The following is a 71,499-nucleotide window of genomic DNA, read 5'->3' as shown; positions in this document are numbered from 1 at the left end:
CCTGGTGCTTATGGCAAAGAGCTCCAGGGGAGACACGAGGACGTCCTCTTGGTTTCTGGGGTCGTGGCTGCAGAGGCTCAGAGGCAAACTACACTCCAACAGAGAAAGAGATCTTAGCTGCTTATGAAGGAGTGAAAGCTGCTTCTGAAGTGATTGGAACTGAGTCACAACTTCTTCTAGCTCCTAGATTGCCAGTTCTGAATTGGATGTTCAAAGGCAAAGTTTCTTCACCACATCATGCAACAGATGCTACCTGGTCTAAGTGGATGGCTCTGATAACACAGAGAGCTCGAATGGGAAATCTCGAAAGGCCTGGTTTGGTGGAGGTGATCACAAACTGGCCAGAAGGCACAAGCTGTGCAAAACCTCCAGAGGAGAGAGTAACTCGTGCTGAGGAAGCTCCTCCTTACAGTGATCTGTCTGATGATGAAAAGAGATATGCTTTGTTCACAGACGGTTCCTGTCGTCTTGTTGGGAACAAGCGAAGGTGGAAATCTGCAGTGTGGAGCCCAATGCGCAGAGTTGCAGAAGCGAGAGATGGAGAAGGAGAATCCAGTCAATTCGCAGAGGTAAAAGCTGTCCAGCTAGCTCTTAACATAGCTGAACGTGAGAGATGGCCAAAGCTTTATCTCTACACCGACTCAAATGGTCAAGCTCCTTGTTCTCTGTTTTGGCTGAAAGAAGACTACTGAAAGAAGGATTTTTTTAATTTTTTAAACAAAAATAACATTTTTTTCCTATATGTTTGCTATAAATGCGAGCTCAGTAATTGGGGGGGGGGGAGAAAGAAGAGTTTGTTCATCCCACTTACTCCACACTTACTCCGCACAGTGTTATGAACATTATGTTCCCCAGAGTTTCCCCAGGAAAAGAAATACATGTCTATTACTTGGCACATGGCAGCAGCTGGCCTAAAGAGTATAATATAGAAATAACTGACAAAATTAATGTCAAACTTCTGATCATATAATATGAAAACATCACATTATACATTATTGCAAAACAGCATGCTGCTAGGTCATAAATTATACTGGCACTTGTCACAGCTTATTTTACTCACTTGTCTGGAACTATATGTACAGGGAGGCATTTCAGGTGAGCAAATTAATCAATCTTTTCCTTTGGGATGAATTTTGAAACCAGTAGGAGTGAGTATTAAATTGTTCTACATATACCAGCATAAAACCTGCAAACCCAGAAAAGATGCAGTGAAACAATTGCTTTGGTGGGTCAGGAAACATCAAGTGATATGATCAGCTGTCTCAAGCTATCCTCAAGTGGAGCATAGGCAGAAGAACTTGTTTGGGGGCTGTGAATCAAACAAATCATGATTTTTATATGATGTACACATCTGGTCATATACGTAAAAATGACTGTGAGGTGGAAAAGAAGTCTGTCACCCAGCTCTAGATGCCTAATTCAGGACTGTATATTTTCTCCTTAACCAGAGCAATGAAATACACACCTCCAGAAGGTGATTGTCAGCTGCAAAATCTGAAGTGCTCTTTTTCTCCCCACCGTTACTGGTAAAGTTCTACCTTTATCTTTTGGGTGGCTTTAGAAACAGCAAAACCAGATAGCAAAACTGTTCTGATATTCAAACTGACAGATAAACAAGTGTCTTACCTAAAGCAGAGAAGTTCATCAGGGAATTAGCTAGACCTTGAAGTTTCAGCATCTATTAGTAGTCAAGCTAAATTTATTTTATTTTTTTTCCCTCCAGAATTTGGTTTTATAATACTTAAATAACTACTTTCAGTAGAAAATCTGGGCTGCAGGGTAACAGTAGTAGGAGTTTATAATAGTTCAGATTTTGTTATATACTCCTTTTGGTCTTTAACCAAAAATTTAAGGCCAACAAAAAGAATCATCTTGATATAGGCACAATAATGAAAATGGAAACCAAGTGACAGCCATATTTGTTTCTGAAAATTGTTTCTTGTACTAGCTAAGCTGTGGAGCCAGATCCATGAAGTTCTGACTGTCCTCAAAAGCAGCTGAAGGGACTGTGAGCAGCTACTTGCCTGGTTTGGTAAGTGAAGCCCTGAAATTGGTTGTTTCTGCATTTCCTGCTGGTTGTTGTATTTGCAGAAGGACTTTCAAGAGTCTCAAGAACAGAGCAGGCAGTTGTAGTGTGTGAACACATATATATATCTCAACAGCATTTTTCTAATGAGAGGATTTATACCTGTGCCAGTTTTGTAAATATCTGATGCAGTCAGTTGCAACCTCTGGAACTGTGGGATTCACCAACCAGGACCCAAAGGTGAGATACCATAGAAATGAAGTCCTAAAATTGGAGACACAAGTGTTTTGACTCACTGTAATATGCTTTGGGCTGCCGCAAAAGAAGATTCAGGATGAAAAAACAGTACCAAAAGTATAAATTGGAAGGTACTTCTATTTTAATTAAAACTAGATTAGACAGTGGTGTGAACTGTACATTGAACCTCTAGTTCTAACTCTTGAATGCCAGATCTTACTGTCTATGGGCAATCTACTTCATGTTTGTCTTTATGGGAAATAAGCAGTTTATCTGTCAGATACAGACTTGGTTTGATAGCTAATGTTGTGAAAGCATACTAGAGGTGGAAACCAGGATGAAAATGATAGGCAGTCCTAACATTTGTCTGTAACCTGTTTCAGAATTCAGTATTTGGATTGAATTTCTGATTATGAAAGAGTATTGGTATGCACCACTGAGATGCACAAAAGCTGCCACTGAACTAGAGCTAATCCAGTAGTTCTGTAACTTCCCCCTCATCTCTGAAAAAGTAGTAGCTACATTAAACTATCCCAAGGTCATTTGGGAGGAGGGTTGTCTAGATCATATCCAAAGACTGAAAACCCCTGACAGTGTCTGAGTAGTACTGGGTTGTGCCTCCAGCAAGATACACTGAGAGTGTAGGCAAGAATCAGGCTGCACTGTACCATGAGACTAAAAATGGCATTGCCAGTTTTCTAGCTATTGACTCCTGGTAAGTAAGTTACACAGCACACTGTAACATCTGAATCTCAATTTAGCATGCAAACAGGAGTGGCAGCACAACAACACATACAGACTAATTGCACTTTATGAGTGCCATAGCATTTTAGAGCATGAAAGCAAATGCATCATCTGTATTTAGCAGTAAAGAACACAGAAGACATATATCTCAGGCAAAAGGAAAAGGCTGTAGAATAAAAACAACTACATAAGCTTTCCGAGTACACATACATGTTATTCACCATTATATAGATTTGTCATTTGTTTCATGGAGCTGTAGATTCCTTGGCTAATTGTTAGCCAGCTATTACTTATCTGAGAAGTCAAACCTGTGATTTGTGAGCTGTAAAAAAGCAGAGATGAATTTTCTATTGACACATGTTTTGTAAAAACATATTCTGCTTCTGCTTGCTTATATGCAAAACAGTCAGCTAAAGGCAGGAATTCAAACTTTTACTGGTTTAGGATTTGTTTTGTTTTACCTTTTTTCTTTTCTTCCTTCCTTTTCTACCCAGATTAGGGCACCCAGCACAAGCATATTCTATTATTTCACAGATAAATAGATAGAAGCCGTGTGACTGGTGATATTACTTGTCATTTAAAGCAGAATATCCTTTAGGAAAATATCCTAGAACATCTTGTCTCTACAAGTTGTAATTCCCAGTTCCAGTCATCAACTATTCTTCTTTACAAAAATACACATTTTATTTCTCCCTTGAATGTATTTAATTTTCTCTTTCAGCTGTTTTTCCTTCATCTGTAAGACTAAGGAGTCAACAGCACTCACCACAGATGTAAGAGCAAGTCATCCTTTTGAGCATTTTATAAAGCATGTCTCCATTTCTAAGTTGTTTCTCTCTATCAAATGATTTCTTGAACTGTGTATTCCAGCAGCGATTTGTGTCCCTTTCAAGCACAGGACTGTTCTTTTCTTATTTAGACAGTCTGAAGATCCTATCTGTCTGTCTGGTTACTTGCCAGGCATTCAACTGATTCATCATTAGGATCCCCAAAGGCATTGCAGAATTGTTCCCACTATTCCTGCCTTTCGTTCTAAGCAAGAAAATAGCATCACTGATTTTTGTTTTTCTTGATTGGATTAGCTGCCAGAGTTGCATTTGTGGGTCAGAATGATTTGTATATGAATTCTGTGCCCTAACTATTAGGTATTTCTGGTGTTTGCTTTCTCCAATGCTATCTCAGTAACTGAGAAGCAAACAATTCTCTTAAAGCTGCTGAAGAGAGAAAATAGCATCCAAGATTTCCTTCCACTAGTGGGATGTCTGGTACTGTGCTGGCTCCACCTCGTGGCTGAAACTGTCCTCAGTGCTTTCTAACAGGTTGGATTGTCTTGCTGGCGTCCTTACATAAATCTTGATAAAAGGTATGAAAGGTCCTTTATTGCTCTTACAACAAATAAGTTTCTGGCAATAGTGAAACATGGAGACTGGTTAAAGACAGGATTCACTCAGGCAAGCATTGCCCGTTGCCATGTGGTACATAGCATTTGATTACATCCTCATTCTTCTCCTCACCATTAGAGACCTTGGGAAGGCACAGTGCTTGACACCTTCAAGAACTGCCTAGAATTTTGACCAAAATATAAGCACAGCTAGAATGGTGTTTAGTTTGGCAGCGTTTTTCCCCTTCTCTAAAACAAATATTTTTCATGTGGTTGTCATTAAATGAAATGCTAGCATTTGAATGGAAGAGCAGACACCTTTCAGCTAACTTCTTCCTACCATCCCTAAACTAGAAGAAGAGTAGTTAGCAACTGCCCTGATTTCACAGCTTGACCACCCAAACCATGAACTTCCAGTATAGAAAAGGCCAAAACACGGAGCAGAAAATACAGAAGGCCACCAACAGCTGAGCTCACTGACCACAGCTCAGCAAGTCCCTTCTTCAGGTCTGTTATGTAAGTTCATATTTTGGTGTATAGCATAACTTTGTATTTTTGTCACACTGCAGAAAAAGTAAGTAGTTCACTTCTAGCACCTTCAGTGCTGACAGCAGGAAGGCAGTGAGTTGACAGGGCATGCTGGGTTTTCTGTTCTGTTGTATATTACTGGATAGAGCTTCTAAAAGCCACTTTAGAAATTGCATTCATCTCTAAAAATATTGTCAGAGATCAAGAGAGTACAAGTTATGTTTCCAGAACTGAGCTGGTTACATGACAGGATGAGCCTAGCTGCACACTTATTTTGGCAGTCCTAATGTGAAAGACATATCCCCTGATCCATGCAATGTGGAAAAAAAGTGCCTGTTTCCAAGGGGTCACAGGCCCCAGCAAAACATGCCTGGCAAGAACACTTTCTCTTGCTGTGTCATAAGGAGCATTCATGACACCCAGAAATGAGTGACAAAGCAGCCTTACCTTATAGTTTAAGTGCTAAGCTGGAGCACATTCCAAATCTAGAATTCCATTTTACATCCCCTACAGATGTGCTTAGAAATCTGAAAACAAGTGCAGGTTTCCACAACTGACATGTAGCAAATTAACAGTATCAAAGGCTCAATCTTTTTGCTGCACATCATATGTGTTTCATAAATTTGTTTACAGCTGCACTACAGTTTTATATGAAGAATTTACTTGCGAGATTACTTGCATTAAATAAACGTGTCACTTGGTCAGAAGGCACTGTGCACACATTACACACATAGTGTGCTGTGTACTGGGCTGTACAGCTGCTCACTGCTTGCTCTGTTCTGCTCTAGTACTTACATGGTTGTCAAACTGTTTTCTGAGCCTGGCACAGTCACCAGTGTGAATTGTAGCCCAGTGAGGCAGCACAGGGAAGGGGACAGGGGAGGAATGGCATAGCCAGTCTGTTGCAATCACAGCATGGTCAGCATTTAAAGTGGCTGGAACCAGGGTGAGAGGAAGCTGTAAGACTGACATCTGCTCCAGACAGCAGCATCCAGCACAGTGCATGAAAGTTACCTGGCATATGTCACAGCATGCAGTCACAATCACTGCTGCTGCTGCAAGTTCTACAGTGTGCTGAGACAGGAGGCTGCCTGGCAATACAAATGGAATACAAATACTGCAGTGCCATCTCAATCAGTATTGAAGGTTTGAACCAGTGGTAGTCAGGTGTACCTTACCCATTCTGCCTGTGGGTTGCAGTCTGCAGCATCTTTTTCTGCAACAGTGTACTCAAAGTTGTCAAGTGCTGGCAGACTGTGACAATAACTGCCAAAGGTGCCCTTGCCCTTTGCTTTTTTGAAACCCATTTTGCATCCTGGGTTTTGCTTTAGAAGCCCCTGGTATCCTTATCAGGACCCTGTTCAGCCACCATCACCTGAGAACTCTGCACAGCTCAGTGAGGCACAGGACAGGACCAAACCAGCTGCTCAGGCAGGAGCACACAAACACAATGGTAACTCACATTTACTCAGGAGAGTCTGCTCTTCTGACAGCTTGAAGAACTGCAGGGCAGATAAAGTACCTGAGCAGGGTAGGAGGCAGCACATGGAAACCATTGCAAAGCCTTCAGAATAACTGTTGGAACCAGCAGGATCCCCAGAGCATTAGAATCCAGAAACCTCCTGCAAGACACTTCACTGCTGCTACAAACAAGATTCTGGAGTCCCTTGGATATTATTGCAAGACGGAAATAAAGTCACATATAAAAGCAGGGGGTTTAAAACACCAGCAGCAGTTTAGCAAAGCTGATCTTTCACATTATCAAGCTACAATACTGTAGCTACAGTCCCTTAGCTCGACTTGGTGTACAAAGAGGGGTGGGCAGCTATGGAGGCATGAAGAACAGGATATACAAAGTCTGACAATCATAACTGGCCTAATATTCATCATTATTATTAAGAATGCTTCACCTTGCTTCTGTACTTCATTCCCTAATATGGTGGTGTACTTTAGTCATAGGTGGTTGGAATTGCTTGGACTCACACCAGAAACTAGGGAAAACAGGATAATGATCAAATTAGTCCCCACACAACATTTTCTTTTAATCCTCATTTCTATTGCTTTGACAAGTCACACTGCACACCGACTGAGAGACTCAGTCTGCTATAAAACAAAGAACACACATCAAACAAACAAACACACAAAACCCCAAACCTGCCACATAAAAACATGAATTATTCCCTAACACTTCAGAGGTCTGTTTCTGCTCTAAACTGTCACCAGGTTAGCCTTTGACAAAGGTTGCAGCTAAATACCTGAGGATTTATATGTTTTCCAGAACACTCTAGGCATTCTTTTTCTTACAAATTTTGCTCTTTAAGGATCCTGTTTAGCTGCCGTTCAGCGAGGTTTTTATTTACACACACGCACAACTTCCCACCAGCAGATGGCAAGACTACAGACCGCAAGCATTGCAACACCTCTGCGTTACTGCAACCGGCAGGAGAGCTTTGCAAGTCTGAGCTACGGTTGTGCTTTTCCTTTAACAGCTTTTATTTGGATTTTCACGGAGCCAAGGTTTCTAGTGAGAGGGTGAATAAAAAGTATTATTACATCTTTTCTAGGGCAAATTTTATCTCTCAAATCTCTCAAATTTCCCTTTCTGGAGCCTATTTTCAGTCCCATTGCTGAAAAAAAAATTGACCTGCAGACAATATTAATTGTGAATGTAACACAAAATGTTTTTTTCTTTCTCAAATATATATTGTCTCGATGTGTAAAATCCAGTGCTTGAAAGGTGCAAATGGGAAGCACAAGAAGAATGAAAGCTTAGCCAGAGAGCAGGAACAGCACAAACTGTGGTGACGCCAGGAAGGGCAGCCTGTACAGCGAGGTGGGGCTTGTGGTTTGCAACTCTGCGGTAGCTAAAGGCCCTGTATAAGGGAACTGCATCCTTTCCTCCCAATACTTTCCAGTCAAAACAGAAAAAAGGATGTTGTGAGGGGTAGCATCCTGTACAGCCTACAGGTGAAAGTGAACAGAAAAGGTAAACTCCATGTCTAAATCTTTATCACTCATTCCTTAAAGTCTGCAAAAACTGGCAGTGTAAGGTATAAGCAGGTGTCAAGGGTTGAACTGAATCTGCTGCTCACACTCAATGCCATGCCACCCTCATGCCAACTTCAAAATGAGAGTGCTGGCTGGAGCAAAGTATCTTGGGGCTTGAAGTTCAGACTGGAATATGAGAGGCTTCCTGCCTGTAGAATCATAGAGAACCAGAAATATTATCATGTCATTGACAGCTGCCAGCAATGCTGAAAAGTCATTTCTTTCTCCCCCAACTCTAAAGGATTGATTTGAATGGAAAGCAATTTTCTTAATTACTTGATAAAAGTAGGAGGGGAAGTTGTAGTCAAATCCACAGCTGTTAGCAGAGCCACCAGCTGTGACTATGGCAGTACCTGAGGCAGTGATGAAGGAGCCTGGCCCAGCTGTTGGTTGTCTGCATCTGGCAAGCTGGGGGCACATTACTTGTTCTTTGCTCATTTACTTGGCACTGTTTAAACTCTGAACACAGCTAACATTATGAACAGCACCTCGGATCATGGTTTGGTGCATCAGCTTCTTTTAGAAGAGCTACAACTCTCATAATTGCTTTCTGCCTCCTTGGCAGTTTCAGGACAACTCCAAACTAGACACTGTGCAAGTGCCACATGACTGTCACTGGACCTCCATCCCTTCACATCACTGCACTTGCACTGCAGATCATTAGGACAATTATTCTTAAAGATAAATGCACAAAATATTTGTTAAACCTGAGCAGTTTTCTAAAAACAGTTTCTTGCAAATCAGCATGATGACTGTCACCACACTGCACAAGGAAAGCAAGGAATCTGTTCTGATTCAGCTCTCTGTCAGCTCCGTTGTACAAAACAAAGCAAGCAGAGGCAAAGGTGCTTGCCAAAGTTTTTACTGCTGTCTCACAAGGAAGTGTCATTTGCTTAGCAAAACACTCATCTCTAATAACTACCAACAGGTCACACACACACACACCCCCCAAAATAAACCAAAACAAACCAAACAACTGATTTCAGAGATTAAGTTGGAAAGAACTCTGCTGCCAGATGAACTTAAAGAGTGGAAAAGGGAGAAAAATCTAATTGGTCACAGACACGGCATCAACAAGCAACATCATTTAGTCTGCACCAACAGGAAAAATAGGGAGTGAAGCCAGAGGGCCAGGGAAGAGAGAACTGCAGAGGATGATTCCCTGGAGGTGCGCAACAGGAGAAACAGTGTTAAGGACCATATATTTTGGACAGCTTTCCCCTCTGCTTCCCTGCACACCCACCCCTGCTCAGGCATGTATCTCAAAACCAGCCTGTTCCCATGGTACAGATGAGGAGGTGATTTTTACCTGCATACACAAAAGGCAGCTGACTGCAACCTCAGGTAGCTGGGAACGACAAGTTGCTTATCTCTCCATCACTGCAGAAAATTCAGCCATTTGAATATAGTCCTGAAGTATGCCACAGGACTGCCTACAACATTTATCCCCCAAAGAAACAGCATGAATTTGGCCTACTGCTACACTAAGGCCCACCACAACACATGCATACAAGGAAAATTGTTCTGAAGAGCTTAACATCTGACTGCTAATTAGAGCTCCTCAGGACTGCTTTCTACAAGAAAAAGGGAATGCTGCTGGTAAAAACATCCCCACAGCTCCATACCTTTACTCCTGCCTGCACACCCCTGGAGCCAGCCACGCACTGCTTGTTGCTCCATTTCTGACAGCATGCCAACCATGAAGGCAACACAGCAGAACAGTGCATCTGTTTGTTTTTTTTAAACTAAAACATAGCACTTTATGTTCTCTAAACAGGTCAGACCTCTTCCACTTTTTTTCCACCACACTCTCAACTGGATAGGAAACAGTCAGTCCTTTGCTATAGCTGATAGGTTCCAAGGACAAAACACTACTCCAGCAAGTTTCCTAATCAGCTTCCAACCGTAAGTAATCTTCCCCTCTCTACTTGCTACACAAAGTGTGAGATTTACATAAAAATGTATTATTGCTCCACTGACAATCAGTTTGACATAAGCGTTGATTTGCTGTCATCTAGGAAATTGTGTTGCAAAGCTCCTGCCTTGAAATAATTGCTGTCAATGCTGTAGTTGTCTGGAACTCGTTACTAGGAGCAGATTGCTGTGGAGCCTAGTCACTGAAAGGTTGCTTGTAAAAGGCACAGACATAGGCTTTGCAAGTGCTAAGTGTAATGTATTGGTCCTTCAGGAGAGCACAGCTAAGGTTTACAGAGCACCACCACAAATAACTTGACTGTTTACAGTAATTTTATTTACAAGTTACCACATGACACCTGTAGTACTACAGTTTTAGAACACCATTAGCAGTAAAAGAAGTCACATCTAAGAAGAGTAGGAGGCAGCAGAGAGAAATGTGCACAGAAAACCTCTTTAGTTATAACTGAAAGGTGGTATTTTTCTACAGATGTAGAAAGCAAGGAGGAATAAAGCAAGGTCTTCAGCCCTGCTATCTCTACAGCATGAAAAATTTTGTACAGTGACACTTTAGTATTAACACTACACACTAACAGCCAAATGCAAGTGGTGGGGAAATGACTGTCTTAATATCTTGCCCTCCTGAGCACCCAGAAAGGAAAAATAAGGCTTCCCTCTTTGGGAAGAGCTGGTTTGTATGCAGAGCCAGAAGAAGAGAATTGCTACTAGGGGCCAGGAGGGACAAAACTTTAGACTAGAGAGTTGCCATGCATTGCATATTGCTTGTGTGGTCTTGTCTGGTCTCAAGTCAAGCAGATGTTGAGCAAAACCAGTTGCAGCATTCCACAAGTCTTTTTACAGTGCTGTGATCTCATAAGGCCGAGCACAGCTTAGCAGAATCCCAAAGTCAAGCAGGGAAATAAAGCCCTTCCACTCCCTTATCACCCTTGGCTCTAACCATGCTGGTGTTGAGCCTGGGACTTTCTCAAGAGGAAAAATGTGGAGGAGCAATTCCAGAGAAACTCTCTAAATCTAGATGGATTGATGATAAGAAGGAACGAAGCTTAATGCAGTATCAAATCCAACCCTTTTCTGCTTCAAAGTAGAGCAGCCAGAAAGCAAACAAGCATCACACAGGACCCATGTTTTCACCCCTGTCCAGACATCTTTAATGGTCTTGAAGCAGCTCTCAATGCATACAATCCATGCTAGTGGCTGGAAAGACAATGAAAATAAAAGCTGCAAAGGAATAATTATTTCCACTACTAACTAGACACAGGATATATTGCTTTTGGTACAATGCCATTTATTGTCACAAGAAGAAAACCAGTGATTAAGTTCAGCACACATGAATTATGCAGACCTTTGCCATGCTGGAACAACAGTGCATTATACTTAGAGAAATGTCACCAAGTCAGCTGTAAAAACAGCTTAGTACAGTTCTTCTCAAATACCAAACAGATGCTCAAAACCAAGTTTATAAATTACGTTCAGCTACGAAAGAATGCTTCAGAAATGACCACAGTTGTGTTGTTTTCTTTTATCCCCACACTTCTGCCTGGAGCATTGCACTTGTGCTGCAGCTGAGAGAAAACACAGGATTAAGACCACGTAGCTATAGTGACAGCAACAATCTTCATGTCAGTACTTCCGAGTGTGTAAGCTGGCCACCAAAGGTTTGTGTTCCCTCCACAGCTGTGAGCATCCCTATTCAAAAAGCCAGCAGAAGTATGCACATGGACAAACACTAACAAAAAGCTTTCTAGAAACACAGAATGCATTACAAAGTCTAAAATCTGAACTCTTTGAGTCTGTAATGTCTCAAATACAAGTTAGAATATTTATGAATTTTAACACTTCCAGGTAGACAGGTTTTACAGTCAACATTTCCCTTAAGTACTAGCTATTGAAATCAAGTGAAATAGGAACCTTCCCAGTTCACTTGCAATATGAGTCTCCAACTAAAACTCTGGATATTCAGCATTTTTGCATTTGCAGTTTTAAGGCAGAAAAACACCTTCAGAGCAAGCCATTTAGTCTTGTAGCTAACAACTATAAAAATCCCTAAAAGGTGCATCTCAAGTCTTTCAGTAATATGCAGATATTAACAATTTTTGTGGCATTCTCTTACTGCACTGGGTTGTTTGGGTTTTTTGTTTGTTTTGTTTTGCTGTAAAAGCCTGAATTCTGAACTGGTTCTCAGCTGTGCTGAGGCATGCATCATAGCTACACAGACTACATTTTTCCACTGTTTTTTCTGGGTTGTGTTCAAGGTCAGCATTAAAATTGTACAGTGGAATTCACAGATCACTACTACACTGTGCACTGCCCTCCTTGGTGCTGCCCTGAGCTACAGGAGAGTTGCTGCTCTGCACCACCAACTTTTCTCCCCAGAGTCAGCAGATGTAACCAGCAGCCTAGGAGTCAGCTGCCTGCAACCCCAGCCCAGCTCCATGAATCACAGCTGTGCCCTTAGCTCAGCTTTACAGAAGCAAACAAAAGTTGAGCTATGAGACTGTAGGTAATCTACAGCCCTGCAAGATAAAGAAAGCAAGAACAAAGAAGTGAAATCATCGAGTCATTCACAGAAAAGACTCTGGAGAAAAATACCAACATGGAAAGCATTAAAACCTTGAGGAAGAGCAGCTCAGTGGAAGACAGGAACTCAGCAAGATCAAAGGTCAGCCCAGTTCAAGCAGCAATCGAAGGAGACATGCAGAAGCTCTACTTCAGCTGGCAGCTAATACAGCTGAGCACACACAAGGCTCACAAGTTAAATGAAAGTATTAATTCTGTATTTTTAGGTGAAAAAATGCTGAAAATCCACAAGCTGTCAAGATATTTCTTGCTCTTTTCTGGGCACTCAGAACACTTTAGGGCTCTTGTTTTCAGCCTTCCTGTACATACATAAGCTACCTCTGCACCAAATGAAAAGCTTAAAGGATCATGCACTTCTCTATCATGTGATTAGATAGAAAGGGAAGGAACTCCAGGAAAATGTACCCATGCCGAGAGGAAGACGAGAGGTGATTTTAGGGAAGTAGCAGGGAGCTTTCATTATTCACAAATCATTTAACCATTTAGAGTCAAAAAGAGAAGAGTTTGAACCAGGGACCACTGGACTTCAAGCAAAGCTCCTAACAGCAACAACGACACGCAGGGGAACTGGGTTTTGTGCCACACTACAGCCAAAGGTACTGTTCCTTTCTGTTCCTTTTGTCTGCTTTTGTCTTGCCTTCCCAGAAATCCCAGTCACCAGGTCACATGTTGTGCTTCCAAAGGGAAGAGACTCAGGAGACCTTCCAGCTTCCATGCTTACCTCTTCACTGGTTTTACATCAGTTTAACCAAAGAGATCAGTAATATGTTATCAGCAGGAAGCTTACAAATCCTATAGAAGGTTTTTGGAACAACTAGAACTTGTTTAGACTCAGTTTGAAGAGGAAGACAAAGAGAAAAGTAAACGATCAATAGCAAGATACAGTGAAAAAACAGGCAGGGATCTGGGAAACACCTGAAGGAAAAGTCTTCAGTGTGAGGGGTTACAGAATAGTTCTGACATCTAGCTCCCAAGGTTAGCCTTCATATGACCACCACATGACTGGGACCACATCTCTGATGGGAGGTGAGAACATTGGCCACTTCTTGCACCTGGCTAAGCACCAGGATGTTGTTTTGCTGCTTCACCAGAGCTGCCTTTGCAACCAGAGTTCAACTTGCTGAAGCTTCATGAGTGGTGAAATAAGAGCATGATAACCATCAACAGACATGGCACATAGCAATGTGAAGAAGTTCCTAAGTCTTCTACATGCCTCAGATGGTTTCCTTACTCTTGAAGCTGATCAAACATTACATATATGCAAGTTAGTAGAAAGAGCAACTGAAAAAGAAATGTGCACAACACAGAAGCTGGCATCTTTGGTCTGCACAGTCTTGGGGATAGAGCTGTACAAAGCTTGATGCCATCAAACCTGCACTACTATCTCTTCCAATAAACACAGCTTTACTCCAAAACAGTTCCTCATAAGCCTTCAGGAATGCTTGTGTGCACCAACTCCCCCAGCACAGCCAGCCCACCAGAGCACCCAAAGGCTATGGAAATAGGCCAAGCCCACACAAACCACAAGCCCACACCCAGACCCAAGCACCCATCTCTACAGTCTTTGACTTCAACAGTTTAAGAGTGCAACTATACTTGAAGCTTGCATTGGAGAGGATCACTGACCAGTTTTGGGGAAACACAGGAAATGTGTGTGGTATTTCAAACTAACTCTACTTCAACAAGGATTACAGGAGCATTAATCAGTAGCTTGTCAAAACCTCCACTGAGACAGGCTGCAGTGTAGTCACACTCTGAAGTAACTCACTGAAGCACAAGCATTCTGCCAGGGAGAACAAGGAAAGCAAGAGGCAGCTCCAGTCCACAGAAAAGTGAGAACATGCATAAACCTATCTCTGGCAAAAATAAAATTTTGTAATATTCTGGGGAAAAGAAACTGGGAAAAAGATACTCTGCTGTGAAAGCCAAAGAGGGGATGGAGAGATGAATTGTGACAAGCCAATTCTCAGAGTTGTTCTAAACTTGTCAGTTACAGTTGAGCTCTCTTTACTTTCAGGTCACATTTTCTGTGCTTTCATATTAATCAGAGAAGTTTCTAGCTGCCATTATCAAACCACACCTTTTAAGAGTTCAGTTCTTTGGCACAGACTGATTTTAGGCTAAAACCATAACAAATAATGATTAAAACCAAAAAGAAACCCATGAAAAGCCCATGACAGTGATGTAAGCTTACTTGCATATCTCCCAGAACTCATATTTCCAATTCTTGGCTTCTCCAATTTGCTTTCCAGCTGGCCATGTATACAGTGGAGCAAACACTCTTGAGTATTTGCAGATACTCAATGTGGGCTGCTCACGACTGCAGCGCTCCGGCGACGGTCACTGCCTAGCGTGGCTGATGTGACACCCATGGATGCTTCAAACCCAAATGCCAGTCATTCTAGACATGCACAGTACTATGCTGATTTGGTAATACAGGGACACAATTTAATGATTTTCTTTGCATTTGTTTTTACAAGATTCAGATGCCAAAACCAAAACAGAACATTAAGTTACCTGATTTAAAAAAAAAAGAAAACCACGTACGTTTACAACATCAAAAGAATAAGACAAAATATAAACCTTTGCTACTTACAACTGATCTATACAGATGAACCAAATCACAAAGCTGTCACAATAGAAACGTTTAATTGTTACAATGAATAAGAACATACAGAAAATGATTCCTTTAAAATTTTTTTTTCTTTTTATAAAACCTTCCTTTGCTTTTTTTTTTTTTAATTTATTTTTATTATTTTAAACTTACCATTAACTAAATTAGCTATGCAGGACTTGTGGGGTACATGACTAAGAAGGCACCAACAGTACAAAGCAAAGACAAAGCAGTTCTGAGTATTCTGAGTGCTCTACACTGATACAACACAAGAAAAGGCAACAATAGTAAGTAAACCAGCTGCAACCTTTAGAATTTTGTTATAGATTTACAAAGGTAGCCCAACTTTTACACTTCCTCTGACATTTCACTTAGTTTGATCACAGCACATGCTACAAAAACCACTGTAAGCTTCACTTTACTAATGTGCACTTTTCACTAATTTAGTGTCTTGATTTCATTAACTAAACCATTTTGAACCACAAACGTATTTAAAACTTAGTAAAAGGATTGTTTGGACTTTTTTTGTTTAAACCACTGCATTTACAAAAATATCTCCCCTAAAATCTGGGATTGCTCGAAGACATTGCTGTACAAATATAAAAGTACTATGCAAGGGACCAAATTCAAGGGTACATGGTGTGTATGTATAGACCTATATTTATACCATATCACGGTGCTGTAACAACACAATAAATTTATCAATAACCAAGGACTATATAAACTACACTAACATAAGCAAATATATATTAATAAAGTTTAAATCTATAGTACAGTTGCTCAGCAAACCACCTGGACATGGTATAAATATATCATAGCATATTACAGGGTTGGTTTTTGTTGTTTTGTTTTTTTTTTTTTCTTTCTCATTTTTCTCATTCTGCAAGGAAAAAACAAGCTCAGCTCCTCAGGTTCTGTTTGGCCACTGCCAAGTAATGTCACCACTGCTACTCCTGCAAGCTCCTGGTGCCACCACACCGCTCAGCCCATGTAGTGTGTTATACACTTCAGGTTTGATAGAACATGGTATCAGGATCAGGAAGGATCCGGTGACAGTCAGGACAGCAGAGGAAGATGCTCCTTTGCCAAAGCATCCACAAGAATTTGATGTTTGCATATTTTATTTTTCAGCTGCAAGGTTGGAATGTTTTTGACAGTGAGTTGTTTACATTCCTTATTCCCAAAACCTCTTCACCATGAAATATGGATGTTACTTGATTAAGAGTTGCTGTTCTCTGCTCTAAAATATAAAAACTACATAAAGAACAACAACATAAAAAAACTAAACCCAAAAATTAAAGTAAAATGCTGAAATCACTGACCTAACACAGTGTTGTTATAGGCACCTTTTAAACTATTTTCAAATTCTGACCAAAAAAACAAACAAAAAAAAGCTTCTGCATTTGCTGCATCAGCAAATTGAACACAGGGATGTTTACTGGAGTCTGTAAAAGGCTGATGAATGTGGTTACTGATACTGATGGGTTCAGCATAAATAGTGAAGGAAGAAAGCCTTAAAGCACCAGATGTTAGGTAAAGCAAACTCTCAGCTTCTCACTTGGAGAGATAGAATGCAGGGGTAGGTCTACACCTCCCCAGAAATCCCAAATGAAAGAAAGTATGACAAAAAGAACTGGGAAAGAGAAAGCTGAAGCTGCCAAAGTTCTTCCTTAATAGTGAGGCGTTACAAACTAATTCAGTAACAGTCGTCATTCCAACCATGCCAGCAGTGATTCCTGTAGTAGCAGTGATCCTACAAGAAGCAGAGATTCTAGAAATATTTCAACTTTTCCAAAGTGATGAGAAAAGCATTTTGGTAAGGATGTGCAGGAATGCCCAGAGACATCACTACACTGGCATCAACAGTCAAGTGCATATTTCTGTAGAAATGTTTTTAGCATAGGTTCCATACCTCCACTCAGTGATCTCTTGTGCAGCGTCCTGACAATGCTCCCAGTATGTTCCCCACAACAGAGGTTTATGTACCACAGGAACTTCCTAATAGAAAATGCCCTTTAATGGTGAACCCTTCCTTATTTAAAAATTAGTTTTGGCAGACTAATGCTAAAACTAGAGGAAAAAGAAAATGTTTAAATGGAATCTTGTAAGCACCCTTATCTATTGAAGTCTATGTTAATGGCTTTCTAGATTTCTTTGAAGAGCAGACTAAATGGTATGAGGAAGCCTGGAGTTATTAACCAGCAAGCATCCTTATATACTACAGTAGAAACTGAACCTGATTTCCATTCAAACACGTTACCCAAGAGGAAACCAAAAACTAATTCTTAATGTTAATGTGAAGATATAAGATTTAAATTTATTTCCAGGAATTACAAGTGCATTTTGTTCATATTAGCAAGCAGTCTTTATACAATCCATTCTTCACTGCTGCCAAAATAAAATGAGAAAAAAGACAGCAGAGATATGAAAAGCTAAAAATAGAACTATTTTTTCCTAAGTTATTTGTTGAATAGCATTTCAGTTGAACAAAACTCAGAGGTAACAATAGATTATTTTTTTTCTCAATCATAGGCATGTGGCACTTAGACAATCATCTTTGCACAGAAAGCTTTAACAGTCATGCGAGGGCACAGTAATTATTTTAAACAAGGCAAATTTCTCACCACAGAGAGCAGTGGGGAAAGAAAAGGAGGCACTGCACTGGAACATAACACCTAGTAAACTCCACATTATACAATTTCAGTAACAAATACTTGAAAAGATCATTAAAAGGTATACAATTTTAAACGTTATTTAGTGCTAGCTTTGTTTGGTTGTCCTAACTCAGCATTATCAGAAAAGTTTGATAGTACTTGACAACAGAACAGTACTTCATGTCACGAGCTCATGGAGGCTTGATTACAAATCACCATAGTGTAGGTTGCAAGAAATGAACTTGAGATGCTGACATGCTGTAGGAGCAAAAGTAAAATCAAACTTTCTCATTTAAAGATGCAGTGTTCCTCTCTGCAAGAATTCTGAACATCAGTGATTAGATTCAAATGTTAAAACTATCAATCCTCATTTGAAGCATTTCATTGGTATGCAGAATGTAGACTGAGTTTATTAACATCAGATTTTGTTTTCTCGCTTGCCACCTCATACGGATGCCTTCCCCAGAGAGAAGCATTCCCCATTGGGTCATCATGCCATTATGTTCTTTGTTAATCTTCCACCACACAGTGAGTAAACAGCAGCTGGCCAGCTGCCACTCATTCTCTTTGCACAAGTCTTATAAACACTACTACACGGGATGAACTTTGGAAGTACAAAGTTACTGGTTAAACTCTAAATGATCTCTTTTAGAAACGGCAGGGAGAAAAAGGTACAAATTTTGTCAACACATGGAAAAATGTTTCTAGATGAATTCAATTGATTTGGGTTCCTATGTGGTTCTCACACTGTATAGAATACCTGTATGTACAGCACAGGACACCCAAACAAGTGCATAAGCAAGATTAACATGAACACAACTTATGCTGTAATCCATAGCATAACGGTATCAGCTCCACTGGATGCTAACCATTTCTAGTTAAAAAAGGAAGTGCAAAAAAAATCTGGGATGTCACTGACTTAAAGTGCCCTGAATAGTAGCTTTTCTAAAAAAAATGCCAGCGACTTCAGTAAAGTCAGAAAAACATAGTTCATGGTGTAAACTTCTTAGAGGTTAATGAATTCTCTTCTTGGATATTGATCCAGGAGTGAAAGGAACCACTGCATCTTTCAAACCAGAAAGCAAGCAGTTAAAATACGGCCAGCAGTAGGTGCACTTACAGTACAGTACTGCAACAGGTCAACAATGGGCATTAGCATAGGAGTGTCAATTACAATTCTTCAGGCTTAAAAGATTCATTGAAAGCATGAAAAGCCAAAACTACCAGGAACTGCCCTCCTGAATGGCTCAAAGGAGTTAGTGGATAAGCTGAGAGAGGCCACAAGACATGACCAACAATAAAGAACTGGGAAGAGGAACAGCAACGTTTGAGCATGCCCAGTCCTTTAAGTCCTTGTCCTACAAAAAAAAGAGCAGAGACATATTTCAGTGAAGACAGTTTTAACATCACCCTTCCACCCAAGCATGTTTCCTATCCCTATGCTTTACATGATTACCACAGAGAGCAGTACCAATACATGTTAAAAAGAAAAGAAAAAAAGCCAGAGACAGTGACTATCAGTACGTGACAATTATGAATTTAATCTTCAAAGTATTAGGAATATTAATTGTAGCTAATGAAGTACATGATTTGGTTATCTCAAGAACATGTTCTCTTCACATTGCTTCTCAATTCCAAAAACTACAGCCAAGGGGGAAGCTGTGAATCTCAAGAACCAACCCCCCTGAGAAGAGCTAGCTGATTAAGTCCAGAGGGTGCTCAGGGGAGCAGAAACACAGAAAGAAGCAGTGACTGTCCCTTTCAAGCCAACTCCTTGGGAATGACCTTTACTAGGATGTCAACAACTGATGTTTAAACTGTTGAGGTGTGGCATAGCTAGTAATTGTAACCATTCTAACCACAGGTGACTAGGGCAAATTGCCATTAGAACATTTTTGGGTTGAGTAGAATATTGAAATTTCATTATCATGTCAGCCAAGTCAGCCCCTTGTCTAAAGGTAAGATTTTTAGCAAAACAGAAATTCCCATCAGCACTGGATCACTGATATCTTTATCCCTAATCCCTTAATCCCTAATACAACCTAGGTAAGTATGGCAAAGAACCAAGCAGGAGAGATCCTAAACATTTATCCTAAATCCTATAGAAATCCTAAAGATTTACTATAAGTTAGATGTTTTCTCTTCCTTCCTTCACACTATGACCCATCAATAACAGGTTTCATCTTACTCCTGAAAATTGATGTCATTTTCTTCCAGACTGGGCTCAGGTACTGCCAGAGCCTCTTGTACAGAATTCCTTCAGAAAAAGCAGAGAAAAAACAAGCACCACACCCGTTTCTGTGTCCCAGGTCTGCCTCTTGGCAATAAGGCTCTGTGTGTGAAACTCAAATTTACCAAACTTTGAATTATTATAGTTTTAAATCATAGCTAGCAAACCTAAATAAACCCAATACAGTGTTTCTAAAGAGCAGAATGACTTATCTGTGAACTTCCATACATTTGAATAATCAAGCCAGTGGCAAGAGAAGTTACTCTTAAGTAAAAACTGTATTTTCAGAAGTTTCCTCCACCTGTTGGGCTTTTTTTGTTACTCTGTTTCTTTCTTTGATGGATATCTTGCAGTGAGCACCTCACTGGCTCAAAGCCTAACCCTTCTGCTGAAAAACCTGTGCTTGTAGAACCCTGCTGCTGCTGCTGGAGAATAACACAGGAACTATTTTTAAGCCATAAACCAGGCAACCTAGGTAAGGCCATCTTCTTCTGCTTGTTTTTCTCTTCCAGACACAAAACACTGCTGCTTTGAACTATTAGTATCATAGAAATTTCCTAAAACTAGGTAGAAGGAAGAAGTATTTTACCATGAAAGTGGCACAACACCAACAGAGGTTGCCCAGAGAGGAGTTAAATTTCCCATGCCTTTGGAACCATTTCAGGTCAGGTTGGACAGGGCTCTGAGCAACCTGCTCAAGTTGAAGATGTCCCTGCTCCCCACAGTAGGGGTGGACTAGGTACCTTTAAAGGTCACTTCCAAACCATTCTATGTTTCTAAGTATTATTTACTCACACTGTTTCAGAGGTACTTAAAACTGAAGTGAAATCCTACTGAAGCTTCCATTTGGGTTTTTTTTCCCCCATTAAAATGATGTAAGAGATTTCTCCTTTGTACAAGACATTTTAGGAAGAATGGTTTTTTATAGCATCTGAAGCCACGTTACAAAATGGTCTGTAATATATGAAGCACATTGCCCCCTTAAAGTGCTTTCTGAATAAACTTTGTATTTCATCAACTTTTATTCTGAGAACCACTGTTTAAGTGTAATTCTTATTCCTTAAGCATGACATAAAAAGGTAAATAGCTTAGGCAGTTGTTTGGATTCCCTGTAGGCAATTCAGTGCCGTAAACAAAACTGAACTGTTTCTTCATAACAGAAGAAGTCTGAGGTCAAATGCCTAAGCACAAAGCTACCTTCACACAACTCCTTACTATATCCCTAGAAAAGATAAGTTCCACATCTCACTAGTGGGAACAAGGTTCACAATTCTTCCCCTTGCCCAGGTGCTGTGGAATTGCTGTGACTTTACCTATGCACAACTTAAGATCGATATCCTGGCTGGAACCTAGCAGTCTCCTCAAAAATCAGTTCTTTCAGCTTTTCCTTCGGTAAGTCATCCAACTCCATGTCAAACTTGAAGGGTGCTTCAGCTACAGGCTAAATAACAGAAAAACACATTATTACCATTTTTGATACTACTCTTCAGCTGAATTTTATGGAGTCCCTGTACAGGGTGAAAAATCTGAAAATGTGCTTCTATTAATCCTTTGTATGCTTTATATCTTAGTTTACCACATTTAAAATCAAATCCTACTAAGCAAGCACTCAAATCTAACAAATATTTTAATTTGTAGTTTAAAAGGCTCACAACTTAGTATCTATGTGAAGAAAAATTATATGAAACATTTGTATTTCTCAGAATAAACAGATCTGTATCTTACAAAAAAGTAGCTTATTTCCATCTCCCCTGCTTTACCAAAAGTAAGTGAAATCTCATCAGAACTGTACACTAAACTCCAGAGAACTCAGGCCAGGGGGTTGCACATGTTTAAGCTGATGGCAAAGCCAGTTACTCTCCTCCTTTATCTAACTTTACAAAACAAGCTGACAGCGAGCTGAGAAGTTGCAACTTCAGGACAGCACACCTTAGCATCTCCTGATTGTGCTGTGCCTTCAAAGATATGGAGTGGAAGATATACAGCATTTAGGTAAATTGAAGCAATTCAATCTTAACTCCACTAGAGCAGAAGAAACACTGTTCTTAAACTAAGGAAGAAAATACTCTGCTGCATCATTTAATCAACTTTTAAATTTGAACAACATCTTTACCTCATCACTTGGATCATAATACTGCTCCAGATATGGATGGGCTAAAGCTTGCTCCACTTCAATCCGCTTATGAGGATTAAAGGTCAGCATTTTATCCAACAAATCAAGTGCTAAGAGGAAAAAAAAGTGAGCAAGACTTTAATACAGACTCCAAAGTATAAAGTGCTATAAACACTGATACTACATAGAAAATGCTTGCTGCCCTAATTTCAGTTTACATCTGGAACTCTGCAGCTGTAGCAGAAGCAGCAGAATGCCTTCTGTAACTTGAGCAGAGCATCTTTGCCTGCCCATCCTCTCAGAATTCCCTGGTTACAGTTTCCTTCGGCACAGTCCAATGGATGTGCTCCCTTTCAAAGACTCCTCAGCATCAGAGCGTGTGGCGAGGGGAGAAACGTGTAGAAGAACCCTGTGCTACAATCTGGCTTTAACTACAGCAGAAATTCAACAGATTTTTCCTCACTTGGATGCTTTGGATTTTTGTGCCAAAAATCCAAACCAAGACAGAGCATTTCTGAAATGAGTAAGTATTCCATAACATGTTCTTGTCCTGAAAACTTGGCTGTTTACTGACAAAAATGTCATCCAGAAGCCATGAGGAGTTCCAGTTCATCACAGTGAACTATCCCAGCGTAACTAGCAGCCCAGATACACTCTCCAGCTAAGATGCAATCTATTGAATATTCATGTGATTCAGGCAAAAGCTGTTGAAAGACAACTCGTAAAGGATCCATGGAGAACCTGGAGATCCAGTAAGACAGAGTGAGGTCTGATGAAATTCTGAACAAACGTTACAAGTCAGAGCTACTGCAATTGTTCAGCTACTTGGATTGTGACATTTTCCTTTTCCAAGAAAACAGAAGGGTTACAGTAGCAAGAAGCCCTAAATTTCATTCCATTTTTCCTCCCCACCACATCACTTATGACATAGAACTTTAAAGAGACTTCTTACTGCAGCAAAGTAGTTGTAGCTTTGCATCAGGCTGAGGTGCATACCAAGCACTGCAGAAGAGACAGACCTCACCACTGCACTTGAAGGCAGCCTGGGAAGGCTGCAAACTTGCGCAGTGATTAACATTAAATATTGTGGTGCGGCTTTCTTGGCACTGTCAGCTCACATGCTCCCTCCGTGCTGGAGCACGTTATGCACGGAGCTTTTCACCAAAATGATTGACAAACAGCTTTCTGAAAAACTGCTCTGTCAAAGCTGCTCTGAAGATGGAGCTGAGAAGGTGTTGCAGAAGTCACGCGAACGGCATGTTCCTGGAGCAGCTCAGCGTGTCAGCACCGCTACAATTGGAGCTGTCACAAGCCCACAGTGAAATTCTCACATTGATGAGTGCTGTTATAAAAGCAGAATAAATCACTGCCGTTTCTCTCAATGATGAGGATAATCAGCTCTACACAGTTCCATCTGCAGAAATCAGCTTTTACATGTTAGTGCAGGGCCCGAACATATTCACTAAGAGTAAATTGTCATCTCGGTTTAAAAATAAGACTTATGAATTGTCAGAGCAGGTAGGAGAGCACTGCACTGGAAATACAACCACTCTGAAACCGCCTGAAGCAGAATTTAAAAGGCAAGTTAACAGCTATTAATACCTAGCAAAACAAAATCCTATTTGCCTTTTAGCAAAGCCTTGTTAAAGGCAACAATTACAACATTCCCTTCTTCTCTTGCTTTTGCTCCACTTATAACAATTTTTTAACCTATTAAATTCCAAAGACAATAACCAGTTAGGATTTATATTTTACATGGAAGTTAAAGACCAAACACCACAACACAATCTCAGAATTACTAGAAATGGCTTTAAAAAGATAAGCCAACATGAAGATTTCATGCTGGTTTATGACTTTATGTTGGATTTATACTTGGGGTGGCTTAAAAAAACCCACCATCCTGCTGCTGTTTTCTGATACAATGTAATAGAGCATAAAATACCTTTGGGGTCAGCATTTGGAAACAGCCTGTTCCATGGTACCTTATTTTTGTGTGGTAGGGAAAGCAAGTAGTTTCTGGCCTTTAAATTTATTATACAATTCAAATCTTCTTGGGAAGGGGATCCAAGTATACCTAAAAGATATAAAATGCAATCAGTGCACATTAAAGTGTTTACATCACATTTGCTAAAACTTAGTATTAAAAATGCTGGCAAGAGGATTTCAGACTAAGAGTACGGAATACTTCAGAATTTTTTAGATGCCTTCAGTCAAAAGGTTTAAGTTATTTTTTTCTCATTAATAAACAAATGCATTTGAGGTTTGTAACCTGTCTAGAAGGTCAAATTAAGAGGTGTGTCTTCAAAAATGGTTAAAAACGTGACCTGCACCTATTAGTATTTTGGAGCTTTTATTTTTACAATGTCTCTGCTTATGTACTGAATGAATTGCTATGTTGCCTTTAGTTAGCCCCCAGATCCCTGATTTGTTATAGAAATCACTGCAGAACTACCCAGAGGGAACAGATGCTACACCTACAGATCCATACGTTACACACTGACCAGTGAGAGAAAAAAAATGAGCAACCAAAACCAGTCTAACTGGTGGAAAAGATGGAGAGAGACAGATGGGACACAGAAATGCTACTTCTATGAAAGCTTACCCAGGATATGGTTAAGTTGGTCAAGGTAGTGTTTTCCTGGAAAGATAGGTCTGTTGGAGAGCATCTCTGCCAGAATACAGCCCACTGACCAGATGTCAATAGACTTGGTATAACCCTGCAAGTAAAGCAGAACCACATTCTTGTCAAATCTGTGCATAATTGCAGCAACATGTTACTGGAGCAGATTGTGATATTGCATGCAGAGAAACCTTTTTCTTTTTAGATGAGTCATGATTGTCATGCTGTTTGGTCTTTCTGTACAGAATGAAATCGTTAATAATTGTGGACCAAAACACTGCTTTGAAAGGGTGGCAAGGAAGACCTATGTCAGACATGGCATATCTGTTTTCCAAAAGGATTCTTGAAGTTTAGCTAAACATATCACCAAAAGAAAATTTTTAGGACTCCCTAATATTATAGCAATTTAATGAATTTTGGAAACAAGCTGTTCTTAATTCCGTAGCTTCTAAGAGCATGCTAAACACATGTGAAGAAAGCCATCCTTCCTTGTACGATCTAACATCACATAAATAAACAGCCTTCAGCAAAGGGGCAAAAGCAAAATAGACTGTGGGTTAGCTGACTTGTAAGTTGCAGCAGTAATGAAGAAGTCAAGAGAAGGCCAAGAACAGTAAAGGGAATTAAAGACAACTGGAACAAATTTGCCATAATGTCACATGTATGGATAATCTGTCTCATCCACAAGAAGAGAAGCACAGGGTAACACAGGGGTGAGCTCACCTCGAGAACCCTGGCCCTGTAAGCTCCCTTGCCTTCCTTTCCCATAGCCTGCTGCTCACCATGCCCCCTCTCGTTAGCAAGGAGCTTCCCACCAAAGTTGCTATCTTTGCTGGATCCACAGCCACTTCAGCACTGGCTTCTCCAGACTCGATCACCTGATCACTCATTTGCAAAGCACCGTAATTCTAAAAGGAATCAGGCTACAGACCAGGAAATACTAAGAAATTATTATTTTCTTGTAAAAACTGCTGGCAAATACATATAGATATCCAGAGACAGGGGTAGGTTGCCCTGTGTTTATGGCCTCAATGAAAGTTTAAAGTATGAGAAGCTGGGAAAAAGCCCTCAGCTGAAAGTGCATTAGACACTATTGCCACAACAAATCAAACCCAACAGCCCAAGGAGCAGTAATCCTACAGAAACAACAGTCTTTGAGGAATATAAAATACAGAGACAGATGTCACATGTATTTTGCTAACAAGTGTTTGGCTGCAGAAACTAGTGCAAAGGTTATGAAGGAAACCCACTACCCATTACTGACACCACACAGGGACTGGATACACCCTGAGACAGCCAGAGAGGAGAATAAGAACAATTCCAGGCATAAAAAAAATCCCCAAAGGGCTGATTTTATTAAAACTATGGGTATGCAATTAAGATTGACACGCACCAAAGATCACATGCCTTCAGAATCATATTCACCCTCATTATATATTCTAAACATAAATCAAGATGTCAAGATAATACTAAGGCAGCATTTGAAAGCCTTGATGAAGGCAGCAGTAAAACGCTCTCATTATCAGCACTTCTGTCCTGCTCTGCAGAAGAGCATTTAATAGAAAGCTTCATGACTGGCAAGGCACTGGACACCTGGGAACTCAAGCACAAGATTACTCCATTGTAATATCCAGTAACTGTACCTGGAATCACAAATTGATTACAAGCCAGTAGCCCTACTGCAAATCCATGACCACATGTGTTCTGATACTAAAAACACAGCAAGGGGATGGCGGGGAGCAAAGCTTACAAGTGAACGGCCAGCAACAGAGGCACCACAACAGTGCGCTGTGGTTCTCACCTTAGAATTCAGCATGATTTCAGGAGCCCTGTACCAACGTGTGGCCACGTATTCCGTCAAGAATCCTGTGTGATCATGATCTGGATCTGCAACACGAGCCAGTCCAAAGTCACAAATCTGGTTTTAAAGAAATGATATAAAAAAAAAAAAAGGCATATTAAGAAACATACAGCTTCCAACACCACAACAGTACTAACTGTCCTCTCCCTAACTCACAGGGTAACACACCTACAGACACAGTGATGGGAACCTCTATTTACAGAAACAAATAATTGCACAAAGGTTAAGGAAAATGTTTTGGATTAAGTACAAAGCATATTTGAGTCAGCCAAGTAGAGGCAGGAAGAATAAACAAACAGTTTGGGAAAAACAGATGTTCCTGGTACACAATTTCTGTCCCTCTATGAGTTTACTGAACAACACCTTCTCTGCCAGGTATGTGTGCTCCAACATGTTATTAGAAATTTATCAGAAAACTAAAAAATATTAAGATTTCCAGAAAGCAAAATTACCAACACATTGGTAGCCAAGTTCAGTACCCATTTTTACAAAAGCTACCAGGATGACTGCATCTCTGCACAAGAAACATCCTATGCAATCATGAGGTAATGGTAGACTGGAGAGATTGCAGGTTGCTGAAGGAAGCATGACCTTTAATAAAAAGAAAAACAGACACAAGAAAATACCTCTCAATCCTGTATCAGGAAAGTAATTTTATCTAACCATGAAAAGCAAAATAAACTTTGATCTAGACTAGTGAGTTCAACAAAAAGGGAAAACATGGTTTTATCTGTACTCTGGTAAGGAAGCTCCACAGCTTTTAGAGCTATTTAGTGTCCTCTATAGTGTCCTCTAGAGCTATTTAGTGCCAAAACTGAACATGTGAAGACAGACAGTGTGCTGGAGTACAGCTGCTATTCCTTTCCTGCCTTCCAAAAGAGAAGTTGGAAGCTTTTTGAGTGACAGTTTAGACACACTGATGTGCTTTCACTAGCACCCAACAAATCACTTTATGGTAACACCCAAAGAGTATTCGCATGAAAGAATTGGTGCTCTTAAAAAACCAGGGTATCAAATGCAACAGTGGAAGTGGTCAGGAGGTTCCTCTGATGCATGTTTTATGATAGTTTAGTGTTTGATAGCCAAGTGTGTACACTAAGAATATAAAAAAAGTAACAGTTTACTGTAGACAGTGGAGACTGTAACAGATAATCCCACCAAAAAACGCTGAAAGCTTTGTACCCTGGCAACACGCTCCTGCGCTCTCCTGGAGGGACAGCCTGGGAAACAACTGACAGATCAGTTAAGGAAGAGGGCATTCAGCTCACTACAAGTTACACCTGAGCAACAAGATTCAGCAGCTGACTGTTAAACAGAGAGACTAAAGAAAAGGCAATGATAAAATTAATCTGGCTGCATGGGATGACTCCTCTGACTTTAGCTACATATTAAGAACCCCCATAAACCCCCAATCCTTAGAAAACAAGCCCAAAGAGAACCCTTTTAAGCATGCCAAGGTTTTCTCAGGCTACAGAAACAGAGCAGCTGCTTTGCGTGCAATTAGCAGCTTACATAAAGCAACTCAGTACAAATAATCAGAAAAGTCTGCTGTAAAGACAGAAGCAAAGAAACTGTGGAGGGCAGCTTGATGGACCGCAGAAAATAATTATGCAGGCAGACAAAACTACTGTAATCTCTTCCTCCTAATCTTAGGAAAAAAGCTAGATAAGACTATAGGCAAGGAGACTTGTGCAGAATTACAGCATTACACATGGGAAACTGCTATGATTTGTCACTCTTAACACAAAAGAAGAATGACACTCTCCAGTCCACAGTCAAGAGAATAAACTGAATTACAGAAGGTGTCTGTGAATCTCTGAACTCAAGGAGAAAAATGCATATGGGATGAAAAGGAAAACTAATGACAAAGAGAGTTCATTAAAATGACAAAAAGCCCCCGCTGACTGGAGCAGAAACAGGTTAAGCAGAGGAGAAGAAACACCATTAGTGAGAAAAGCATCAAGGTTGAAGCTGCAAGAAAGAGGTTTTTGGCTATTAGCAGTGTTTTCACCAGCTGCAGAGCTGGCCAGGAGCATTAGCAAGGCAGAACAAAAGGGAAGCTGCCTGAAGTCCTGGTGCAAGGGATGAAGCACAGACTGACTGTACCCTAGTGAGGGCAGACAGTTCTTTCCCTGTGGCAACAGAACACACTGAACAAAGCAGATACTTAATTTGGGGGGTGGGCGTGGAAAAAATTGTGAATCCACAATGCCTGTTCAAATAATAACTGGAAGAAGTCAGAGCACCAGAAAGTAGGCTTAGGCTTCTCAGTCAGAACTAAACCAAAAGAAGCTAATGACAATCAAAATACCATGAAAATTTTGCCTAAGTCATTGTAGAGAATAAAAACCTGCATAAACCCAGGTATGTCAATCAGTGCTTCATGCCTTGGAGAGACAGAACAGGTACTATTAGGAGAGAAGGAATGACTTCCCACTAAATAAACAAATACATAAAATCCCAGCATCCTATTTATATATATATATTTGTTATTTTTATATATATCTATATATTCTACTTCTTGAAAACAGTATTCTTGTAATCAGTATCAGGTATGTTTTTCATTTGTTTGTTGTGGGTTTCTTTAAAGAGAGATGGCTTAAACTGGATGAAGCTCTCAAGCAGATGGGAAGCTGTATGAGGATCATGTACATATGGACTGTTTACTAAGCAAATCAAACAACAGCCAAGAGTGCTTCAATACCTGAAGCTGTCTCACTGAGCAGTCTGTGTGTGCATGTGTATTTGTATAAAAGGAAAAGGAGAGGCTTCCCCTAATTTTAGTTGTTAATAAGACGTAGTTAAAATAGTTGCATCTCTAGAGTAATTTATGAAATTCTGGAGCAGTATAAATTGCTGTTTTCCTCAAAAATCCCAACCTTCTCTCACCACCATCTGAAATCCAAGCACCTAATAATTGTTGGATGTTTAATATTCAGGACTGTTCACTGTGTAGATAGAACAGCACAATTTATAAATGACATGGCTAGACTGTGGTAATGTTAACCAAGTCACAGGAGCAGATTCACCATTCGAATAAGCTGGCACACTGAAGACACTGCAATATACCAGTTGAGAATCTGTTTAAAATAACATGGACATTTTCTGAAATATTAGTGCCACTGGCCTAGGAACATTATATGGTCATGGGATATTTTATCTAAGTGATTTCATTTACAGAATTGCAAATAGGTCAAATTGCTGGATGCAGATAATCATGAACCCTTGTGAAAATATTACCAAAATTATTATTCACTACTTTAGAGTCTACTCCAGGCTGCAGTATGTCAGCATACATCAGCCTCATTCATGGAAAAGATGCCAGGCTGCTAAAGAGAAGACCAAGATCTTCATTACCCAGGACCTTCACTGGAGAGAGATTCCAAGGTAGTAGTTTTCATGGACTCCCAACTCTAATCTTCCACTGCAAATATGTAACAAGAGACAGTAGCTAATTCAACTTATGTACTTCCACCAACTTGCATTCACCATGTGGTAAATCATATTTAAGGTCTCATGTAAGTCTGTAGCAAAGCCTAAGAAAACAGAAACAGCTTTAGGTTTTGCACTCCTTTCTGCCCTGAGCCTTTCAGCTGCTTAGGACAAGCTATAGGGTTCACAGCCAAATTGTGTAATTACAGATTCGGACATTTCTTTCCCAGAAATGGAATCTATGATCCAGAGATCAAGGTCATATTTAAGAGAAGAAAGAAGGAGCCTGTTACAACCTATAGGACTCTGAGCTCCAGAAGAGATCAACAGCTTGCTCTCATAATGCCATTAAAGAAAAGCTAATGGCATTACCACTAAAGATGAACAAACTTTCTATTCTCCTTCTGCCAAAAGAGTGATTTTAAGTTGATCATTTTCACAGCATGCTGTGGTTTGTGTTTATGTACAAGAACCAGGTTTGTAAGCACACATGTGTATAGCTGACACAGGTTTACAGAACAGCCCTTAAAAGAAGCAAGTTAGTACAAGTTCAGCATTCATAAGTCAAGGCCTAACATCTACTAATTTTCTCTCCAATTCTGTTTAAGCTTCAGATGTGGTATGAATACAAGACCCTTTAGGTTACGAAAAGGCATGTGCTCTGTCACACAGACTACTCTGCACTAGGTAGCACATACTGCAGCGGCACTGCTTTTAAACTCCTACAGAAGACATGGTAACAGTACTCACTAAGGTCACACTGTAGTGGTTTACCATACAATCAGCCCCTTTCTCATGACCACCTAACTTGTGTTAAAACATTGTCTTTTATGATTTTATTGCCTCTAATTGCACATAACAGAGCTACATTCAAAATGTTCCTTCCTGCTTCCATCACACAGTTACTACAGATTTTACTCCTTTCTTTCATTAAGGGGTTAATGTCTTGAAGGGATCTGATGTAATAACAGCTGCTGAAATCCCATAGCAAGAGTCAGAGGTGACCAGTCCAGCAGTACCATGCATCAGGAAAAGCTGACAAGTAGCAGTGGGAATGTGAAGCAGACTGCTTGGGTAGCTAAGCATTTAACACAGACCAGCACATGAACAGCAGAGACTTCTCGTGGTATCATGACACTTGTATGGCCACCACTTGGTTTACATTCTGAAGAAGGTATTTTTAGCTTGCTTGGTTTGGTTTGGTTTTGGTTGGGTTTTTTGGAGAAAGCTAGAGCTAGTATAAAAACTAAAGCATCATTAGGTGCAACACAGTGTGATGCAACAAACAGTTGTACCACGTCAGATCAAAGCATCCTGAGCTCTGCAATCTTGCTCCATCAGTGGCCAACAGCAAACACAATGTACAACACTCCAGTGTTACCAAGTCTCTCTCATCTTCCATGGATGAGACTAAACTAGAGGCAGCATTTTCTTCTACTAACTTGGTAGAAGGTTGTTTTTCCCTGTTAACTTGGTGTTTTAAGTTTTCCTTAATACCTGCAAGGCTGTGTGGTACTGAATTCCACAGCTTAATAACGCTGCAAGTGAACTTTTGTGTCCTTTCACCAAGCACTCCTCCTGCTCCCTCCCATCCCCTCTCTAGCCTTTTTGACAGGTACAGACAGTGAATGACTGTTCTCTACTCACTCTCCCAATCCCACTAATAATTTTATCAAATTCTACTGTATTCTTTCTTTCCCTCAATCACTATCTTCCAGTAGAGGAGTCCCAGGCTAAACAGTTCTTCCTGATATGGAGAGAAGTATCCTGAAGTCCTGGTCTTCTCACTCTAAAAGGATAGGGAGAAGTGTGTAACTGATCATAAAGGACTGAAGACTCAAAACCAACAGAAAGCTATAGAATGGCACATTTTCAGTCTTATTCTCTACTTCTGTTGTAATTTTTCACACTTTGTTTGCTTTACTGAATGCAATGAGCTGACATTTTCCAAGAATCATAGCAGCTCTGAGATCATCCTTCTGTAGTATTAACCAGTACAGAGCCCATCACTGGAAAGTAAATCAGCAAGGTTCTCCCTCTGAGCAATTACTGTGCGTGTGATCAGCACTGACTTTCAGATGTCATTTTAGCTGCCTGCTAATGCAAAATCCTTTTCAAACAATGAAAAATTAACAGTTTACAGGGAAATCAAGACTCAAAATATATATATAATTCTGAGTTTATTATCCATGTAAATATAATTCTGCTCCAGAGTATTTTCACCCAGCTTTTGTTTTCAGTAACTCTGAGTACAGTCTCCAGCTCTGGGGCCCCAAACATAAGAACATGGACCTGCTTGAGCAGAGCAGAGGAGGTGACAAAGATGATGAGAGGGCTGGAGCATCTCTCCTACGAAGGCAAGCTGAGAGTGCTGGGTTTCTTCAGCCTGCAGAAGAGATGACTCCACAGAGACCCTGTGGTAGCCTTCTAGTACCTAAAGGAGGGCTACATGAAAGCTGCAGAGGGACTTTCCATAAGAGCATGTAATAACAGGACAAGGGGGTAAAAGCTTTAAACTGAAAGAGGCAAGATTTAGATTATGTGTCGGGAAGAAGAACGAGAGTATGAGGCACTGGAGCAAGCTGCCCAGAGAAGCTGTGGATGCCCCCTTCCTGGAATTGTTCAAGGCAAGGTTTGACAGAGCTTTGAGCAACCTGGTCTAGTGGAAATTCCCCCTGCCCATGAACAGGGGTTGGAACCAGATGATCTTTACGGTCCCTTCCAGCTCAAACCATTCCAAGATCCAAAGAGGCTGTTTCAAAGTCACCCTCCAGGTGGAAACAGCGAAGCATTTATTAAAGCAGCAGAATGCTCTGCTCTTACTCAAATCTTAATAATTATTGTATCAAACCCAATCATGCTTGGCAATCTTTCCAGGATAAAAAGCACATTAATCACCAGTAACAAACCCGCATGCAGGGCTCTAGCAGGTAGTCAAATCCGTAAGAAATTTCAACTAACCTTGAGATCACAAGTGGTGTTGAGCAGCAAATTGGAAGGTTTGAGGTCACGGTGAAGCACATTGGCTGAGTGGATATATTTTAAGCCTCTCAGAATCTGGTAAAGGAAATAACAAATGTGGTCGTTGCTGAGGTGTTGAGTCTTTAGGAGCTTGTAAAGATCTGTCTCCATAAGATCTTGCACAATGTATCTGTAACGCATCAGATGTAAGGCAGCAAAACAAACAGTTTCACATTAGATACAAACAAACAGTACCCAGTGAAATCTCTGTAACAGTTTTTCTCTCTTGCTGCTTTATGACAAAAAGTAAACTATGTAGCTGCTTCATGCTTTACAAGTTTTGAATCAAATCAATTCTGTTACATGATGCAGCCCTTTACAGAACTGAGGCACCAGCATGTGGCCCTCTCAAATTAATCATCATAAACCTCTATTTCTCTATGTTAGAGCCTGATTTTTACTGGAATCTTAATATGATCAGATTCCTATCCTGCTTGCCAAGAAATGGAAACTGCTTTTATTTTAACGAGTAACAAGATTCTGGGATACTTGCTTCCAGTTGTACAAAAGCATGAAGTTAGCAAGATCTGATTATTTCTGATGAGTCTTCTTTGCCATCTCTCCACTTGAAATAATCAGCTGTTACTCTCCTTTACTATAGATTTATTATGCTACGTTGAACAAAACAGGTTTTCACTTACCAAAATTAAATCCAAATATTTTGAGTCAGATGATGATCTTTTTTTTTTAAGATTGGAATGAACCTAAAGAAAAGGGACTTCCCCCCCTCTCCCTGCTTTGGCAGGAATGAGTTAAGTAAAATTTTCCTCCTGCCTTAATTCAGTTTGGCTGCAAAACCCTTGGGGTGTAGTTCCCCACTCACTTTTCACTAAAACAGGATTTTGTGCAAACACACTACTGCTGCCATTCCTGCTGGGTGTTTCCATCCTCTCCTCTGGGCATTCAGATTGGATCACACAGCTGGGACATCTTTTTATAGGCAGCATGCACTGCAAAACTCGGGGGGGGAGCATGTTTTGCTTTATTTTGTTGCCTTTTTTCCCCCAAGATGCATCCATTAAGAACATTTTAGACAATCATAGAGCCTGGCCATTTCATCTTCTCCCCAAAGCAACCAGTTCTAAGCAAATACAACTTTAAGATTAAGTGACTAAACTAAATCATCTCTACAGTGTTGAGTTCTGCCTTGGGAGACAGAAATGAACTTTTTTTTTTTCCTGTAAAAGAACAAGCATAACTAGTGTTCATCTGCATATCAAATCCATCTATGTATCTATAAAACTGAACAAACACTATAAACTTCCCTTTCAAATTTGCAAGAGAAACTAAATTTTATTAAATAACCAGAGGGATGAAAAGGAAGAAATAATCAAAACAGAAAAGGAGGAAACCACCACTAAATACACAGAATAACTTCAAACTTTGAAAGGATACACATCTTTCATTTGTTCAATAGTTGGAGCTCTGATAATATCATTTATTCCAATAATATTCTCATGCCTGAAGCGCAGTAGGATCTTAATCTCTCTCAGAGTTCTCTGGCAGTATGTCTGATGCTCAAAGGGACTGATTTTCTTTATAGCAACTCGAACTTTGTTGACATTATCATAGGCAGAACTAGAAGAGAATCAATGATATTAGTTATAAGGAGTATTGATGGAATTCAGTTCAGAAAGAAGAACACAAATGCAGCTGAACATGGGCTGGGGCATTTATTTTACATTTATTTTTGTCAAACAGAGACAAAAGTGGCAAGTGTCTTTTAGTTTGATAAAGAGACAAAATACTGTGGTTCTATCACCAGCCTGTTTGGGTATCTGCAATTCATTAGCTTGCCCAACTGATTTGAGAGTCTGCTGATTCTTGGGTACCTGAACAAAGAAAGAGGTATTCACCTTCTTGATCAGCCTGTGGAACAAGTTTGAGTCTTTTTCTATGCGTTGTAATCAAGAAAAAGTTTGAGAGAAAAAGTTTATTTTGAGTTAACCCATTCACATAGGGGTGCAGAAAGCCTTTGAAAAATCAGCAGTAGAATTCCACATCCTATGACTAACTCCTGCAAGTAATTCCAATTGTCAGAATCTCTTACTCCTCCATAAGCTACACTGTCACCACTGTCTCCATGAAGGACAGACATGGAAGAACAAAAGGGATGGACAGTTTGTAAACAGCTCTTTCCAAGTTCAATTCTAAAGGTAACAGAGTTGAAGAAGCAAGGTATCCAACCACACACGAAGCAAAAGCAAGCAGCAGCCCAAGGAGGTAACAGGGTGATTGTAACCCATGCTGTTTCCAGTAATGTCATCTCAGAACCTCAGGATGGCATTCCGAGCTGTACAAATACAGCAGTCTCAGCATTGCTGCTCAAAAAGCCTCTGCATTTATCAATATCACAGCCTGAACCGAATGAAAAGGTCCATCAAAACATACAAAGTTTTCTAGAATTTCTAGTATTAATCTTTACAAATTTTAGGATGTTTTCCATGGTCTTGCATATATGAATGACAAAGCATCTCATTATAATAATTTTTCTTTCCATCAAAAGTATATGGCAATTAATTAGAATTTACATATGTGCACATGAGCCTCGCTCCTTTCAAATTTCTTATAGCTCACTATTGCATTGTTTGGAAATGAAAAAATAATCAAGCCTAAATTTAAGTGTTTCTTTTAGCCTCAGCTATTGCACACAAATATAAACACACTGGAAAGCCAAATGGGTTTTACATTCCATTGGTTTTCTCTAAGAGAGGCCCAGAACATTCCTTGAACCTCTCTTAGCTGGCCCTACTCTGCTGAGATCTCCAGGTATCTGGTCATCAAGTAAAGCAGAATGAAATATAAAAATCCAATCAGAAAAGGAGACCTAAAAGGAATTCAAATGCCTGGCCACATCAAGCTGCTTCTACCACTAAGCAGATTTATAGTGCACCAAGATGTTTGAGACACTACTGTTAACACTGTATGCAAAAGTGTTTAACATTTTTCACTTTCATTATTAAAAATGCCATAGAATTCGTGCTGCCAGCATGATCTCCACACAGCTCCTGCTTGAGTAGTGCCATCTTTGCACGATCTTTCCACTTTGAACTGTCTGCATCTGTAACTCCAGTCTATGACCAGAGACAGACAGCTCAGTTTATTTGCCTCTGGAAACACTGAACTCAAATGCTCCAGAGTGCTTGAAATTTCACATGCTAAGCAAGTATTCATTACAACTGCTGCTATTACATATGTGTAGATAACACATTTGCAGTTCAGAAGTCCCAAAATAGATAATAACAAAGTGCCATAAGTGGAACTTGGCATAGCCTTCAAGAGCACTTTGTCTGCAGTAATTTTCTTAGTTAATCAGGTGTTTACAATATACCAGTAAGGCAAGTCACAAGGAGAAAACAAAACTAGAAATTATTCTGATGCATGAGCAGCCTGTATTTGGGAAAGAAATGAAAGAAACCTATGGATCATTTTATCATTACAAACAAACTTCTACCACCTCCTTTTTATCAACTTATTTTTTTATCCAACAATGCAGAATTTTACTTCCTTTTAAAGTTCTGGGCAGCAGCATCTATGCAGAGCAGGAAAAGGCAAAATGCTAATATTTACCAATTGATGCTGCTTAAATAAAAACTCCTAATCTCTTACAATATTTTCTAAATCTCTAAGTTGTTGCTTCTCAAGCAAAGGTTGCTTACTGATGAAAAATATGCATCTTTCTTTGTATAGATTCAATGAACCTGAGTCCATCAGTTAAATACACCAAGATCTCCTCTCTTGTAGCAGTTTCACTTATAGTTCTTGAAGCATTTTCCTAGCAAAAGGTTTATGCTGTTACTTAATTTTGCTTTCAGATGGCTCAACTGCAAACACATGATTCAGTGTGGAAAAAAGCTGACTATTTGCAGTAAAGATGCAATCAGTTTCCTCTCCAGTGTACATTCTGCATACAGTCATTTTTCTGTTCATATCAGAAGATCTCACCATGCTGCTGTAGCTAAGTATGCACTGCTCTCACCACTGCAAAGCCTCAGCTAAGGAGAGTAAAACCAAAATACCACCTAGCTGAAACATTAAAAGGAACACTGGATTTATTTCTGTGGCCACACTTTCTAAAATATGAGCTTTTCTCTACCTTGAATAAATGTATGAAAGACTATCTCAATTCCTACAAGCAAGAAGCTGATCATAGAAACAGGTAGGTACACTTGTTTATATTACTTGTATATTTTTAATATGCATAGTACTGGTACACAGAAAATCTGTGTTATGAAGTTAACACCATTTTGTGTTCTCAGAGTCACAGCCCTCAAAGCAAAGATGGCTTTGAGAAAACTCTGTGACCCTTTTAAAAAAAGTGCTTTTCAATTGAAAACAAGCTGCAGACAGCTCTAAAAGCTACATCTTAGACTGAATTCAGTAGAACTGCAGAGTCACTGCTCTCTCGTGCACCTATGCTACACTCAGAGACCTGTTTGGCCTGTGAACTCACATACCCATACCTGTTTCACTACAAACTAATACATTTGGGTGCTACGCAGGTCAGACTGAAGCATTTCCCAAAGCTTTCCCTGTCCTTCACAATTTCCATCCAACTGCCGTCTACCATCAGCACCAGATTGAACCATTACCCTCCAGAACTCTGCTGAAGAAATAAGCTGTTTGTACACAGTGTCTATTGTAGTGCTTGCAAAATAAATAACTATAAGAAGTGCAAATCCAAACCCTGCATGCATGACTGACTGCAGTTAATATAGCAGCTTATCACTTGATGCAGGATCCATCTTGCTTAGCCTTAGCTAGAATTAGAGATCTAATTTTACAGCTAATCATCACCTCTGCTGCCCCTGCAGTCCACACAGGAACTGCTCCACAGACACATTCCACGTTTGGATTATTTGCATTTTGGAAGAGCTGCCCCAGCATGCAGGGTCTAACCTAGCTGTCCAGGCAGCCAGGTTCCACTGCTCTCCCAACAACTGTTTGTTGTCACCAAAGCAATGAACTAGGGCTCCTTCTAAAGGCAAGAACCTTCCATTACCTAAACTACTTTCTTTTTCCAAGGAAGATAAAAAAAATCTGTAAAGTGGGAAGAACAGTTCACATACTAACAACTTTCAGACTGTTGATTTATAGATTTTAGTTTCCAATCATTAGCCACATATACCAATCACTGCACAGAGAACATCTGTGTTATTCACATTATGATTAATCCAGTTACTGACACTTTAAATATTCAGAAGGAAGGATTTATTTCCACCCCACTGATGTGCAGCTTCACAAACTGATGCAAGCATTCAGCTGTGAGTGCTATTTATCTGTAATGTGATAAATTTAAATACAGATTTTGCAATTGCCCAACTCTGGTATACACAACATCATTCCTATTTCAAGCTGTGGTTACCATCCTGTGACAACCTGCAACAGCACCATTATTTAGATACTCTTAAGACACCATGTGAAAATCAATACAAGCCCTAGAAGCATAGTTTATTATTCCTAATAGTAAGTATCTTGTACACACAGAACAAAGTTTTGACTAAGTAAAACAGCATGTAGGGCTATACAAAATAAACAAATGAGCATTTATAATCCAAGATGTTGCACCACAACTTTTAAAGGCAGTTATTTTACCCCAGCACCACCTCCCTTTCCAAAAGAAGCCAAGGGTGGAGCTGCTTCCAAACGCAATGACCAGGAAGCGCTCAGTAGCGTCAGAGCAGCCTACCAACTGCCCAGATGAAGCTGACATGCGCCCCCTCTCCCATTAACTTCTCCTCAAGGAAGGAAAGCTTTTCTCTAGACACACTGGGCCAAGTGCCAAAGCTTAGCTCCTTCTACCCACAATGGCTGCTGCATGTTCTTCCATCCACTCCTATTCTTCACGTTTCAGTTTGGAGCAGAACTGGAACAAGTGAGAGCATGCCACAGCTGCCGGGAGGAAAGGAGCCAGCTCCTGGCAATCGCTGGATCCCACAGAGAACTGTTTCTTCATAGAACCATTGTAAAACAACTGCCTTCTCTGGCAGCACCCCCATGCTCGGTACACTCCTCTGCCACTGTGTCTGAAGGCTTACCCCTTCATGGGATATTCTTTCACCACTTGTAGGATCACACACCCCAAGGCTGTTCTACAGGCTGCTCTCAGCATTTGCATGCACACACATAAAAATAAACAATGCTACCGGCAAGCATCCTAATTACAACTCTAAATAAAAGGCTGATTTGAAGTTTAAGAGGGACATTTTATCAGTAGCTTTGTGTTGCTGTGGAAACAAGATTCCAAGGGCATATCCAGGGACAAGAGTCTTTCTGAAATATTTAATAATTCTGCTTGCAACCAGGAGAGGAAAGGCAAAAATAATTCCCAGCAAACAAGCTGATCTGTGAAGATCTTCAATCTTTTCACTCAGTCTACATTTAGTTCAATCACAGACATTTCTGTAACATGATGGCATTTATCAAGTTACGATACAAATAGCTGAAATTTATTTTTAAGACTGCTCTAAGTAAAATAACAGTGTTTTGATATAGTAACAGCCAGCAGTACCATAACAGACTGTTCACTACAATCTTTGGGGATGGGGGAAGGTGGTATAGGCACCAATTTGTGGAGGAAACCATTTGGGTTTTTGTTTGGTTTATCAATCTTAGTTCTTCAAAAAAAAAAAAAAAGAGAGATTACTTCTCTCAGTCCCTTCTTATGTGCAGTTTTCTTTCTATACCTTCAGCTGTGACTTCAAAACATCATATATGCCTACTTTCTGCCACTTCAGTTCAACTGATCTTCAGAAAATAAACAACTCTTACATTTTAGTGTTTTACTTCTTGCCTTCCCACTTAACCTCATTTCAGAGGTTTACAGGTTCTCCGCTGCCAAGATTTTCTTTGATAGCATCTCTGCCAAATTTAACATTTAGGCAAACTTTACTGTTATCTTTAAAGGCCCCCTGTGAAATAAACACCTTATAGCACCCACTGCTTTTGATAAGACATTATGACTGTAAATATCACTTTCTTCTCTATGTATAAACTTAAAAGACAGTTCCTGTGGGAATCAGTTTCAAGTTAAATTGTAAGACCTTAACAACATCTGAAGCAACCTAAGGGCTCAGGAAATTAAAAGGAGCAGTTGTCATTCACTCTCCTCTGTGCTCAACAGCCCTGCCTCTTCCTCACTTTTTGGGTTGGAGTGGTGACTTTCTTTGTGCCAGTTCAGAGAACTGCAGAAGCTCAAAGCCAAAGCAGGTTACAACCAGGAACAGTCAGCACTGGCACACTCACAGGGGTCTGTGTCCGTCACCTCGAATTATCACCTTTACATTTTACAAAGCAATTTTTCAGCTAAAATAATTTTCTCACACAGCTAACTCTAGAGCAGTGTAAGCACCAGCTGAGGAGTAGCACAACCCAAGGCATAAAAGGAAAGGCTGCCCCTTTAGAAGCAGCACAGCCTGAGATCAGCACAAGTCAGTCATGGAAACCACAGCTTGTCTTGGCCCAGCCATCATGAGAGCTAAACCTCCACACCAGCTGATGCACTGCTGACTTCCTCCTCCTGTGCTTATGGCTTCTCAAGAGGCAACAAAAAGCCACCAAGACAGCAACTGCAGGCCAGTTACATACCCACTGTTACTCCAGAGCCTGGAAAACAACCATCACCACCCCTCTGGCAGCAAAACAGGGACTAGGAATGTGAAGGAAAGATTTCCCCTTTCCTAGAGAGAAGGGAGAGCACTGCCAGAGCTGTGAGGGGTAACAGCATTAACAGACCCCGCAGCATGCCTTACTCTTTTGTCTAGTAAGGTTCTCATTTGACTTACACCCTAAAATCGGCTTTAGGTAAAGGAGATACACAAGATCTAAACAATTACTACATTTTCCAGTCATTAGCTTATTTGATTCTACACAATACAAATCTTGAGAAGGGACAGTTCACAGTACTTCACTCCAACACAAAATAAATTAAACCATGAACACAATCATTCCTGCATACTTAGAAGCAGGGCTCTTTCTAACTCTGCAGAAACATCAGTGCACAAAGCACTAGAAAAAGCAAGCTCATTGCTGCTGCCCACTCTGCCATAGTTAGTTCAGTATTCCACTTGCAAAACAAAACAAACCAAAACCACTAGCACAAGTGTGCATCTCACCACTATCAGAAGCTATTTCCCTCCAGCCTCAGCTTGCAAGGCATTTTTTGTGCGTTTTTTCCCTCTTTTTACAAAGACATGCCAACTGTAAACCCCTGTCCCTCAACACAGTATTACATTCTGTTCAGACCTGGTATCAGCATCAAGACATGCAGGCTACTGTAACTAAAAGGAAGATATTTCACAATTATGGGACATCAGAAAAATCCAATAGAAAAGTCTGCCTCAGTGTCATTTGGGGTAATTTGCACCATCCAAGTCCCAATAAAACTGAGCAAATTTCAGATGAAGCAGTTTGAGGAGTATTGATTTGTAGTGCTCAAATGACTTTGAAGTATTACTCAGGACACACCAGCAGTAATTTGTGGAACAAACTGCCTTCTCTCCAAACAAGAGAAGAGCAAGGTACTGCAGTGACAGCTGCTAATTTTACAAAAAACTGCAAAATGAGGTAATTGCAGATTATAAACCGTAAGCCTAATTACAAGTTGCTGGTATTTAAAACATGCTCACTACACACAGGACTTGCTTTCTACCATGTAACAAAAAGTCTCATTTGCATTCTAATCACCACAAAGTATTTCAGCATTTCATGAAAACTCTCAAAATACAAAAGAACTTGCAAGAGAAAAAAGATTTTTCCGTTAATAGAATTTAGGCTGTTGTGATTATAGCTAATGCTAAACAAGATAGTAAAAACCTGTGCTGAACTCCATGAAAAACTGAACCATCATGAAGATTCTTCTGCCCACCTCTGACAGTGCAATGCTTCTGTCCCAGCCTTGCTGCAAGCCACGTGAAATACAACTTGGTATTTCATCCATCACGGAGAGGCAGCTGGGCTAGCCACCTTTTGGTAGGCCTTCCTTCAGCCATCTTGCTAGGTGTAACACAGATAAATCACCTGAAACAAACTACATTTTGCTGCATTTCACATACCATTTATTTTTACCTTAGACCATGGTAAAAGTCCTATTCTAAACTATGCTCACAGCTCCATATGCTTCATTTGAGTGATCTATAAATCAACATCAAATATAATTGAAATCATTTAATTGAAATCATTTAATTGAAATCATTTAATTGAAATCATTTAATTGAAATCATTTAATTGAAATCATTTAATTGAAATCATTTAATTGAAATCATTTAATTGTTGTGAAATTTAAGGCTTTTTTCCCAAACATTATTTAAGAAGTTCCTAAAATACCTCACTTTAAGTGCAAGTTTTTTCTAGATTATCAGAACAACATCCAATTTCCTCCATTATCAGTGCCTGCTCACAGGGATGAAGGCCAGCCAGGGACTGGGCTGCATTATGAAGCCAGCAGGTCAAGCAAAGTGATTACTGTTGCGAAGCTGTATGTAGAATACTGCATCCAGTTTTCCTCTCTCCCAGTACTGGAGCAAGTCCAGCAGAAAACCATTAGAATGCACAGAAGGCTGAAGGACATGACATACAAGAGAAACATTGAGGAAACTGATTTTGTATAGGCTGGGGGAGAGAAGAAGGGAATATGGGAAGCATCTAATCGCTCATTTAAGTTACATACAGGAGAATTGCAGAGAAAACTGATCCAGACTCTTCTCAGAAGTAAAAACTACAAAGGACAAGAGGCAACAGCTGCACGTCGCAGCAAGGGAAATCCTTGCATTAAGGGCAAAACTTTCACTGGTCAGTTGGTTTAACACTAGAAATGGAAGCTGCCCAGAGATGTGGAATCCCCACCCCTGGAGAATTTGAAAATACTGAGAAGATAGGTTGAGTGACTTGATCTACTTTTTACATCAACTCTGCTTTGAGTAGGAGGTTGAACTACATGACCTCAAGAAGACCCTTTCAAGCTATATTATGCTGTGAAATATTCCACAGCAAGTTGTCACAAAATACATTTATTAACTATCCAATTGATCGATTCCTTTCTAGATCACAGCCGAAAGCTATGACACACATTAAAAAATCAACATAAAAAGTGCTAAAAAAAAATACTATGCTGGAGAAGTATCAGTTTGCAATTCAAGTTGAGCTGTACACCTACTCAGTTTACCAACTGAGTCATGAAGATGATCAGAGGGCTGAAGCACCTCTACTACTGAAGACAAGCTGAGAGAGTTGGGGTTGTTCAGCCTGGAGAAGGCTGCAAGGAAACCTAGTATTAACTCTTCTGTGGGCTGTGGAGTCCCACTCCTAAACAAGGAGCTCACTGAACACACACAGCCTGATGTCCTACAAACACACATTTCTGGTCTCAAGAGCACTAATAAATCCATCTGTGAAACTGGGGCATCTATCACATCTCTTGAAGGGAGTCTGACTTCACATATATGATTGCCTGATGCAGTCTCTTCCTCAGTAGAGAAGCAAATAGAATCTCTTCAAGCCAGCAAAACGCCTATTTTTAAGGAACTTGTAGAAACTTTCCAAATTTCAGACTTCTACCATTGTCAGATTTGACAGAAGGCAGGCAAAAGTAGTGAGGGGCCCAAAACTGAACACAGTACTCTAGGTGTGGCCTCACCAGAGCCCAATATAGGGACGCAATTACTTCCCTACTCCCACTGGCCACACTACTGCTGATTCAGGCCAGGATGCTGATGGTCTTCTTGCCCACCTGTGCACATTGCTGGATCACATTCCGATGGCTGTCAAGCAACACCTCCAGGTCTTTCTCTGCCACACAACTTTCCAGCCACTCTGCCCCTAGCCTGGAGCATTGCATGGGGTTGGTGTGACCCAAGTGCAGGACCCAGCACTTGGCCTTGGTGAACCTCATACAACTGACCTCGGATCAGAGCATGGCCCAGCCAGCCAGCCTATCCACACCTCTTTGCAGAGCCTTCCTGCCCTTGAGCAGATCAACACTCCCACCCAATTTGTCATCTGCAAGCTTACTAAGAGTGAGCTCAATCGCCTCACCCAGGTCACTGATGAAGACATTAAAGAGAACTGGCCCCAGCACTGAGCTCTGGAAATCACCACTAGGGATCACCACCTCAGCCACCAGCTGGGTTTAACTCCATTCAATACCACTCTTTGAGCCCATCCAGCCAGCTCTCAACCCAGAGAAGCATCCACCCACCCAAGCCACGAGCAGCCTGTTTCTCCAGGAGGATGCTGTGAGAAACAGTGTCAAAAGCTTTACTAAACTCCAGATAAAAAACATCCACAGCTTTTCCTTCATCCACTAAGTGGGTCACCTTGTCGTTGAAGGAGATCAGATTTGTTAGGCAGGACCTGTCCTTCATGAACCCACGCTGACTGGGCCTGATCATCTGGTTGCCCTGCACATGCTGCATAATGGCACTCAAGATGACCTGCCCCATGACCTTCCCCAGAAACAAGGTCAGACTGACAGGTCTCTGGTTCCCTAGATCCTCTTTCTGGCCCTTCTTGTAAACAGGCATTTGCCAAGCTCCAGTCAGCTGGAACCTCCCCATTTAGCCAGGGCTGCTGGTAAATGATGGAAAAGTGACTTTGTGGGCACTTCCACCAGCTCTCTCATTACCCTCAGATGTTTGCCATCCAGCCCCACAGACTTATAAGTGTGTGTAAGTGGTGCAGCAGGGCACTAATCTGCTACCTCTCATCTTCCATAAGCACTAAAGTCAGCTCTGAGAGGAACAGAGAGTGCCGACCACCTGCTGCATCACCAAGCAGAGCAGGAAAAGCAGCTCTAATTGCTCCTTTCATGTTCCCAGGTCAGGTTAAGAAAGTGCTAAAGTTTGAGTGATGGAAGGGAAATGCTTACCTGGGCCTTCTCTACAGAGGGAGGGAGCCAATAACTACCCACCAATTACATTCCCCAATTCTCTGCTCTGATCCTTGCACTAAGGAGTGCTTATTAGGATCGACTGACTTGTATCAGCTCCCTGTTCCCCTTATTACACAGACCAGAACCTCTTAATTACCAGGTATCGACACCCATGTGCTCCCTAAAAGCACATTCAAGCAGGGACATGAATCTCCACACTTGTGCTATCATTAAAGGGTGCTCTCTTCAGACCAATGCATCAGTTAACAGAAAAAAACCTGCAGGCTGTTTCTGACCCTTGCCACTGGTCCTCCCTGATCAACAATCTGACCCTCACAGAGGGATGCAAATGCTACCCTTTTGTGTAAGGATGGACAGCGTTGAAAGAAAGTGCTACACAACCACCAACTCCATCATTTTCATCTTTTAACATAAATATCTATGCCTTGCAGATCGTTCTATTCCTGATGGCTTTGAGTCTCTCTGTGAATATACTTCTCACATTTCATTTTAAATTATCCATTCTCTAAAAGTAGGGCTCTTCTGTGAGACAACAGAAAGGAACAGAACTTTGAAGAAACTACTGCCAAATGTTTTAAATAATCTTTCCACTATTCCTTTAACATTCATCTACTTACTATCTTAATTTCTAATATCACTCTTCTACAGCACATCAGTAACACAAAGATGTCTTTGTAACAACACAGTCAAATTCAGGCCAAGAAACGCAAAATTTGAGCTTCAAGACTGATTTCTTCCAACTGCAGTCATCTTTATTACTTACATATAGTTATTTGCAACGGTGATAACACTTCACATTCACATAAGCCTGATGACAAAATGGGGGTTCCGAAAACCAGAATATAAAAAAAAGCATCTATATCACATTCCCATTCACTATTTCTTTCCAAAAAGTTTACTTGTTTTATACTGTCAGTTTAATCATCCTGACCAACTGGATGAAGAATAATTCACACTGGGAATTAAAGCTCAACACTATCATGTTTTTACTGCTGTTCTGTGTTTAAACTATGGCCTGTTAACAGGCTGCTTTCCAAAAGAAGAAGACAGAACCACATATTTGGGGAAGAGGAGACAATCTCAAAAACTTTTCACATTTTATGGTGTCTGAAAGTTACTTCTGAAACTTTCAGGTCTCAGCTGACTCTGAGGTTGATAATCCCCTATCACAGAAAAAAAGGCAAAGTCACATAAAGAACTTCACACCAAACCCTCTTGAATCATCTTTTTAAGCAAAAGAGAAGGGGAAGCAAAATATTAATAATAAACACATTTGCATATATTTGGATAAAAATAATTCAGAGTAACAAACATGACTGCATGACTAAATAATTGCCCAAAGAACATCTTGCAGTACTAGGAAATGCTGAGGATTTTGGCTAAAGCTTTCTTTGCACTGTGGTCATCCCCTAGTTTCACATGCAGAAGCACTGAGAACAAAAAACCAGGTTATATATCGACATGGATACCCACTTAATAACCACCACCCCAAGCAACAAAATTTCCAAGTAGGAGGCAAGCTTCTATCAAAGGATGAACATTTTTGGCAGAGTTTAAGGTGGGGCTTTGCCTGATAAGGTGCTTTTAAAATGCTTACGAAGCTGAGAAAGTGCAATCACAACAACAGTACATCTACTGCTCTGGTAAGTCTATTTTTACTCAAAACCTGATTATGTTAAAAGTGACTACACTAGGGAAAATAGTTAAGTGCCTTTAAGGGTTCTCAAATCCAGATGAAAGAACATTCACATACAATCTATTTAGCGAACATCTTCCTCTATTTCTTGCGCTGTTATTTTATGCTGTGATCAATATTTCTCAAACATTATTCTCTGCTGCAAAATCAAAATGGAAGACCGACTGTAACAACACCATCCTGAGAATATTTAATTTCTCTTTTTATTAATATAATTAGAAGAATTTTATTGTTTTCAACTCCCTAATACAATAATCCCGAAACATAAGAATTAGGAAAAAGAAGGAAAAGAGCGAAGGATTTGAAGAGTTAAGTGACTTGTTTTCGGCATAAGAAGCCTTATGGCACAATGCACTTGTAAACAACCAGCCCTAGTCTCTCCCAGGCCGTGCACATTAGCTGTGGGTCTAAAACAAAACCGTCAGGGCCTGCTTTGATTTCCTTCATTAAAGTCTACAAATGTAAATGGATTTTGCAGTTGCAGGAAACATCTCCATCTGCACACGCATAGCTTGCCCTCTTCCCCGCCCCCCAAGGGAGAAGCTCTGCAGAGCCTCACTGCATTAGCAATCAAATCAAGATAAGAAATATATAGCATTAAACTGCATAACCTGTACAGCTGTGGATTGATAAGGAATCTTATTTAACAACAGTAGCCTGAATGTTAGGCACTACGATGCATTACAGTTGCTATGGCATTTAGCTACAAGTAGTGCATCCAACACTTTCCTCATCAAGCACCTGAGACTTTGCTCCCTGTCATTTCACACCCAAGGCAAAAGAACAATAACTAAGAGCACAACATACCCAATTTGGTATTTCACATTAAAAATTTCAGAATAGAAAACACAGGAGAATGTTTGAGCTGAACCAGACACTTGGCTTTTTTGTTAGCAATTTTGCATGGCATTGGCAGCAGACAGAGTTTTGAAGTTAAAACTCTCTAACTTTTTATATGATTTTGGAGGGGAAACAGTTTCAATACAGAACTTAATAGCAAACCATTTGGAAGGGCAGAAAGTGGCCCCATTTCCCCTGTGTGTGCTCACTAGCATAGTGAGGCCAAAAATGGGCATCACATGCCATCAGACTGCTGCTTGTAATCTCTGAACTGCAGCAAAATGTTTTAGCTTCACCGCGTTGTCAGTTAAATGCATTTTTAATACCCCACTCCCATTAATCATCCCATAGCCAGCACACACCTTGGAAGCACTGCTGCCCAATACCTTCCTAAATGGGACAAAAAGTGTAAACCAGTGCAGTCAGTACTGAGATTATCTGCACAGCTTCACTTGCCCTTGCTCAGATGATAAAGCACACCAGAATAAAATGCAGCCTGTACCATAAACTACATTAACAGATTGTGGCCTGGATATATTGCTGCGATTTCTAATGTTCAAACAATAGGAAGGATATTTCTACACTGGAAACAGGATTCCTGTTTTACATGCTGAAGGTTGCTCCCACAGCAAAAAATAAACAGTGAAGGCCACGACTCAAAACTTTGTAAGGGAGGCTCACCTCCTAGCTGAGTTCAGGCCTAGATGAAAGCTGAAATACACCCTGAAATACAAGATGACTTCATCTTAACAGGCCAGCACAATTCAGTGCTACATGCACAAAAATCTGTAACGTACAGCTGAAGGCTGTGACGAGCCTTTGCCGAGAAATGCCCCAGTTTACATCAGATTAAGCATCGGAAAGAAAAATGAACAGTCATAGACTGTAAACCTCATTTAGTACCTCTGGTCACAAAACATGCTGAAGAAACAGAAAAAGTGTTGGGAGAAAGTTTACAAAACAATAACAAAAAAATTGTTTTTCATCTGCATTCCTTGAATTATTTCAGAAGTTGGATTTTTTTTAACCAGTTACTAATAGAACACAACGTGAATTCCTAAGTCAAGTCACTGTACACGTCAGGTTCAACACCCAGTCACTAAATATACCATTATACAGCATTACAAACTCATTTACATTGCTAAAACCCCCACATTTCACTCTTAAACCGGCCAGTTCCCGTTTTCAGTATTTCGTAGTTCATTCACCTCGCTCTTTTGGGCTGTTATTATCCAAGGTAAACACACATGATCGCTTCCCAGTGAGACTTAGTACAAGTCTTTGCCGTACAAAATACCCACGAGCTAGAAGGGCTGGAGGGAACTTTCCCCTGCACCCATGATAATTTAGATACTCATCTGGCAGGCTGTGCAGCACCGCCAGCACGTCCTACGAAAAGCAAGGTAGGGGCAGCAACTCCTATGCACAGATTCACTTTTTTATCAACCGTGACCTAGGGGACACGCAGCCAGGTGAGCCTCCTGCGCACAGGCAAAAAGAGAACCGCGGGGCTGCAGCAGGATTTTGTCACCTTTTCCCCTTTTTTAAACCTCTGCAGTCACACTATGGAAACGGAGAGAATAAAGAGAGCAACCAACTTCAGGGGTAGGGACAAATAATATTCAAGAAGATAAACGCAAAACTGAAAGAAAACGAGACGTTCAGCTGCACCCATGGATGGAGGAATTTTTTCTAGGGGGGGGGGGGGGGAAACAGGAGGGAGAGGCAGCAGAGAGGGAGGGAAAGAGTGATGCCGGAGGGGCAACCTCGAAAATACAGAGGGAAAAGCAGCGCCGAGGAGGACAAGGCAGAGATGCCCGAGTCCCGGCTTCCCCTCCCCCGAAGGCAAGGCCCGGGCCTCTGCCCCCTCCAAGGGCGGGCCGGAGCCCGGGGCCGGACCGCAGGGAGGCTGCGGCGGGCAGGGCGGCGGGGAGGGAAGAAGGGAGTTGGTCAGGGCAAGGGCGCTGCCCCAGCTGGGCTCGGCACCGGCACTCACCACACCATGCCGTAGGCCCCCTCGCCGATGTAGGAGAGGTTGGTGTAGCGGGGCCCCACGTCGAACACTTGGCCCCGCACCATCTCCGGGCCCCCGGCGTTGGTAGAGCCGCCCGCAGCCCCGGCCCCCGACACCGCCGCCATGTTGTCCGTGCCGGGAACCGCGGTGACTGCGTGCGGGAAGGGGGGAGGGAGTGGGGGAGGAGGAAGAGGAGGAAGAGGAGGAAGGAGGAGCGGGACGAGGGTACGGATGCAGAAGGGAGGGAAGAAGAGAGGCGTCGCCCGCTCTGCTGAGCGCCACCCGCTACCACCGGCTCGGAGCCCCCGTCAGCGCCGTCACCGCCGCGGCCGCTCTGAGGAGACGCTGCCGGCCGCGCGCGCGCGCATCGGCCCGAGCCGAGGGAGGGGCACGAGGGGTGGGGGCTCGCGCAGCGGGAGAGGCGGTGGGGTGGGGGGCGGAGCCAGACACTGAGGGGCGTGGTCGGGGGGCGGGGCCCGGGACTGCGGTAACCGCAGCCGCTGGGGAGGGGGCGCGGCGCGCGGGTCACGTGGCGGGCGTGGTGGCGCTGCGGGCGCGCGGCCGCCCGGCGCCATTAGAGGCGTCAGGTGACGGCGGGTGAGGGGCAGGAAATGGAGCCTCGTCTGGGCAGGGCCGGGCCGGGCGCGGCGGCCTAGTCTTCGCCGCCACCCTGCCGCTGGATGGCCGCAGGACGGGCCCTGCCGGCATCAGGCGGAGCAGGGCTCAGAGCGAGGCCAGAGCCTGTGGCCGGTGGGTGCCAGCCCAAGGAAGCATCGAGAGCTGGGTCTGCAGCCGGGCGTCCCGCAGGCGTGCCCCCCGCCTCCGCGCTCTGTGGGGCCGCGCTGCATGCAGGATGGGCGGCAGTGAGGCGGTGCAGAAGAAAGGCCTACTCTAGTGTGCGAGGCGCTGCCCGTGACCCAGAAGCGCTGTGTACTGTTCTTGGCCTTGCTACAACCTCCTGCTGTCATACAGCACAGGGTCATTTGCAAAAGCTGAATTACTGTAATAAGGGCAAGTTTATTTCTGACATTTCCTAACTTAAGTGCATGGTTTTGCAACCTCTATTTAGCATGTTATTTTTATATAGAATTATGTTTTCCTCTTAGTTGTTTCCTGTATAAATGTAAATAAACTCAAGGCTTGGAATGAGGTGAAAATGTAGTTGGCAGTGGTTTTGTATTGTGCCAGGCTTGCTGCTTGCAGCAGTGTCTGTTTTCCTAAAATAGCTTCTGCTTAATCTGGAAATTTGCAAGATTTATGCACAAGGATCATAATTCCACTCTAATGATCTTCATGAACAGGAGTAACCCCTGATCTGGAATCCTGCAGCCCCTTGCTTTAACTGCTATTGCCACAGCTGCTTGAGATGGGCTGTATCTTCCGCTCCTTTGAAAATACATTCAAATACCTATCTTTACACTTCTTAACTCTACATTTATACCAATCCCAGCCTGTCAGAAGACCCTAGTATGGAATCATCGGATTACCACTTGACTATAAAGCTCTTTTCTTGCAAGTAGTTACCAATTCTGCATTCCTGCATAAAAGTGCTCAGCCAGAAGCTGTTACATGACAGTCCAGTTGCTTTCAGGTTCTCACTGCTTGTATTTTGCCCTTCTTCCAACAACTTTTTCTCAGCTCTGCTCTCTCTATGGACATCTCTGCTTCCTGTCTCTCTTAGTCTTGAAAGTGTTCCTGCCAGTGTACCTGTCCTCCTGACTTGCCATGGTGGTCCTTTCTGCCATCCCACTTTCTGTCACTACTTGCTGCAAGTCCTTTGCCATCAACCAAACAATTGCAGTTTTCCATAGCTGCTTCCAAATGCTGTACAACCTCTTGATTACAATTTACTAGCATCCCCTACAGCATCTCTCTTGCTGTTTGACCAGAAGTCAAAAGGGAAGAGTTGCTGGTTTCAGCTGCACAACCAGTTAGCCAAACTGCAGCCCCAGGACTCTCCTTTGATGCAGACACCCCCCCCGCCCCGCCCCCCCCAGCAGGATCTGAGCTTCTGATGCAGCCCCAGCCTGGTTGGATGGAGTGGAAGCAGTCGTGGATGGCCAACATAACCTAAGAGATTCCTGTCTGTATTTACAGACATTCAACTACACCACCTGGTTTTGATGTATATGAGTGGGATAATGCTTCTGATGTTTTTATTTGTATGCAATGCATTCCTTTCCATGATATGTTCTCCTGCACTTCAGAAGCACAGCATTATTTTTCTCAGCAATTTCAGACAGCAGTAAGTGTGAATAAAATGTTTAAATGTTCTGAAATCAAGTAAAATATTATTTTAAAGGTTCTCTTAGCTCCTAAAATGAAATTGTGCTTACAGTTCTGATTACATACATAAATAAATCTGTCATCAGCAAATGCAAAACAAATTATTATAGAGAATCTAGCTTAAACACAACCTGTCATGGCAAATCTAATTAAAAACTGGCATGTATCTGGCTTATTTTCTACCTTCATCACCAGGATGTGTCTGATCAAAATGGAAACCAACCAGGCAGGCCAGGAAACTGTGGAAAGAGAATCAGAGCTGTGTTCAAATATATGTCTAGTCTAATTAAACTCAAAGACAAGTCAAAAGGCTGTGCCAGGCTTTCCCAACAGTGCCTCCTGGGACACAATTTGGTGTTTGTGTATTTCAGGGGAGTGGGTTGAGAGTAGCTCTGAAGAAAGAGACTTGGATGTATTGTCAGCAGTGCCCTCATGCAGCTCAGCAGGCAGCTTTGTGCTGGGCTGCATCCAGAGGAGTGTGCCCAGCAGGGCAAGAGAGGGGATTCTGCCCCTTGACTCTGCTCTGCTGAGACCTCACCTCCAATCCTGCCTCCAGTTCTGGTGTCCCCAGCACAGGAAGGACACAGAGCTGTTGGAGTGAGTGTGAGCCAGAGGAGGCTACCAAGATGATCCAAGGGCTGAAGCACCCTGCTATGAGGATAGGCTGGGGGACCTGGGGGTGTTCAGCCTGGAGAAGACTCTGGGGAGACTTTAGAGCTGCTTTCCAATACCTAAAGGGATCCTACAGGAAGGCTGCAGAGGGACCTTTCATGAGAGTGTCCAGCAATAGCACAAGGGGGAATGGTTTGAAGGCTGAAAGAGAGCAGGGTTAGACTGGAGCTTAGGAAGAAGCTCTTCAGTACAAGGGTGGTGAGACTCTGGAATAGGCTATCCACTGAGGCTATGGATGGTAGGTGAAGGTACCAGGCTCTTTTTGGTGGTGCCCAGTGACAGGACAAGGAACAAAGGGTACAAGCTAGAACACAGGAGGATCCACCTCAACATGAGGAGACACTTCTGTATGGTGAGGGTGACAGCACTGGAGCAGGCCGCCTAGAGGGGTGGTGAAGTCTCCTCCTCTGGAGACATTCAAAATCTGCCTGGATGTGACCTGCCCTAGGTGATCCTGCTCTGGCAGGGAGGTTGGACTGGATGATCTCTCGAGGTCCCTTCCAATGCCTAACATTCTGTGATTCTGTGAAAGGCCCTGGGGACAGCATGATCAGATTTAGGCCAAGGACAAGTACTGTGCAGCTGCCCTGCAGTGGTACCTGTTAGTGGGGCTGGGAATGAGTAAATTTCTGTGCTAATTTAAAACCACAGCTACATCTCCCCAGATCATCATAATTTGATTAGTTTCACTATTTAGGTGGGGACATTGAAGACAGTTTTCTTGGTAGCTGCTGTAGGAGTATGGCATTTGCTTTCAGGGGACCTCAGCATGAGCCTGAACCTCCCTATAATTCCCAAACACAGGCATTAAGTATATAAAACAATTTCTCCAGCATTATTTAAAAAGATCTCGAGCCTTTGTGTGGGGGTGATGAGAGAGAGAAATAAGACCTGTAAGATGTTTTATAAAGATACAGTTTAACTTCTAAGGCACTCAGGAACCATGGTGATGAATGCGACACAAACTTAATTGCTTATATATGAGCTCTGATCCGCAGGGAACTATCCTAGGATTCATAAAGATCATCAGATACTAATCACTTCTAGTCAGTACCTACCTGGGCTTCATTTAACTGCTGACATGCAGCTGAAACCCAGCAGTGTCCCCCAGGGCTCAGTGTTTGGGCCAGTTCTGCTTAATATCTTTGTTAATGATTTGGGTGAGGGCACCCTCAGCAACTTTGCAGACAACACTGAATTGAGTGGCAGTGCTGATCTGCTTGAGGGTAGGAAGGCACTGCAGAGAGATGGACAGACTCAGTCCATGGGCTGAGCTCAATGCAATGAGGTTTAACAAGACCAAGAGCCAGGTCCTACAGTTTGGTCACAACAACTCCAAGCAGCATTCCAGGCTTGGAGCTGAGTGGGTGGAAAGCAGCCTGGGGGAAAAGGATCTGGGGGTGCTGGTGGACAGCTGAACATGAGCCAGAAAAGTGCTCAGGTGGCCAAGAAGGTCAATGGCATCCTGGCCTGGACCAAAACCAGTGTCCAGCAGGAGCAGGGAAGTGATGGTGTCACTGTCCTGAGCCCTGGTGAGGCCACGGCTTGAGCACTGGGTTCAGGTCTGGGCACCACAGAATAGGAAAGACACTGAGGGGCTGGAGGGTGTCCAGAGAAGAGCAGCAAGGCTGGTGAGGGGTTTGGAGGGCATTGTACAAGGAGAAGCTGAGGGAGTTGGGTTGTTTAGTCTGGAGCAGAGAAGGTTGAGGGAAGATCTCATTGTTCTCTACAAATGCCTGAAAGGAGGCTGGAGTGAGACTGCTGTTGGTCTCTCCTCCCATGTAACCAGTGACAGGACAAGAGGAAATGGGTTTGAGTTGTGCCAGGGGGGGTTAGATTGGACGTTAGGAAAAGGTTCTTTATTGAGAGAGTGGTGAGGGGTTGGAACAGGCTGCCCAGGGAGGTGGTGGAGTCACCAGACCTGGAGGTGTCCAAGAAGCTGCAGATGTGGTGCTTCAGGATCTAGTTTAGTGGTCATGGTAGTTGGGTTATGGTTGGACTCAACGATTTTAAAGGTCTTCTCCAACCTGAACCATTCCATGAAATCCCTTGAGACTGATTTTCATTTAAACATCAACCACTGCTTTGGCAGTTGTAGAGTGACCTCAACAAAAACAAGCTGTAAGCTTTCCACTGTTGGGAAGTTCAGAGGAGACCCCTGCCCAAATTGTTGGGCAATGTTTACTTCTTTCCCCTTGCATTTCCTTTTCCCCTCATTCAGATTCTGACTGACTTTGCAGGATGCTATGGTGGCTCATACACCATGGAGTTAAAATCAGTAAACAGATGACTCTGTTTTGTGCATGCCAAGAGGAGCACAAAAGATCATTAATTGCAGAACTATGCTGTCAGTAACAACCTTGATCTTGCATTGGGTATCATTCTGTCATTGTCAGAATCTGTCACATTCATAGATGTCTTGGATTATCCATCCTGTTCCTGTTAATTTGCTGTTCACAAACACAATTACAATTCCAAGTCATTTTTTATCTTCCTTAGTTCTGTAGAGGTAGTTCACAATTATACTTTTAAGTATTTTAAAAGGAATCAATCTGACAGCAACCTTAAAAGCTTATTCTAGAATTCTAACAATTTAAATACATATGCTGACATTTTGTTGCTGCCTATGTGAAATTAAGTTACTTTTATTTTTCACCTGCAGTAGCAGCAGTATCCAGGCACTGTCCTGCCTTCAGTAATGGAAATTTCCCAGCCTCAAAGCACACTCTGTCTCAGTCAGCTGCAATAAAACTCTGAGTGCTTTCAATATTGCTGTGTGCTTTACTTGTCCTCAGTTATCTGGAGTTTGTATCTTTTGAAAACCAGCTACTCCTCATGAGCTTCCTTCATCTTGCCCAAGACTTAAAATTCAGTAAACAAGCTGTGGATGATAAGGGGACTGAACCAGCAGATAAAAAGTTACTTTACAGGACTGACAAAATGAAATATACATAGAGTCAATATTTATACAGAATGACTTGTGAGGATGTCACTGAAGTCCCACTACACAACCATTCTTTTCTGGTGCCAAAGCTTTCTGCCCTGGAAAGCTGTTAAACTTTTATAAAAAGATAATCTCTGCTGTCATTGATTGCTAGGAAAACACAAGAAATAAATAAATACATAAATAAACAATGAGAGGAGATAAGATTATTACAAAACCTTGGAAGTCTAATAATTTACAGTATCAAAATGTGCAGTCTGTTTCCCCAACTTGTTCTTATTTCAGCTGTAGCCAGGACAAGTGATGCCTCCAACAGAGACAGAAGTCAAAGGATGTAGAAACAAGATTATTAGGGTTTGATGTTGTCCAGATACTGCAGCAACTCTGCTTTTAATGCTTCTTTCTCAGAGCTAGATATTCAAGGAGCATTTGTTAAGATGTGAGGGCAGAAGAGAAAGGAGGGACTAAAAGAGAGGATATAAGAGAAGACGTATAGAATTAAAGAGGATAGAAGAGAAAGGAAAGAATAAAAGAGAATATGGGAAGGAAGAATGCAAAATGATCAGGTGAAATGATCAGGTAGTGGGAATGAGCTATGGGAATAGAAGGTTGTAGTCAGAGGGTGCTATCCACACCCCACTGCATCTGGCTTTATGCCAGTGAAGCAGGTGGCAGACACAGGTTCCTTCATGGGGAACCAGTCTGGGGAATGATGCCAGAGCTACAAAGAGCTTCCCAGGACCTGCTTTCAGTGATGTTGTCAGCTGAACTGATGTTCAGCACAAACACATGTAGCTAATGATTTTGTGATGGAACAAGGATGCTTCCCAATTGCCTGCTTTTATTATGTTTGGTCTAAATGATGGGCAGGGGCTGAATAGGAACAAGTGATAGGGAACAGTACACCAAGGGGATTCTGAGGTCCTCATGTAAATCACTACAGTTACTCTGAATACAAGGCTCCAGATAGGAGCTGTCATACTTAGCTCTCCTGTTGCTAGTCTCAGCAAAGAAGGAAACAAAAGTGCCTTTTCTCCTTTGCTGGCCAGATCCTGGTCTTGCTGACACTGGACTGCAAAAGAAGTACCTCCAGATTTAAGGCTGAGACACATTTCGAGCACCTGCACCTACAAGCACCTGTGCTGTGGGAAGAGGGAAGGTATCAGTCTCTTCTCCTTGCACCTTGTTCAATCCACTGAGCTGAGAGCCCAGAGTCTGTACAGCAAGTAAATTACAGACAGCCCTTTCTACAGCCCAAGACTGATGAATCAGGATGCATTTTTAAAGCAACCATTCCTTTTCTGATTTTGCATACTCAAGCAGTTCTGGTGTCCCCATCACAAGAAGGACACAGAACTATTCGAGTGAGTGCAGATGTGATGGTTTGAAACTGTCTTTTTAATTTTTCCTTGCAAAGTTCAGAACAGAGAAAGTGAAGAATGTAAATAAGTCACTATTGGGTGTAAGAAAGCAAAATACTGATTGTTCTAAACACTTCCATTGGATAGATAGAAATGTTTAAGAACTATTACCCAAAACAAAGTAGGCATTCTGCACATTCTGCGTTCGGCAGTGGGGGCAGTTGCTGAGCTGTCTGGCTGCTGTTTCTTCTTCTCTTCTGGCTGAAGATAACACACTGACCTTGGCAGCTAAGTTAACAACTTTCTGCTTAACTAACTCTGCTTCTCTGTCCAGGAGGGTCTGGGGGGAAGCTCCTGGGAGAGAGAGGCCCCTTTGGGAGGGTTCCCTTGGGGGGAAGCAAAGGGAGATCGGTTGTGCTTTTCTGTTGATGGTATATATTTGTAAGTGTTGTGAATTTTGTATATTTGTACATATTCATTGCATTTCATCGTAGATTTTAGACTCTGCTTGTAAATACAGCTTTCATTTGCTTCCAGACTGGGCTAGCCTGGTTATTGTCAGTGGGGGGGGAATTTCAGCTCACACCGACACAACAGAGGAGGCCACAAAGATGATCCAAGGGCTGGAGCGCCTCTGCTATGAGGGTAGGCAGAGGGAGCTGGGGTTGTTGAGCCTGGAGAAGAGAAGACTCTGAGGAGACCTGAGAGCTGCCCTCCAGTACCTTAAGGCATCCTACAGGAAGGCTGCAGAGGGACTTTTCATGAGGGTGTCCAGCAATAGGACAAGGGGGAACAGTTTGAAGCTGAGGGAGAGTAGGTTTAGACTGGATCTTAGGGAGAAGTTCTTCAGGACAGGGGTGGTAGGACTCTGGAGCTGTTCAGTGCCAGGCTGGATGACGCCTTGAGCAGCTGAGTCTAAAGGAGGGGTGTCCCTGCCCTCCATGGCAGGGAGGTTGGAGCAGACGATCTCTGCAATCCCTTCCAACCTAAGCCATTGTATGATTGGATTGTAGGAGCTGTGCAGCTGAGAGATTTCCTGAAGGAAGTGATGTCACAGTATTTTGAAAGAAAAAAAAGAGGCAAGCTGTAAGACTGTGCTTCGTGGCAGGGTAATGCACTGCCTCTGAGCACTTCCTGTTTATCACCAGAGGTACATTTTCACCACGTCATAAAACTTTCAACCATTTGTTAATAAACACTCCTAGGGGAAAAAAAATAATATCCAAATATACAACCCCCCATGGCAGCTGTCATTGTAAAGAAAAGGTTTTCATTATATATATGGAGGGACTGTGTGAGGGAAGATGATTTGGAAAGCCCCATCCACCTCCTGCCGAAGTCCATGTTGCATCTCTCATTAGAGCATTGGACCCCTGGCATGTAGTTTTTCTTCTATGCAAACAGCAAGAGGTTTGAATGAACAAATGTAATATTTGCTATCAGCATTTATCATTTTTTGAAAACACTGTGGGTATACAGAGAGCAAACACCTGCAGAAATACAGCACAGAGCCTTACAGGACAATGGCCAAAGTAAAATCTGCTCCTAAAAGCAATAAGCTGCAAGTGTAGAGGCACCTAATCAATACCTAATCAAACAGACTGATTGTGCAGATGTTCAGAGCTGTGCTGTCTCACTGTGTGGCCCTTCTCACCTGACAGCTTTGTTGTCTCAATTAATTCTGCTGGATAAATATAGCCTGAAGAGGTAGAGCTGGGAGCAAGAAGCGTGCAGTGTTTTCAACACCAGCAGCCTTGGTGGTGCAGTTTGCAGCCCCAACAGATAAATCTTTGGCAAAGAAATGCAAATTATTGCAACTGCTTCAGGATGTTCATGGCTAGGACTTGGTCTGCAGCTGACAGGCACAGGGATTTGGGTCAGTTCTATCAGGAATAAGCACTTTGGTAGCCAAATACACAGCAACAGTGCAAAGACAGGCCTGGTGTCTCATCCAGGTTTGCCCTGAAGGAGGCCTGTCAAGTTCAGAGCAAATTATAAGGCTTATCTGTTTATTCAAACCTTTCTGGGACAAATGAGAACATCTGAACTGCAGTTTCATGTGGTAATCCTGCTGCAGGGCAGTTCAAGATGGGTAAGGACTGTATACAACTCTTACTTCTTTACATGGCTATAACCTTTTAAACTCTGCCATAGAGACTGTTAGCAGTTAGACCAGTGGGAAGACTGAACCTCAGGAAGAGGCTCCTTCCAGCCACCAGCACTATTTCCAGCTAAACTGGATTAATAGTTAAGACATTTGTAGCTTTCCGGATTTTGAAAGTTTTAACAACAGGAAAATTCTGACTCACATGATCATTGCCCTGGCTGGTATATGGCAGCCATCACTCCAGGTATGCAGAGCCTGATGAGAAGAGATGCCTTTTATAAGTGCAATACATCCATTGTAATCAAGCACTGCATTTATCTTCCTGCATTACTGAGTCTCTGGGTTTTGTACATGTGACACAAAACTGTTGTGAGGATCCATCAGCATGCTGCATCCCAAGTCATTTTTCAGTATCATGTCTCATTTCCCTCTGGTATCAACAGAGCCAGACTGAATCCCTGGCCTACAAATCCTGAGAGAAAAACCAAGAGCAATTAAAAGTATTTTTACTATTACAATAAAGGCTGCTTTAGAACAAACCCAACCAATCAACAAAACCCAAACAAACAAAAGAGCAAGAGACTGCTCTTTTTGAAAGGTATGGCAAGGTATCTGCAGGGTGATGCTCTGCATTCAGTTTCACAGGTACCATGAATGGCTGTAGGGTACAATTCAGTGACTACATTTCAATAGCTGAAGGGGACTTACAGGAAGGCAGGGGAGGGACTGTTTAGAAGGGCCTATCACTGTGGTGATAGGATGAGGGACAATGGTTTGAAACTGGAGCAGGAGAGATTTAGGTTGGACATCAGGAGGAAGTTCTGCACAGTGAGAGTGGTGAAATAATGAAACAGGCTGCCCAGGGATGTGGTTGAGGCCCTGTCTCTGGAGACATTCAAGATCAGACTTGATGTAGCCCTGGGCAGCCTGCTCTAGTTGGATGTGTCCCTGCTGACTGCAGGGGGGTTGGACAAGATGACCTTTGAGGATCCCTTCCAGCCCAATGCAGTCTGTGACTCTGTGACTACACTCTGCCAAATAGTAGACATGGGAGAGCAGACAGCAGATGTGCTGCCACTTAGGCCTCTGCCTTGTGCACCAGACTGTGCTATGGAAATGTGTGTAGATATTTAATTGTTATTCAACTGCAAGTTGCCTGGATTTATGAGCCTGGGAAGCACATATGCTGCAGTGAGAAATGAGTGTTTATTAGAAGAGTAGCTGTGCCAGCCTTTCCTGCAGAGAGGCAAAGTACCCCTGTCTACAGCAAATGGATTAAAAGGGGGCAGGGTACCACTCTCATGCCATTTACCTTTGTGAAGTGCAGCTGGCTAAATGCCAGTGTATGGATACATTTCCATCATCAACTCTGAACAGCTTTTACTGCTGCTTGTCACAGATAATAAAAATGCAGCAGCTGTGCTCTTATCGAATCCCAATTTGGAGAAATGTAAACTTAAGTAAGTAAGGGACACAAACAGGACTCTTCTTTCAGAGACAGCAGTGTGGATACACCAGAACAAACCCTTTAGATAAGGAAGATGAGACCATCACCCTGCATGCAATTGTTTTTCAAGAGCTTGTTGCAGCAACCTCCTGTGGTCACTCTGAACACATCCTATTTCCTCACTGGTTCCTCTTCAGCTACTCTTACCCCTGACAACATCCTCCTGGGCTCCTGCAGTCCTTTTCATTCCTTTATCTGCTGTGTGGGCTGGTGCTGCTGGGTGACCTTCCTTCACCTGTCCAGTCAGCCTCCCTGATCAGGCCATGTCCATCTCATGCCCTTTTGAGGGAAGCACCACCTAGAAGGTGAAGTGGGAGGTTAGGTATAGAATAGAAGCAAGGCATTCCCCAGCACACCCCAAATCTGCAGCAAAATCCAACGCCCTTACGTCTCCCACTCATTGTAGTTTCAGCCTCCATTCTCACAGTGACCAACTTTCCTCCTTTCCTGGGCAGTTATATTTTTACTTAATTCATTTTCTTACAGTTTATTGAGCTGCATGAGCTCATCAAAGGGCCAGACAAGCAACAGACTTGTACAAAGAAAGCAACAGAACTAGGAGCAGAAGTGTCCTTTTGATACCAGCAGGCCATTAGATTTGGCTCACCTGCCATGTGATATCACTCCCTATGTCTAGTTTCATCTGTGAAACAGGGAGGTTTGACTACACTGCTGAGAAGCCTTCAGACACTTCTTTTGCCTTTGCCATCCTTGGTCGCACTTTTCTCTGTTCTTGAAAAATGCAGGAAAAATTAATCATGAAGGTAATTTTAGAGTGACTTCACAGTATCACAGTACATTAGAAGTTGGAAGGGACCTGCAGAGATCATCAGGTCCAACCCTCCTGCCAAAGCAAGATCACTCAGGGTAGTCCACACAGGAATGCATCCAGGTGAGTTTTGAATGTGTCCAGAGAAGCAGACTCCACAACCTCTCTGGGCAGCCTGTTCCAGTGCTCCATAACCCTCACCATACAGAAGCTTCTCCTCATGCTGAGGTGAAATCTTCTATGTTCAAGCTTGTACCTGTTGTTCCTTGGCTTATTGTTGTGCATCACCAAGAAGAGCTGGGCCCTCTCCACCTGACACCCAACCCTCAGATATTTATACATATTGATGAGATTTCCCTCTCAGGCTTCTCTTCAAGACTAAACAGCCCTACCTCCTTTCTGCTCATCCTCATCCTCTTCCTCTCCTGTTTCTGCCACTTATTCTTCCCAAAATCTTTCTGCTGTAATTCTCCATGCTCCTGGTGACCTTGTCCTACCATCTCATGAGCAGCTGATGACCTCTAGAAAGAGACTCCTCCTGATGCAGGATCTTTTTCCTTGGACACACACTGCACAGGCAAGAGAGGCAAATGCAGGCTGCCTCCTTTCTCAGGACAAGTGCTTAAAAAAAAAAAAAAAAAGGTAGTATTACACAATCCCCAAGACATGCATGTTACTCACCAAAACAATCCTGGAGATCCTATTTCTGCAGTCCTGCCTCTCACTGCTTGTTTCGTTCCAGTATCAAACCAGTGTACTGCAGCCAGGAGCCAGTAACAACTGCGTATACAAACCTAAAGCCTGCACTGGAGGGGACTTTTTGGTAGAGCCACAGAAATTATCAGGAGCTGTCCTACAGTGAAGGACAGAGGTGTCTTGCTGTGTTTGTTTTGTGATGTGGCCTGCTCATTTACGCTGTTAAATTAATAAAGATAAGATAGAAGCTTTCCAATCGGCATCCATTGCTAACTGCTCTTCATTGTTCTATTCTTACTCCACGTACATTAGGAAGTGCACATTATCTAATAAATCAAGACATAAGAAACAAATAAATGCCTTTATACTGAAAAAAACACAACAAAACAAAAAACTTTCTAGAAATACTGCAGAAAGATTCACATCCTCTCTTTCTATCTTTTATAAAAGGCAGGCTGTGTCTTATTATCATCAAGGAAAATGTAAACAAATGTAATTTAATCAGTTCTGTCTCTCCTCGATTTGCATCAGCAAGAATAAAAGACAAAGGCAGAATGGAAAACAGCAGCTTTGTGCTACGAGTCTGAATGCACAAAATACTTCTTTCTCCAGCTGTCAAACATTAAAAAACGCTCTGCATACCAGCAAGAAGAAAAGTGTCAAACAATGGACCACAATGGGAATCACAATGCTTCATTAAAAGCTCTAAAGCAGGGGAGAAAAGCTTCCAGCCGTTTGTTAAACAGAACTAAACGCTAAAAGATACTTTCCCAAAGTGTCAGGAGATGCTTTCATCTCGTCTAGGCAGTCAGATAAAGATCTCCTGGTTTATTTCAGCGTGGTCTTAGCGCTCAGGGGGGGTTCAGCAGTAACAGCTGGATGTGCCGTTTGCTTTCCTGAGCATGGGGCATGTCTGAGTGAAAGAGAAAAGGTTAATGTCCTTCCCAGCGAGCAGGCCTCCCTTCCACGTGGCACAGGGGTGTAATCAGGAATACTTCATTACGGATGGCAACACCAAATGATCTGGAGAACCTAACCTATTTGTTCAGCTGACAGCCGATGTGGTGATAAGGACTTTCAGCAGACAGGATATTTATAGACCCTTTATCACTAGGTACAATCAACACTAAAACATCAAACAATACCCTGAACCAAGGGTTGTTTCAGTTCAACTTTTCTCCATTGTTACTGTTACTTCCCCCCCCCCCCCCTTTTTTTCTTTTTCCTCTCTCTCTCCCTCTGTCTGGTTACTGCCTAAACCTTGGCAGTGAGAGAAAAAAGAGAATGTGACTCACACTGACAACTTAATTTGCTGTAAGAGAGAGACCTCAGTAATTGCTCTAACCCACTTAGAGGAAAGCTACCCCTCCTCTTTCTCTCCTCCTCCACCCTTAGAGAGACAGAGGCCATGTCTGTGAGAGGAGCAGGCCGGCTGATCTCAGAGGTCACACTAGCACTTAGGAAGTGACCAGGCCTCTTTCTTGCCACTTTTCTTCTTCTGGATTTAAGTTAACCCCTCACGAGAACTTAAAGCAGCTTCAGTTTAAGGGGCAGCTTCCTGCCACGGGTTTCTCATGAAACTAACAAGCAGGCTCTCCAAAGGACTCAGGCTTCAAACGCAGCAGGGCTGCAGCGGCTGCTCCCACGGCAAGCGGCAGTTGGGCAGCCAGCGCCGCAGCTCCAGGAGGAGCTACCCAGGACTCCAGCAATTCCCACCTTTTCCTTTTCTTATGGGCGGAGGCAGGGGGATGGCAAATAGGAACAGGAGAAGAATCAGCACAGATGCCTATGCAGTACTCTACCAAAATATATTTTCATTTTTAATTACATAATCAACATAATGAGAGTGGCATTCGTAGTGAGGTGGCAGAACAGATGGCAAGGACTTGGTTTGCAGCAAGACGTTAATTAGCAACAACTCTGCTGGAAAAGAGGGGTGGTTCTGCTCTAGCAGGGTTAAGATGGGTGTTTACTACATAGGGGGAAAAAAATGAGTTTCCAAACACAGAATTGAGATTTTTTTTGATTTTTTAAAAAATCTTTTTTACCTCCTCTACATCCCTGTTAAAATCTCCATGATACTCCAAAGCAACAGCAACATCCTACTGCAAAGCCTTATTAAAAACCAGCACAAGTTGGGGTCCTAGCAGTATCTTGGGATTTTCCTTCCAAACATTCTGAATATGCTGTGGACATATAAATACAAGGAGGAAAGGGGAAAAGAGTTAATATGATTGAGAGTTTGGTGCAACTTAAACTGCAGGTGAGGCTTGTGTGAAACACACCAGCTTCACAGATGAGGTTCAAGGTTTCTTTAGATGCTCTACAGAAAGTTGTCTCCTCTTTCCTCTGTGCCACACACTTGGACCTCACTTCTTCAGCACTCTGATGCAGTTGACTTGGAACGAGCAGTCCCAAGGGCAACTGAAGCAGAAAGTAGCTATGGGAAGGAATTTAGTAAAACCACAGGCAGAGAATACAGCACCTGGACAGAATGAATAGGGAAACAGCACATGCAGCCCAAAAGCCTTGCCTCTATGTTTCATCTGATAAACTGGCTGGACAGCCAGTTGAACAACCCCCAAGCACTCAGCTCTTCCCTCCCTGTGCTGCCAGGTGACACGAGATGGCTCTTCCTGATTTGCATTCACCATCAGAGGCTCTCTGGAGTCACACCCAAGTCCTGCAGAGGCCTATGGGCCACATTCCTCCAGGGATTACATCCCGTCCCCAGCAGGAGAGAGGGAAGAGAGATGCAGGCAAAAAGGGATGGGCAAGCAGAAGGGAGGGAGGAGCTGGGGGAGGAGGGGAAGGAGCAAATTGTAGGGAACATCAAGATGAACACAGGCAGGTGCTGGAGGACAGTGCTGCAGGAAAGGGAGAGGAGGAGGCAGTCACATACTACAATATTGCACAAAATTGGGCAACAGGGCATCTAAATTCATCTGCCGTGGAGCTTGGAAATGAACCCATCATTCCCACGTCTCAACGCTCATCCCTGTGCTGCCAGCAAATATCTAACAGCTGACAAGAAACATCTCTGCCCATTCTAGAAAGGATGCTTTGCCATTACTCCTACTTACTCTGTGCAGGCAGTAGATGGTTGTGGGTCCGTGCTGCAAGCTGAAAATTACACCCCTACCCATTACCCAGGGGGAGTGAATGATATGGTTGCAGAGGAGGATTTTCCCCATCTTCCTTCAATGCATGTGTTAAAAACATGGTTGGGATGAGTTCTCTGTTACAAGAATCTTGCAACATTATGAAGTCCCACATTAAAAAATTAATTTATGCTTGAACTGTCTATTCCATCTTTCAGCAGCTACTTTAATTCAAAATATCAGGTCAGGCCTCCATGCCATACTGTTTTCAACCATACAAAAGTGCACCCCGACATTGCTATACTGAGCATAACTGACCTGCAGAACCGTAGGGGATTTGGGCTTCCAACAGTTCATTTTGTGCCAAACCAGAAATGGGCCACAGAGAGGAGCTCAGCATCTTGCATACATCAGATGGCAGAGATTCTTTGCAGGATGGTTTTCAGGAGAAGTGCCAGATATCACTGAAACTGTTCTTAGGAGGTGCAAAGTAGAGGAAAGAAAAGAACACAAAAATACATTCTACTTAGCCTGTCCTCCTTTCTCAGGGGTGAAGAGGGAGATGTGAGAATCAGCAGAACTGCATTTGTACTTACAGCTACTTTTTCTGGAAGGAGTGAAGAGTGACTAAAAATAAAAACCTTAGCAGGTTTTACCTTGGAAAACATTAAAAAAAAAAAAAAACATAACAAGAAGTTAACTCTTCAAGCAAAAAGAAAACCAACCAAGAGATGCACAGGCAAGCAGTGACTTCAGTGGAGCTGCAGGGCTGGAGCTGGCTTGAATTCTGTGGAGTACTTTGAAAGCAAGAGCATGCTGCATACAAATGAGCCTTAAATAATTCCCATCATTAAGAGAGCTCTCAGCAGCTCATCTGGACTTTGAAAAATGCTAAAGCAAATGTACATTGTTTGAATACCATTAGGGACAGTCATTAACTAGCATTAAGACATCGACAGTATCCACACTTAGTGCTGTAATAAGAGCCCCATCCTCCTTCCCAGGGTATTTTCTTTATTGATTTGTGGAATTTATTATTCACAAGCTTCAGAGCACCACAGAGGTCAGCAATTCATGTTGGAATACCCATTAAAGAACTGTGCAATTACTTTTTTTTTTTTTTTATATTGCATCTTTTAATTTTGGTTTCTAGAGCCATAGTCCTCTTTGGTTGGTGCAGATACCATAGGCAATTTAAACACCAATGCACATGAAAGAAATAAAGCCACAGACAGGTAAATGGATCTATTCCAAGTGACACAGAACGATGCACCATAACAAAAACAGATTAAAGGATCTGTATGCCCAGATTCCTGGATTAACCATTTCACTCAATCAGCACTAATCAGAGCTGCTGTAGGACTAAGGATAAAGTATGGCTTCATACCATATCTCAAATGCTTGACAACACATTTCAGAACTAGCAGGGACAGTACAGAACAGGTCAGGTGAAGAAGACAAGTTGCACCAAGCACCAAAGGGACAATATAGTTTAATACAGTTGAAGGTATTCAAGTGCCAAAGCTGCAGGAGTTGACAAGTGATGGAATACTGAGAGCTAAATATGTGCAGCAAAGTGCATAGGGGGAGGCAGGGGCAGCCAGCAGCCTACAGGCAGTTGAAGGGGAGCTGGAAGGAATCTTTAATGAAGGCAGAAATCGTTCCGGGTGACTCAGAATATTGGTATTCACAAAGAGAATTGAGAACAGGCGAAAATAAATAAAGCTGAAAGCAAACCCCAAAGGCCAAATCCCTCTCAATAGCCAGAACACTGATATAATCTGAGCAACCAAACAACAGGTCCTTTTGAAAACCTCTCTCCAGCTCCTTCCTGCACACCAGCCTCTCTCCATGGCTTCAAGCAGCTCCCACTGCCCAAGCTTTGGAGGCTGCTGTTGTACTGACACCACTGTTCTTGCAAAAGGCAGCCCTGGTGGTCTTCCCTCCACACCCCCAGCCCTCGGCTTCCCTGTGACATCTCAAGTAGTGCATTGTGTAACTTCACAAACTTCCCTTGGGCCTGAGCAGCTCAGCTGGGCTTTCATTAGCTGCCAGCTTCTCTACATGTCACAGGCACACACACTGGCCACTGACAGATTCGAAGTTGCAGTAGTTTTGTTTATGGGTGGATTTACACTAGCCAGCTGGCAGACCCTGCTACCATCAGCCAAAAATATATGCAGGCAGCATTTAACTAAAATCCCTTCAAGAGCTACAGTGAAGACTGAAAAACAGATTAGCTAATTAGCTTCCATTTTTTTATACAAGTGTGATAGCTTTTTAATGGAAAATTACAGGAGAAATGCAAGAGTAATCAAAGAAATTACAGTTCTAGATATTGGAAGTGAGATCAGTAAGACTGAGGAACAGGAAAGACTTCCTGACAGTGAGCTCTATTAGTCAATGGAGTAGTCTCCCAAAGGAGGTGATGGGAGCACAAGAAGTGCTTTAGCAGAGCCAGTGTTAAGTGCTCCAAGTGGTGCAGCCAACTCCTCAAGGACTGCCATGAGCCTCCTGGCCTTCAGCAGGGCAGGATGCCTGCCATTAGCCTGCTAATGCACATCCTGCCTTGGCCCAGTGCTGGCTGAGAATACCTCACTGGCTTCAAATGTCATTAACAAGAAAATATTAAAAGACAATTTTCTAATGGTAGGGGCAGGCCTTTGCAACATATCCTCCCAGTACAACAGGTGATTGTTAGTAGGGGGGAGAAATGAGCAGTTTTCACTACTATATGTATTAGGGTTTATTTATTAACCTTTTATTAAACTACTTTAAAATAAAATAAAAAAAAAACAACCCAAAAAACAAACCACCTGAATTCCTTGGACCCTCCTTCTCTCTGTTTTACCCTGCAGAAAACAGCCATTTCCCAAACTCTTGCTAGCCTGATCTAGTCAGAGGTATTCCTGCTCACTGCAGGGGAGGGTTGGACAAGATGACCTTTGAGGGTCCCTTCCAGCCCAATGCAATCTGCAAATCATCACCAAATATGTGAAAAAGTAGAAGTCACCACTTACAACAGGGCTTAAGAATGAGAACACAGATCCATAATTTCTTTACCTAAGAAGGCAGACAAAACCAGGGCACAAATGGAGATGCTAAAACTAAGATAAAACCCAGCCATACAAATATTTCCAGGAGGAAAAACAATAATGGAAGGAAGGGGGAAATAATTTAACAATTTTTAAAAGATTTTAGGTTCAGTCCAAACCCAAGCACCTGAAATGCTTTCCTCCTAATCTTCTGGTTAGTGCACACTGCACTGCAGCAGAACATGGGTTCAGTGATTCAAGACACTGTACTTAGACTTTAAATGTAACCATACTACTGAATGCCTAGGGTTTGATGGTCACTGTACTTTCCTCATCAATCACTAGCACAGGCAACCAGCTTCAGATCTGCAGTAAGAGGAAGGTCTGTCCATGGATGATTTGGTATTTCTAACATTTTGAAGAGATGAAAATCCACTGAAGGGTCGGAGAGAGAAAACTTTTTCTTTCTAAAAGCAGATTCGAAATAACAAAGCCTGCCTACTCTTGTTGAATTTGACCTTGGCCTCAACCGCAACATTTAATTTCTTCAGAAAGATAATGGGACTTCAGGTGACTGATATGATAGAAAGGGGAATTAGATGCCATTTCAGCATCTAATTCATTCTCCCATCTTGAATACCTCAGTAGCAAGGGGTCAACAGGAGCAGCGCTAAAGCAGCTGTGCTCCAGGGAGTCTTTTGAGAGCCAGCACTGAAGAACACAGTACCTTTAAAGACCAAGGACAATTAGCCAGTTAGGTCTGTCAGGGAAAACTCTTGACATGCATCCATGCTTCACCTCATGCCATTCATTCCAGCTGCTGGAACAGCTGTGTGGAATTAGCTGCATCAACAGAAAGCAGTTGGGTGAAATATCTGATGTCAGTGGCCCAACTTGCGTTACCTGTGCCTGTCTGTAACCCAATAATTACATTCATCATTTGCAGCTTGGCTTAATTATAACTAAGAACTTCTTCAAGCACAGACTTTGCACAAGATTTTAAATTACTATAATTAATTTTACAGAAAGCCTAAAGTGCCTTCTGGTCCATTGTTAATTTTTTTCCCTCTTTCCCCACACTGTCACCAGAACTTGGTTTCATAAAGGAACCGGGCTGTAGGCTAAAAGAGAGGGATCTCTTATGGCCAGATAAACACACAGAGAGGTACCTTTTGTGTCTTTTATAAAGAGAAGAAGCAACTAGGAGATGCAAAAAGGAATATCCTAACCTAGACTAGTTTAGTCCCACACTTCACATGAAGGACTTCTCTGCCTCCCATATAAAAAGCTTTTTGCACTCTCCCCAGTTGGCTGCTGCTGGCCATTATCAAAGGTCTGGTACTGGGCAGTTGTAACCCAGACTGAACCAACTACATGGATTTTAGCCAGTAAAAAATAAAACTCAGAATTAGTGCCAGAAACACTGCAACTTCTTCAAAGAAACCTTTCCCCCTCAGCTTTCTACTGCCTGCCTGTAAGATGAAGATATATGGGAGTGAGAGAATATGCAGAGCGCTCTCTTGGACTCTTTGTAGCAGTGGACATCTCTTATCTTTTCCTCTTGCTTTTTGTTTGGCTTTGGCCAAAGGAAAGAGGGAGCCCTCTAGGGGTAAAACACAAAGCCCTGAAGGAGGCTTCAGACACCTGAAGAACAATTTGCCTTTTCCACACCGAGATCCTCCTGCCTTACCTTGAGATTGGAGCAGTTTCCTGCTGTGTGCAAGAGCTCAGAAGCTGAAGGTCTGTGCAGAAAGCCCAGGCTGGGTAGAAGGAGGTCACAGGCTTTTCCCTGGAAATGTTTACTGCACAGCCCAGAAGACAATGTGGGAAGTAAAGTCTCTTCTATCGTCTCCACAACTTTTTCCAGTGAAAACAGAACACCACCAAACTTCTGGCTGAAGGACTGTAGTTAGTCTGCCCCACCACAAGAGAGCTAGAATTTTTTCTTTTAGGCTATGCAAAAGACTTGCTTTTGTCTTACTGTATGCCTCAAGCACACAATGAACTCTTGTATAAAATGAGCGGGTTTATATTTGTCAAGGCATGTTCAAAATATTTCTTTCCAAGAGCTATTTCTATTTGAAGCCCAGATAACAGCTGCACCATTTAAACATTTCAATATTTTCTCCTTCTAATGAGAACTTCAGATTCTTTCCAAACAAGTTCAGCATAACAACACATGAGAATGTGGCAAACCCAAACTTCAAAACATTTCAACTCCAGTGAAAAACAAAAGGAAAACATAAGTATCAAAAAGCACCTAGCAAGATATTAAGAATTAGCTGTAGTGCAACAAGTAACAGATTTTGTTAGATATCCAAACCAGAAAAGTTCAAGAACAGCTTAACACTTTGAGAAACCAAGATGAATGTTTTTGCAGAAAGAATGTTGACTGTAGGACATCTGCACAGTTTCATGTGCAACACTGCATTATCAGTTTGGTGAAACAGGTAAATACCCATTACAGTCTCTACACAATTTAGAAGCAACTTTCTTCATGACATATTCAAGGTCATTCTTCTTCTTAAATAAAATAAAAAGAAATAAAGACACAAGAAAATTAAAAATAAAAAAATAAAGAGACAAGCACTTGATCTAGATGCAGAAAATGTTTTGTCTGGCCCTCACCAAACAGTAAAGAGAGACACATGAAGCCTGCATTACTAAAGGACAGTCCGTAATTCTTAAAGTTCTCCTAAGCTCTGAAGAAGCACTTCTGCTCAAGCCATTTCCCAGCTGTAGAGGACAGGCATTTCCAGGCTGACCTGGTAGAGCTGAAGACTTAATTTCTGCATAGAATCATTGAGTGGTTGAGGTTGGAAGGGACCTCAGACCATCATCGACTCCAAGCTCCCTGCCATGGGTAGGGACACGTCTCAGCTAGACTCGGCTGCTCAAGGCCTCATCCAACCTGGCCTTGAACACCCCCAGAGAGGAGGCATCCACAGATCCTCCCTGGCCAACCTGTTCCAGAGTCTTACCACCCTCATACTGAAGAACTTCTTCCTATGATCCAGTCTGACACCATTTCCCCTTGTCCTATCTCTAGACACCCTTAAGAACAGTCCCTCTCTAGCCTTCCTGTAGGATCCGTTCAGCTCTAAGGTCCCCCAAAATCTCTTCTCCAGGCTGAACAACCCCAGCTCCCTCAGCCTGTCCTCATAGCAGAATTGCTCCAGCCCTTGGATCATCTTTGTGGCCTCCTCTGGACTTTCTCCAACAGCTCTGTGTCCTTATGCCTCTCGATGAAGTCTCCCAGAGAACCTGGATGAAACCAGCACAAACACTTCTCAGGGTAAACCGAGCAGCTTGTCATGAATTGAATAGCCCTCATTTGTGTTGTATCACCAGTTCAGGCTGTAAGAGAAACATCTGCTCCATCACCACTGGTATTTCATTACTTTTATAGTCTAGGAAATGAGTGACTACACATTTTACAGCCCATTATCCAAGAAGAAACATAGTCAAATAGGGGAAGTTAATCAGGACCTCAAAGAGGAAGAATTGTTCTTCCTTGCTCAAACAACTGAGGTGGATAATGCTTGTATGTCATGAACCCCATC

At 42.1% G+C, this 71,499-nt stretch overlaps 1 protein-coding gene across 1 annotated transcript; it reads right to left on the bottom strand.

The window, feature by feature from the left end:
- Positions 1-21,298: 21,298 nt before the first annotated feature.
- On the bottom strand, positions 21,299-49,583 carry MAPK1 (mitogen-activated protein kinase 1). Its single transcript, XM_054392838.1, has 8 exons — positions 49,441-49,583; positions 34,417-34,599; positions 32,962-33,151; positions 26,509-26,625; positions 24,690-24,804; positions 24,030-24,161; positions 22,088-22,197; positions 21,299-21,415 (listed from the first exon to the last, which is right to left on the bottom strand). Exons 1-8 carry the CDS (start codon positions 49,581-49,583, stop codon positions 21,299-21,301), a joined length of 1,107 nt encoding a protein of 368 aa, XP_054248813.1.
- Positions 49,584-71,499: the final 21,916 nt, after the last annotated feature.

This window comes from Indicator indicator, chromosome 26, assembly GCF_027791375.1.
Source record: "Indicator indicator isolate 239-I01 chromosome 26, UM_Iind_1.1, whole genome shotgun sequence".
NCBI lineage: Eukaryota > Metazoa > Chordata > Aves > Piciformes > Indicatoridae > Indicator > Indicator indicator.
This window is presented reverse-complemented; position numbering and strand designations above follow the sequence as displayed.

Coding starts and splice junctions, on each gene's coding strand:
- MAPK1 (XM_054392838.1), bottom strand. CDS start 49,583: ATGGCGGCGGTGTCGGGGGCCGGGGCTGCGGGCGGCTCTACCAACGCC. Junction 33,152..34,416: donor ATTGAACAAATGAAAGATGT/GTATCCTTTCAA, acceptor GATGCGTTACAG/ATACATTGTGCAAGATCTTA. Junction 22,198..24,029: donor TCCAAATGCTGACCCCAAAG/GTATTTTATGCT, acceptor TTTTCCTCTTAG/CACTTGATTTGTTGGATAAA.